General features: G+C 44.1%; 3 protein-coding genes and 1 long non-coding RNA gene across 5 annotated transcripts in view; 1 reads left to right on the forward strand and 3 right to left on the reverse strand.

Moving 5' to 3' along the window:
- The window catches only part of FAM219B (family with sequence similarity 219 member B), a 21,924-nt gene extending 18,668 nt beyond the window's left edge, over positions 1-3,256 (reverse strand). Inside the window, exon 1 of one of the 2 annotated variants that reach the window (XM_056572692.1) lies at positions 2,788-3,256. In XM_056572692.1, coding sequence (XP_056428667.1) covers positions 2,788-2,847 — 60 coding nt within the window. In that variant the 5' untranslated portion in view covers positions 2,848-3,256. The remainder of the gene's footprint in view (positions 1-2,787) is intronic. The other variant, XM_056572691.1, reaches the window with a different exon arrangement.
- A 24,122-nt stretch (positions 3,257-27,378) lies between these two features.
- LOC130368680 (cytochrome c oxidase subunit 5A, mitochondrial) lies at positions 27,379-43,324 on the reverse strand. Its single transcript, XM_056572698.1, has 5 exons — positions 43,103-43,324; positions 33,830-33,946; positions 31,563-31,684; positions 27,907-28,024; positions 27,379-27,550 (listed from the first exon to the last, which is right to left on the reverse strand). The coding sequence occupies exons 1-4, from the start codon at positions 43,191-43,193 to the stop codon at positions 27,911-27,913; spliced, it is 444 nt and encodes a 147-aa protein (XP_056428673.1). The 5' UTR covers positions 43,194-43,324; the 3' UTR covers positions 27,379-27,550; positions 27,907-27,910.
- A 110-nt stretch (positions 43,325-43,434) lies between these two features.
- Positions 43,435-58,851, forward strand: LOC130368682 (uncharacterized). The gene is made up of 3 exons (XR_008892534.1): positions 43,435-43,533; positions 55,643-55,735; positions 58,260-58,851. It is a non-coding gene; the product is annotated as an uncharacterized LOC130368682 (long non-coding RNA).
- A 7,464-nt stretch (positions 58,852-66,315) lies between these two features.
- On the reverse strand, positions 66,316-69,564 carry RPP25 (ribonuclease P and MRP subunit p25). The gene is made up of 2 exons (XM_056572697.1): positions 69,185-69,564; positions 66,316-68,437 (listed from the first exon to the last, which is right to left on the reverse strand). Exon 2 carries the CDS (start codon positions 68,434-68,436, stop codon positions 67,912-67,914), a length of 525 nt encoding a protein of 174 aa, XP_056428672.1. The 5' UTR covers position 68,437; positions 69,185-69,564; the 3' UTR covers positions 66,316-67,911.
- Between the last annotated feature and the right edge of the window lie 2,525 nt (positions 69,565-72,089).

Genomic DNA, 72,089 nt, shown 5'->3' on the forward strand with positions numbered 1-72,089 from the left:
CTGCTTTTATAAGAGCCGAATGGAATCTGATCGCAACGGAAGACAATGTCAATGTGAACCTAGCCTATGAAAAATAAATTCTAATCCATGAATGATCTGATATTCTGGTCAACAGGTGTTGCATCGACTCCTTGGCACCCCCTCACCAGATCTGCCACCACCACCCCCAGATCAGACCTGCCGCCACCACCGGCACCCCCACATCAGACCTGCCCCCACCACCGGCATCCCCACATCAGACCTGCCCCCACCACCACCCCCACATCAGATCTGCCACCACCACCCCCACATCAGATCTGGCGCCACCACCACCACCCCCACATCAGATCTGCCGCGACCACCACCACCGGCACCCCCACATCAGATCTGCCGCCACCACCACCACCGGCACCCCCACATCAGATCTGCCGCGACCACCACCACCGGCACCCCCACATCAGATCTGCCGCCACCACCACCACCGGCACCCCCACATCAGATCTGCCGCCACCACCACCACCGGCACCCCCACATCAGATCTGCCGCCACCACCACCACCGGCACCCCCACATCAGATCTGCCGCCACCACCACCACTGGCACCCCCACATCAGATCTGCCACCACCACCGGCACCCCCACATCAGATCTGCCACCACCACCGGCACCCCCACATCAGATCTGCCGCCACCACCACCCCCACATCAGATCTGCCCCCACCACCACCCCCACATCAGATCTGCCCCCACCACCACCGGTACCCCCACATCAGATCTGCTACCACCACCACCGGCACCCCCACATCAGATCTGCCAGATTTTGTATTCAGTCAGTCTAGGACCCCTGCAGGCTCCCTGAATAGTCCTTTGTCAGGGAATCTGATATGCAACAGGTAAATACATCTCTGCGATAACCAAGTCTCCCCTCGTAGATAAAGATTTCACCACGATCAAAAGAATCCCTTACATAAAAAAACATTTACCCATGAATTACAAGGGCTTCTAATTGTATACCTGCTTTTATAAGAGCCGAATGGAATCTGATCGCAACGGAAGACAATGTCAATGTGAACCTAGCCTATGAAAAATAAATTCTAATCCATGAATGATCTGATATTCTGGTCAACAGGTGTTGCATCGACTCCTTGGCACCCCCTCACCAGATCTGCCACCACCACCCCCAGCGGCACCCCCACATCAGACCTGCCGCCACCACCGGCACCACCACATCAGACCTGCCCCCACCACCGGCATCCCCACATCAGACCTGCCCCCACCACCACCCCCACATCAGATCTGCCACCACCACCCCCACATCAGATCTGGCGCCACCACCACCACCCCCACATCAGATCTGCCGCGACCACCACCACCGGCACCCCCACATCAGATCTGCCGCCACCACCACCACCGGCACCCCCACATCAGATCTGCCGCCACCACCACCACCGGCACCCCCACATCAGATCTGCCGCCACCACCACCACTGGCACCCCCACATCAGATCTGCCACCACCACCGGCACCCCCACATCAGATCTGCCACCACCACCCCCACCGGCACCCCCACATCAGATCTGCCGCCACCACCACCCCCACATCAGATCTGCCGCCACCACCACCACTGGCACCCCCACATCAGATTTGCCACCACCCCCACATCAGATCTGCCGCCACCACCACCACTGGCACCCCCACATCAGATCTGCCGCCGCCACCACCACCGGCACCCCCACATCAGATCTGCCGCCGCCACCACCACCGGCACCCCCACATCAGATCTGCCGCCGCCACCACCACCGGCACCCCCACATCAGATCTGCCACCTCCACCACCACCCCCACATCAGATCTGCCACCGCCACCCCCACATCAGATCTGCCACCCCCACATCAGATCTGCCACCCCCACATCAGATCTGCCACCGGCACCCCCCACATCAGATCTGCCACCGGCACCCCCCACATCAGATCTGCCAGCGCCACATCAGATCTTCCACCGCCACATCAGATCTGCCACCCCCACATCAGATCTGCCACCGCCACCACCCCCACATCAGATCTGCCACCGCCACCACCGGCACTCCCACATCAGATCTGCCACCGCCACCCCCCCCACATCAGATCTGCCACCACCACCACCGGCACCCCCACATCAGATCTGTCACCGGCACCCCCACATCAGATCTGCCACCACCACCACCACCCCCACATCAGATCTGTCACCACAGTTTATTTCCTAGTCCTTTTTGTTAACATTAAAAACAAACCTGTCCTTACACTGTCTTATCCCCCACCAAAGGCAAGAAGCACATCAAAACTCCTACACTCAGCTTCCCTATAGAGGTCTGCTGAGTTATCTAACAATACACAGCTAAACTTAGTTTTCAGAAGTCTGGGAAAGCTGGGTGACAGTCCATGTAAGTACTGGGGTCAATAAGAAAATGTTATGCGAGTAGTATGGTTACTTGATGAATACTGACCCTTCACTACATCCGTGTTCTATATTATCCGATGGGAGATCAGGAAGAGGAACACGGAGCAGATGTCACCTGCAGTCAGCGCTCATCTAATACCCAGGAAGAGGGGACCGGAGTCTGCCGTACGGCACCGGAGTCTGCCGTACGGGACCGGAGCCTGCCGGGCAGCGATCCCTTCGGAGAGCACATACATCCCGGCAGCCGGTGCTCACCTCCGTGCACGCACAGTACACCTGCGGCTCCAGCAGTTCCTATTCACACCCAGAGCCCAGCACAGCCGCCATACTCCTCCTCTACACAACCCCGGCCATAGCAGCCATCATCCCGGTGTTACCTGCGATCCGTCCCCAGCAGCGGAGCGGTGTCCGGTATCACTCCGACTACCAGGCTCCATTCGGCTGTCTCAGGCCGGTCGGCCGCCTCCACCACCCATGTAAAAGAATCAACAGGCTTCCACCAACCGCAGCTTGCCATCCTGACCACATGACTTGTAGTCACGCCCTTTAGAGTGGCTCGTAGAGGACGTTTTGGAGAGTCACGTGACGTCAGGCTCCTGTCCCCAATGACACGGGTGGATTGTGTGTTAGATCCATGGATTTCCCGGGGTTATATCCTCCAGGCAGTTCACACCGCACATAATCGGGAAGGATTTCTCCCAATTCACTGATAAATACAACTATCACCTCATCACAAATGAGAAATCTGCTTGTCTGAAACTCATTTAGTCACTGTAGTGAATTCCTGGGAACGGTTTTCGATCTTGCAAATTTTGGCGCTCCATGTGAAAAAGCGGTGTATCTGTTCCCCCATTTTAAAACGTATATCCCATAGAATAGATCTGTGTTTTAAAAAGTGGCGCAGGTGAATCACGACTGTGTGCGCCAAAAAGACTGAGAACTGTGTGACAGAAAATGTAAGAAGTCTCTGAGAGCAGCCGCCATTAACAGAAGCCGGGCTTAAAGGGGTACTCTATTGGTGAAAAACTCTAAGGTGAAAAACTATTTTATTTTTATTTTTTGCCATAGACTTCAATGTTAAAAATAATGGCCGTTAATTTACCCGTTTCTTGTGACAGCTTCTGAAGTTTTCTGTCTAACTGCTCAATGATGATGTCACGTCCCGGGAGCTGTGCATGATGGGAAAATATCCCCATAGGAACTGCACAGCTCCCGGGACGTGAGTCATCAGAGAGTACTTAGACAGGAAACAGCAACTCAACTTCAGAAGCTAATAACTATTGGAAGAATTAAGATTTTTTAATAGAAGTAATTTACAAATCTGTTTAACTTTCCGGAGCCAGTTGATATATAAAAAAAGTTTTGGCCTGGAATACCCCTTTAAGGCTTTTCTAACAGATGTTTATAACGGATCTTTTAACAGATTAATTTAATAGTGTGAATGCAGCCTTAATATAGGTTGTAAAGAACTGAAAATTGTCATTTGTTGTGTTTGCAGCATATTTACTGAAATCAAAAGCTATTTCAATCAAACTTTTAGCAACATTTTTTAAAAACATTTTAACAGGTCATGTTACATTTTAACATAAGACCGCTTATTTTTGATAGCAGCTTCTTAAGTCTTGCATCCATTGATCTTGGGAGTTTTTGGAAAGTTTCTGCTTGAAAAAAGAAAAAAAATGCTTTACAGCAATTAGGGCCTTTTTTGTGGTGTTTTTGGTTGTTCTCATTTTCTGTTCAACTATTTAATGTATGCATTGTATGAAATGTCAGTGCAGAATGCACTGTCTATGGATGACTTCCATTTTATACTGGATGTTTATAGTTGGGCTCAATTTAGCCCTGACTTATCCTATTACTCTTTTGAAATATATTGTGCCCACATGCACTTACATTTAGTCACCAACATCCTTTTACATATTGAACTCATAATTCCCCTTAAATAATTTCCCTTATTATGAGGCTGTCTGACTTTCCTGGTAATGCTATGCATTAAATGTCGCTATGATCCATAATTTCCTTGTTGTCCTATGGTGGCACACAATGGGTTAAATGATTCTCCTGACCCGGAAATAGAAGAACATATACTGCAGTACAACACATGCAGAATGCAAGTTCATTCACTAATCAATGAATTCAATAGTCCCCAGCTGCCCTCTAGTGTATAAAGACCCCCAGGAACCCAGGAATAGACCACACATATTTATTTTCTTCTAGGATGGAAGAACATCGCAGATGCAAGGGCCCCAAACCTCAGGCTTCTGGGGTCCTTGGGGCGATCCTGGTCCCTCAGTTTCCCCCTTGTTAAGGCTATACTTGGGGCTTCCCCAGTTAAGGCCACCTTACCTACATTGCCTAGGTTCCTTGTGTGGAGGAGGATACGGGCGGACACACGCTGCGGTGTCAATGGCGGGAGTTGTTCCGGGGCAATCGGGCCACATGGTAAGTTTTTTCATCTTGTTGCAAACCAGATGCTTTTGAAGCTATTGTTAACGTTGGGACCAGCCTGCCGGAACTCGCAGGGTGTAGCAAGATGGCGCAGGGTTTTATTTCACAGTGCGCAGCCGCACGTGAGGCGGCAGCGCACAGAGCATGCGCAGAATCCTCGCAACTCCTAAGAACCCTGCGCTGCCACTGAGAGCCTAAGCTTAGCCTAGGCAGCAGGTTTCTCAGTTGGCAGAGGTAAGAAATCATAATTCCAGAATAAAAAAACCCTTCCCTAAAGTGCCTATGCTTTTTACCTGTTCTGAATCTATGATATTAATCTTCCTCCTCAGATGTCCTGTCCTGGAGGTAAAAAGTTTAGAAAATCTAGACATCGTGCCTACATTAAATGTCACCAATTGATATCAGATGACTGGAAGGAAGATATCTGCAGTTTGTGTACTGCACCAACTCATTCATTTACTTCTATGGAGCCGTCGGCCTTCCTAGGCTGGTTAAAGGAAAACTGTCAGATATTTTCTCCCGCACTATCCACAGGTACTGGTGGATAGTGCGGTAGACGCTGATTAAAACGAGCCCTACCTTGGTCTGATCCGCGCCGCCGTTCGCCCGCAATTGTAGCTTTAATCTCTGTGTATATCCTGCTGTAACTGGTGGGGCTTCTGCGGGCTAACTGGCACCAGCGCCGCTCATGAATATTCATCCCTCCTGTTCTCCCTCTCTTTGCCGCTCCTAACCAGAGGGAGGGGGGTGAATATTCATGAGCGGCGCTAACGTCAGTGCCAGTTAGCTGCAGAAGCCCCGCCAGTTACAGCAGGATATACACAGAGATTAAAACTACAATTGCAGGCGAACGGCGGCGTGGAACAGACCAAGGTATTGCTCGTTTTAATTAGCGTCTCCTGCACTATCCACCAGTACCTGTGGATAGTGCGAGAGAAAATATTTGACAGTTTTCCTTTAAAGACTGAGTTGAGCTCCACCTTCCCAGAAATGAAGTCTGCCTTTAAGAGTGATGGCAAAAACCTTAAAATATCACATAAAGAAGCATCTCCAGCCTCATCTACATCATCCAGCTCCCTGGATGAATCAGGCAGCTCCAATTTTGTGCAGATTGAGGAAAATGATATATCTGAAGACCTATATCTTCTGAATAAAGATAAACTACAGAATCTTTTGCTGGCAGTTAAAGGGGTAATTCGGTGCTTAAACATCTTATCCCCTATCCAAAGGATAGGGGATAAGATGCCTGATCGCAGGAGTCCCACTGCTGGGGACCCCCGTAATCATGCACGCGGCACCCCGATTGTAATCAGTCCCCGCAGCGTGTTCGCTCCGGGTCTGATTACTGTCGATCACGGGGTCGGCGGCGTGTGACGTCACGCCTCCGCCCCCGTGTGACCTCACGCTTCGCTCCTCAATGCAAGTCTATGTGACAGCGAACACGCTCCGGGGACTAATTACAAACGGGGTGCCGCGTGCAAGATCACGGGGGTCCCCAGCGGCGGGACTCCTGCGATCAGGCATCTTATCCCCTATCCTTTGGATAGGGGATAAGATGTTTAAGCACCGGAGTACCCCTTTAAAGAGGTCCTAGAATGTGACGATGATGTGTCCTTAAAATTGCAGGAGGATCAGGAGCGTGGCTTAGAGGTTGAGATGAGCGGTCGCACGCTGTAAGCGCTCCCGCTCAGAACCTGCTTTTTACTTATCCTGAGCCGAATCCTGGAGTCCCTGATGCTGGTAACTCGTTCTTGGTTCCGAAATATGGCCCCTAAAACTGATCCCACCAAAGGGAAGGACTGTACAGCGGTCGACAAGCTGCAAGATTATGTCCGCTCAGACAAAAAAGATGGCGCTGGGCAGGCCTCGGCGCATTCCTCTACCTCATCTGGAAGGATTCCTTGCTGTAAGAACTGCAGGACTCACCCAACACGACCCTGAAAGAGGTGAGCGATACCCTGCTTCAGGCTATCCATGCCTGCAAAACCTCCTTGGCTGGGAAGATGGAGGAAGTAAAGATAGATGTGGGTCTATTGAGACAAGATCTCCAGAACCTTCGAGATCGGGTCACTGAAACAGAGACGCGGATCTAACTGGAGAAAATAAGCTGGCACTGTCGTCTTGTAGGGGGGGGGGGGTGTGGAATGCTCCTTAATACTCCTCTCAGTCTGATGTACACAGGGTGCAGTCACTAACTGCGGCTCACTGACTGGTGGTGCAACGCTCCCAAGAGACAAAGAAATTGTAGAAAATATCCAAGAGACAGGAAGGAAAGCGGCAACTCACCAAAATTGCAAAGCAAGCTTCTTTATTCCGCAGCTCAGTGGATTACAAACAGAGTGATGCAGGTGCTCTAAACTAACACCGCACGAACAACGTCCGTTTCGCACGTAAAGTGCTTCTTCCGGTTCGTTGTTGTACTATCCCCGCCTCCCTTAAATACCTCTTCCCTAATTAGACAACAATGAAACAAGAAACGTCATAAAGTCGGGACTATCTTTCCCATGTTGTTTTCACACTGACATAATCTATGTGCGTGGTCGGATGCTTTTGTTGCTGCGGATACCCACAGGACGCTCCGTTGTAGCCGGAAGTGACGATGGTAAACACTCCAGCAGCTGATCCACCGAAGCTTCCTCTGTATCCACAGCAGCCCGGCATCATGTGACCCTCTTTGCACTACGGGAGAGGATACAAACAAGGAGGGTAAGTACAACAAAGTGAAATTGTGATTAAAACAATGTACATAAACAAAGATTAAAAACAATAAGGATTACTTTATAGGAATATACTCATGTTTTTTTTTTCATTAAGACCGCTTGCTCCCATGGCCCCTGTTCGCAGGATCCACCTGCTTTCACGCTGTAACAGAATTTTATTTCTGTCGCCACCGTTTCTGCCATTCTCCACTACTTCCAACCCAGCAAATTTTAAAACTAATGTATCACCTCCGTGTATATCTTTTACATGCTGGATTAGTCTAGGGCAGCCAACCCCTGTGGCGACAGATTTCACATGTTCTTTAAAGTGGATTTTTAAGTTCCGGATAGTCATCCCGATGTAAAACAACCCACACTCACATAGGATGACATACACGACATACCTAGATTTACAGGTAATGAAGTCACATACATAACCCCAAATCCTGCAGCTGCTTGTCTATCGAAATTTCCATCATCACTATTCAGTCTCCTCAGCCAGAGGAATTGACTGAATGGAATGGACTTCTTGACGTGAGGGGGGTGGTGACTCTCGTAATGTAAGAGGGCATTCACTGCTGTGGGTTTGCGGAAGCCACTAGTGATAAATCCATCTTCAGCAATTTCCACCCTCACGTCAAGAAAATCCAACATATTACCTCCGAACACATGGGTGAACTTCATGTTGAAGTCACCGTTCTCATTCAGATATTTCAGAAAATGACCAAATTGTTCTTCTTCCCCCGTCCAAACTATAAATATGTCGTCAATATATCTCAAAATGGACGAGATATATCGAGTGAAGGGATTCTTTTCAGTAAAGATAAAAAGTTTTTCAAAGATAGCAAGGTACAGGTTGGCTAGGGAACATGCGACGGGCGTACCCATCGCTGTCCCGCTAACCTGCCTGTACCACTGCTCTCCGAATTTAAAAGCATTATGGGTCAACACGAAAGTTAGCGATTCACAAATGAAGTTCTCCAAGTCTGCCTCTATCTGGATCTCGGTCAAGAAGTCTCTAATTACCCGGACCCCCCATATCCTGGGGGATCCGGGTATAGAGGCTCTCGACATCCACCGAGGCCAGTTTTGACCCTGGTAGACAATGCACATTGTCCAAGGCTGCCAAGAATTCCCCAGTGTCACCCAGGTATGTAGGTATGTCTGAAAGGAGAGGGCGCAACAACCAGTCCAGGTACTTACTGAGACCCTCTGTCACCAAGCCGATCCCCAAGACGATGGGACGTCCCGGGGGTCGGCTCAGTGACTTATGTACCTTGGGGAGATAGTACCAGTAGGGTTTCCTGGGGAATCTTGGCGTTTTTTCTGAAATCACTTTCTTCTCCACATAACGCCTCAGTAGTGACTGCAGTCTTGAAAGTTACCCACTAGTAGGATCGCTTGGCAGTTTAACATAAGTGGAAACATCGCCGAGCTGCCTCAGGGCTTCTTCTTTAGATTGTTCTCTCGAAAGCACGACGATGTTTCCACCCTTGTCTGCCCTACAGAAACTGAGATCTTTTTGATCCCTAAGCCATTTCACCGCCTTCTGATCCTTTTTAGCCAAATTCTCTACCCTAGGATATAACAGCATCTTAACATCCTCTGTAACTAGTGAGCTAAACAGGTCTAGGGTACCTCCGGGCTGCAGGGGTGGACAGAAAGTGGAACTATTCCCCCCAGTAAACCTTCTAAATTCGGGTACTTTTCCATAAACTGGGGTTTCATCGTCCACTAACATTTGGGCCCCCCTAAGTATGTCTTCACTCATTTCTGTCATGGCACTAAACCCCAAGGGGCAAATACAAACAGATTTCTCTCCACTGAGAGGATTAGGGGTAGGTACAATGTTCCTTGCAAAATGCTTCTTCAATCCCATCTTTCTTACCACTTTAAATAAGTCTATATGGAACTCAACTTCATCAAAGGGTTCCACAATACTAAAGTTCAATCCCTTCGATAACAGCTTGGCACAGTCCTCTGGGATAATCACATCAGTCAAATTAATGATGGAAATAAGATCTGTCTTACCCATGTCTCCTATCTCCACGAGACCTGCTTCCTTTTCTGGCTCTTTTGCCGCTGGTTTAGGACCCTTGCCCCGCCCCCGCCTTGTCCTCCTTCGGTTGGCTCCCCGTTTTTTGAGGCTCCTGCGGGGCGAGTATATTTCCACCAGTGGGGTCATCTGAGCGGCTGGAATCTGAATCGGTAGTCCATTGATCGTTGTTCTTACTCTTTGAGCGATTCCTTCTCCTCAATGGTTGTTTGCGATTTCCCCACTCATGGATACCACCGTTTGTCCCTTAGGAATTTATCTCTTTTACGGTCTTTAGTTTCGGCTTGGGTGGTCAGAAGTTTCTTCTCTAGTTTCTTCATAAATGAAGTGAATTGTTCATCCGAGTGTCGGGACCTGAGTTCCAACCTTGCTCTGCATAATTCCTGAGTGATGTTTTGGTATTCTATTTCGTTTCTCCTGAGGACAATCCTCATCAATCGGAGAGAATTCTCTAGGTGTGCTTGCTTCCATTCCTTTAGGAAGTTGTCGTCATCCAGGAATTGCGAGGGTTCCTTATACATCCGTAAACCTCTCGGTGCTCTGTTACATAGGAGCGTAGTGAGTTTACAGTCCAAAAAAGACGTACCTCCTTTTCAGAGAGTGACATGAATTTTTGCTCCAAAGCCCTCAGGCTGAGCATTTGTAAAGTGTCCTTAGCTTCACATGCGGTGAAGTAGGCCCCTGCATCAGTTCTTCCCGACGCGGATCTCCAACATCGAGGACACTATTGCCCCCCTGCCTGCCTCCCTCACCACCATGCAAGAACAGCTTGAACTGGACAGACAAAAGAATGATGATTTGGAGAATAGACTGCGCCGGAATAACATTAGGGTGATTGGTTTACCCGAGAGTGCAGAGGGCCAGAGCCTGGGGGCTTTCGTGGAGTGGTGAATTAAGGACTTGTTCCCTGAGGTATCCTTCTCCTCTGTGTTCGCGGTCGAACGTGCACATTGTGTACCCTCCAGACCACCCACACCAGGGGCACTGCCGCTTCTAGACAGGCTCCTGAACTGCAACAACCGCGACATGATACTCCGCTTTGCGCAGAGATTGCCAGAGATTACCTTCAATGCTTGCAGGGTCTCCATATTCCCGGACTTCTCCTCTGACTTGCAACACGGCAGAGCTACTTTCACATCTATCAAAGCCCGGCTGAGAGAGAAGGGGGTCCTTTAGTCCATGGCATACACCGCCCGCTTGCGGGTGGTAGACGGAGACAGAGCTGTTTTCTTTACTACTGCTCAAGAGGCAGATGACTGGCTGAATAGAAGACTGAGAGCCCAGTGATGTGCCTGCTACACTCTGCTACAGAACCATGAAGCCTACACTGCGTGACCCTCCATGGAAGCCTCACCGTGCATGCCCTTGTTTGGATGTGCTCCTGCGTGATTCCTTTGCTGATCCGGTTCACAGCCGTCAGACACAGTTGAGACTCTGTTGCCTCTTCGGAATGTTTGACCTTGAACTGGTCAGGTATCGAGTTCGCCTCCCTGGCTGCCCATCGCCTATCCTTTGGCCCACTTCACTTTACATCTGGACCCTCTCCCCTTCCTGGTTGGGCTCACCTTACCCCCCTGACCTCCTGTGGACCTCGGATGGGCTGTACAGCATGTCCAGTTTTTCCCCCTCCCCCCTTCCTTATACCCCAGGATTTCCCTCCCTTCATGCCCCCCCCCATTGCCCCCCTCTAAACTGACAGTCCCCTGTTCCCTATCCCCTAAACTGCTCTTAGTACCCACCTCCCTGAGATGGAGTACTCATCTGGACGCTAAGCAGGATTTGGGTGCACTTGGACTTATGGACTGGGGTATCCTACTATATGTGCCTTATTGCTATGTGGGGTGGAGGGACTACTACCATAACAATTGCACATGGGTACTGCCCCTTTGGTAATATACTCCCTGAGCTGGGGGTACTTAGATTGCTATGATTCCCTTTTTGTCCCTCAATCAATCCCTCCCCCCTACACCTTCTTGTTCCTTTTCTACTCTCTCCCCTCCTGTGTCTCCTTTACTTTTCTCTTACCTTTCTTTCCTCTGTATGGTTCCTCCTGCTCCTATGTGTACTTTATGTGGGGCTTCTCAGGGACTTCTCAATATCTATGTACCAGCAGGTTCTCCCCACTAGATGGAGCTGTTGCTCTACTGATGCTTCCTTTGCATTACTACTTTTCATTTGTCCCACATATAGGTGGGTGTACTGTTTTATGCTTTGTGGTCTCCAGGGTCCCTCCACCTCTAATTTATCATACTCATGGTTCTATGCACCTTTATATTTGCTATTTTTATTATTTTTTGGAAAGGCACTGACGTTTTTCCTTACTTTTAGTTTTGTACCATGGCAGATCTCAGACTGATATCCTGGAATATTCAAGATGCTTGCACCCCACAGAAAAGGACTTTGATTTTCGCTCACATTAGAAGGTACCGCCCACATATTGTCACCCTACAGGAAACACATCTCCCTCCGGATAGGGCCAATCACCTATCTCGGCCCTGGTCAGTGGTCCCTACATTCTTACCATACCTCTTATTCTAGGGGTGTTATGGTCCTTGTTAGTCGTATAGTGAGGCGGGAACCGGTTACTGTCCGCAAGGATCCCTTAGACCGTTATATATTCATACATGCCTTCTTGAACAACGTACAGTTTGTGTTTTTTATTTATTTATAACCCCCCCCTCTGGCCTCTATGGAAATATTGCATCTTGCTGTTACATTTGCAGTAGGATACCAGTCAGCCCGAATGCTCTGTATGGGAGATTTTAACCTGGTCCCAGACCGTCTAATGGACAGACACAGCCCCAGGGGAATACCTCTCCACTCACCTTCTGATGCTAGAACTTCTCCCCTTATGCAGTTTTTTCTGGAGGTGGGGTGGATAGATGTTTTTGGACAACGTTACCGTCTGACCAAACAATATTTGTGTCATACATTGGGTAGGAACGAATTGACCTTGCTCAAACATCTCTTGATATATCCTTGGCCAATTCCGGTACTCCGCATAATTGGAAGATTCACCCCTTTTGGTTAGATCTAATTGGGCCTAATGACCGGATCCCTGATCAGCTGCCGGTCTTTCTTCAGGCTAATTTACCAGGAGGGTCGCCTATGTTGATTTGGGAGACGCTAAAGGCGTATCTCGGGGTGTCTCAGGTCGACTGTCTCCTCTATTAAAAAGTCTTCCTCTAGGTGTGAGGAGGAGCTCGCTACAAGTTGCTCGGACTTGGAGACCCGTTATGTTGCACACCTGTCTGAGGCTAACAAAATTGCCTGGCTCTCTGAGGGCCGCCAGTATATATTGCACCTTCATGTAGAAGTGAATAGAAAGTTATTATTCACTAAACTATTTTACTTTGAGCATCGGAACCAGTCCAGCAAATTACTGGCCCACATTGTACGACAGAATTCCTCTAATTCTCCAATTCTTAAACTTAGAGCCTCAGACGGATCTCTTCTACTGGGTAACAAGGAACTGGCCCTCCGTCTTTCCTCTTTTTATGCTAACCTTTATTCTTCTCAGGTCTGCTATGACACAGATCAGCTCCACTCTCTTCAGTACTGTATGATTCGTCTTGCCATGAAGATTCTGGGCCTATTAACCTCAACTATGGATGCAGTCCCATGGGCAAAGGCACATATCTGGATGCTCCAAGCTTTCATCCTTTCACTTTGGAACAAATCACAGGAAGATCTAGAGTCATCCATTCCAATTCCAGTAAAAGTAATGAGGGATCTAAAGTGGTGGTTGGAACCAGACAGATTTCAGCAAGGCAAGTCTCTCCTTTTTCATGAAGGGGATTTGTGGGTTCAGAGGTCTTGGCCCAGGGAAATGACGAAGATGTCCTCCAACTTCAGAGAACTGAAAGCTATCAGTCTAGCGTTGATACATTTCAGGAGTTTGCTCCACAACCAACACGTACAGATCCTCTCGGACAATCTACCAGCAGGGGGGAATGAGGAGCAAGTCTCTCCAGAAGTTGTGCGCCAGCATGGTGAAGTGGGCAGCGAAGAATCTTCTTTCCATTTCAGCAACCCACATCAAAGGCTCTCTGAATATTACTGCAGACTGGCTCAGCAGGAGGAAGATCTTACCAGGAGAATGGGAGCTCAACCCAAGAGTCTTCAAGATGATCACATACAAGTGGGGACTTCCTCTCCTGGATGTGTTAGTGACCAAGGAAAACAAGAAGCTTTCTCTATTTTGCTCTCTCTCCCGTGCAGGTCATCCCCTGGCGATACATGGGCTGTCAATGTCATGGAGGAAGTTCATCTATGTTTTTCCTCCTCTTCCACTGGTTCCGAGATTACTCAGGAAGATCGTGGACAAGCAAGTCCGGGTTCAAGCAGGCCTATTTCATCCGGATCCGGGCAGCCTGAGTCTAACAGCTTGGAACTTGAACGCCAAAACTTGCATAACCAGGGTTTCTCAAAAGAAGTGATTAATACTCTCTTAGCCTCTAGAAAACTGTCAACAATGAAGATTTATGCTAGGGTTTGGCACCTTTACTCTGGCTGGTGTTTCAGAAAGAACAAGGATCCATCGGACACACCAACGTTATTACTCTTTTTGCAGGAGGAATAAAATAAAGGTCTCAAACCCAACACCCTAAAAGTCCAGGTTACAGCCATCAATGCTCACTTGAATGGTCTATTTGCAAGATCTGCTATTGTATCATGGTTCTTCAGAGCATAAAAAAAGACTCCGTCCTCCTTATTCTCATCCATTACCTTCATGGGACCTCCCATTAGTATTGAAGAAGCTGTGTGGAGAACCATTTATGCCTCTAAAATCGGCATCCTTGAAATGGCTTTCTTTAAAAACTCTTTTTTTTGGTGGCTATTACGTCAGCTAGGCTTATTAGTGAATAGCAAGCCTTATCCTGCAGAGAACCTTACCTCAGGTTATTGCCTAATGTTGTCATCATTAGAACCATGCCAGGTTTCCTGCCAAAGGTGCCTTCCGTGCAGAATTTAAACCAAGAGCCGGTGTTACCCATACTCACAGATAAACAGGGAGATGGCCTTAATCTTCTAGAAGTCAGAAGAGCAGTCCTTACTTATTTGGAGAGAACAGCCACCTTCAGGATTTCTGAAGCTTTCTTTATTCTGTTCCAGGGTGTAAGGAAAGGAAGAAAAGCAAGTAAAGCTTCCCCAGCGAGATGGATCAGGGATACCATCAGGCACTGTTATGAGTAGAGATGAGCGAAGTTACAGTGATTCGATTCATCACGAACTTCTCGGCTCTGCAGTTGCTGACTTTAGCCTGCATAAATTAGTTCACCTTTCAGGTGCTCCAGTGGGCTGGAAAAGGTGGATCCAGTCCTAGGAGAGAGGTTCCTGACGATTCAAATTGCTGTAACTTCACTCATCTCTAGTTATGAGCTAGAAGAATCTATCTCTCCCCTGTCTCTCAGAGCTCACTCTACACGCTCAATAGCGGCCTTCTGGGCAGAAAACTATCACGTGCCGATGGACCAGATATGCCGAGCAGCAACCTGGGCCTCTCCAACTACCTTCATTAGGCACTACTGTTTGTATATCTCTGCCTCTGAGGGATCAGCCTTTGGCGTGAGCGTAATTCAAGGATCTGGTAGCCAGTAATCCCATCCCTTTTTTTCTATATTTCTTTGCACTGCTTTGCAAATCCCATTGTGTACCGCCATAGGATGAACAGGAAGTGGGAAATTTGTTCTTTGTTCTTACCTGAAATTTCCATTTCTTGGAGCACGTAGGCGGCGCAACTTTACCCTCCCAAATAGATCGCACTGCTGCATACTATACTTGTGGTCGGTTCCTCGGGGTCTTTATACACTACGGGGCAGCTGGGGACTATTGAATGAATTGATTAGTGAATGAACTTGTATTCTTCATGTGAGGTACTGCTGTATATGTTCTTCTATTTCCGGGTCAGGAGAATCCTTTAACCCAGTGTTTCCCAACCCAGTCCTCAAGGCACACCAACAGTCCAGGATTTAAATTTTCCCCTGTTCTATTCCAATGGAGTAACTGAAAAAAAACGGAATGTTGGTGTGCCTTGAAGACTGGGTTGGGAAACACTGCTTTAACCCATTGTGTGCCACCTATGGGAACTAGGAAATGGAAATTTCAGGTAAGAACAAATTTCCACATTTCTACTTGAGCATAAGACTGTAATATGACATTACACCAGTAGGGGTCAGAGTTCAGGATCTATGCAGCTGCTTAGTATTGGTCGTGAACAATTTATTATTTTTTTTCCAAAATACTTAAGGCCATAGGTTTTGACATAGGAACATTGGGGGAGATGTATCATATCCTGTGCAGAGGAAAAGTTGACCAGCTGCCCTTAGCAATCAGATGGCTTCTTTTAGTTTTCAGAGGTCTGTTAAAAAAAAAAAATTAAAGAAGCAATCTGGTTGTTATGGGCATTTGTTAAATTTTTCATTTGCACAAGTTTTGATAAATTTTCCTCACTGTTCCAAGATAAATATGTTCCAGCTGTCACATGGAATCTTCCACTCATTGGCAACATCAGGTTTATTACAGGAAAGGGTTTCCTTTTCTTAAGGCTATGTAGTGCTAACGCAGAGTATTTCACGCTGCGCATCGGGAAATACGCTGCGTATTCTGCACAGAGCATACAAAAAAGGCTAGCCGGCGGCAGCCCTGTGTGTTCAGTGAGGTTTGGGGACAGGGATGGCAGCAAGCCTGACGCGCATCCCCATCCCCCAAACTCACTGAACACACAGGGCTGCCGCCAGCTAGCCTTGTGTGTATGCTCAGTGCAGAATATGCTACATATTTCCTTTTGCGCAGCATGACATACGCTGCATTAGCGCTTTGTGGGACCGTAGCCTTACCCAGAATTGGCCCAGGTTAACTATAACTGTCTCATTCTTAGACAATTTTTATATGCACCAGATTTATCAAGGGCAGATGATTATAAATGTGGTATATCTGAAGACTCTGTACTCTTCATTTAGACCAAGTATGGGATGAATTACTTCACACCAGAAGTGTGTGTCAATTTTGGCACATTTACGCTGTACTCCTTTTACAAAGGGCACATCCTTTTTTATCGCCCAGTGGAAAAGGGTCTAAAACTTCTGTTTGTGGCACAAATCATGCAAGTTCATTTTTTGCACATTAATTTCAACAGAAAATCTGGGCCATTAGGTTTCATACGGTTGTGACAGACATCATGAGGGCAAGTCAAATCATAGCACCCAGTGTATGTGTGTGTGTGTATATATATATATATACATATATTTTTTTTTTTTTTAAACTGGACTCAGATGTGTGTGTACATAGTCTACTAGTTATACATTGTTGCTATAGGAGACCTATGGCTGACTTTTGATTAATGGAACCCTATAAACATGCTTCGCAGATACATTGGGAACATTTCATAGGGCACACACAAACTGTTCTAGCATTTGCACAAGGAGTGCACTACATTAGGCTAAGCTTGTATAGCACTTGAACTTGCATGGTTGTGTATGCAGTTTTAGTATTTATTTGCAACCTCCAATATGAATATTTACCCCCTTAAAGGACACATTTCTTATTTTGCTTTTCCTTCCTCTCCTAAAAATCATAACTGTCAATTTCCCTCCTACAGTCCCATATGAGGGCTTGTTTTTTGCATCACCAATTGTACTTTGTAATGACATCAATCATCTTATCACAAACATTTTTGCAACTTTTTGGGGCTTTTGTTTCTACGCAGAGCACAGGTAATAACATTATCCTTATTCTGGAGGTCCATACATTTACAATAACTAAATTATATAGGTTTTATTTTATTTGAAAGAAAAAAATAATATTTTTTTTGTAAGAAAATGAGTATGCTTAAAATTGTTCATCTTTTATTTGGAATATAAAAAATAAAAAAAGGGAGATATTTCAACTTTTATTAGAGAAATGGCTTTCAGTCCTCATAGGGAACTATTTCCTGACATTTTCAGCACTGCATACACTGAACAATTCTGTGCCATAGCAAAACAAGACCGAATCAGTGTTATCGGCACTCATTAGTACAGGCTGCCTGCACTTAGAGATGAGCGAACTTCCAGTAATTTGATTCGTCACGAATTTCTCAGCTCGGCCGTTGCTGACTTTAGGCTGCATAAATTAGTTCAGCTTTCAGGTGCTCCGGTGGGCTGGAAAAGGTGGATACAGTCCTAAAAGACTCTCTCCTAGGACTGTATCCACCTTTTCCAGCCCACCGGAGCACCTGAAAGCTGAACTAATTTATGCATCGAATTACTGGAAGTTCGTTCATCTCTACCTGCACTGTTGGAGCACTGATCAGATGGACTGTAGACTGTTTAGTGACCTCGGTCTGTCCTCAGCGGATCAAGATGCTGCAATTCCCTAAGCCAACCAGCATTGTTTTGTACTGCATTAAGATGCCACAACCAATTCTCAGTGTGGCATCTAATGAGTAAATGCCAGACATTGGCCCAATCAGCAGCTGTAGGACCCAGTGGAAGCCGACAATGGACTTAATGTATGTTTATTGTTAAGGGTTAAAAGTATATTAAAAGGGGAACTCCGGTGGAATTTTTTTTGACAAATCAACTGGTGCCAGAAAGTTAAACAGATTTGTAAATTACTTCTATTGAAAAATCTTAACCCTTCTAGTACTTATCAGCTGCTGTATACTACAGATATACTACAGAGAAATTTGTGAATTTCTTTTCTGCCTGACAACAGTGCTCTCTGCTGACACCTCTGTCCGTGTCAGGAACTGTCAGGTTAGAAGCAAATCCCCATAGAAAACCTCCTGTTCTGGACAGTCCTGACATAGAGTTCCCCTTTAAGTGTTTTCTGAATAAAACCCGAATTGCTTTTAAAGGGATACTCCGGCACAAAACATCTTATCTCCTATCAAAAGGATAGGGCACAAGACGTTAGATCACGGGGACCCCCGCGATCGCCGACATGGCACCCCGGTCATTTGTGCACGGAGTGAAATCTGCTCCGTGCCGGATGACTGGCGACTACAGCCAGAATGAATGGAGGAGGCATGGTGTGACATCACGAACAAGGGAGCTCCACGCTCCGTGCCGGATGACTGGCGACTACAGCCAGAATGAATGGAGGAGGCATGGTGTGACATCACGAACAAGGGAGCTCCACGCTCCCGTGTTCCAGCAGCGGGACCCCCGCAATCTAACATCTTATTCCCTATCCTTTTCATAGGGGATAATACGTTTTACACCGGAATACCCCTTTAACTAAAAAGCTTGGACAAGTTGTCATGCAACAGGTACAGCCATCCTCATACCAATGTGTATGTATGTGTGCAGCTTAGGAACTTGATCAGTATACAACTTAAAAGAATTATTCTAGTGTTTTGCTAAAATCCATATCCCGCTAGGGTGGGAGAAAACAAACAAGAACAAAACATCCAAAAGCCTATACTGATCTAGCACCAGTCCTATGATAATCTGCCTTCTTCCAATATGAGCGCTCAGTGCAGGACCTGAAGACTCAGCAATTACAGGCCAAGTGCTTGTCTCGGAAGCAGAAAGACTACATAACATTTGTGGACCGCACTCATTGTAAATTCCTATCACGCTGTGACAATATGGAGTGCAATACATATGGATGACAATTTTTCCCAGACTTTCCTGTTAATAAATTTGCTGAGAAATTTTGGTCTCCATTCAGTGAGGCAAAAAAAAAGTATTTAGTCAGCCACCAATTAATTGTGCAAGTTCTCCCACTTAAAGATGAGAGGCCTGTAATTTTCATTATAATATATATATATATATATATATATATATATATATATACACATACATACATACACACACACTTCAACTAAGAGACAGAATGAGAAAAAAAATCCATAAAATCACATTATTTGCAAGTTATGGTGGAAAATAAGTATTTGGTCAATAACAAAAGTTCATCTCATTACTTTGTTATATACCCTTTGTTGGCAATGACAGAGGTCAAATGTTTTCTGTAAGTCTTCACAAGGTTTTCACACACACACACACACACACACACACACACACTGTTGCTGGTATTTTGGCCCATTCCTCCATGCAGATCTCTACAGCAGTGATGTTTTGGGGCTGTCGCTGGGCAACACGGACTTTCAACTCCCTCCAAAGGTTTTCTATAGGGTTGAGATCTGGAGACTGGCTAGGCCACTCCAGGACCTTGAAATGCTTCTTATGAAGCCACTCCATTGCCTGGGTGGTGTGTTTGGGATCATTGTCATGCTAAAAGATCCAGCCAGGTTTCATCTTCAATGCCCTTGCTGAAGGAAGATGGTTTTTACACAATATCTCACGATACATGGCCCCATTCATTCTTTCCTTTACACAGATCAGTTGTCCTGGTCCCTTTGCAGAAAAAAAACAGCCCCCAAAGCATGTTTCCACCCCATGCTTCACAGTAGGTATGGTGTTCTTTGGATGCAACTCCCCATTCTTTTTCCTCCAAACACGACAAGTTGAATTACCAAAAAATTCGAGTTTGGTTTCATCTGACACTGCATGATTTGAGTCCCTGGCGGCGTAGTGTGCTACTGATGGAATTTGTTACTTTAGTCCCAGCTCTCTGCAGGTCATTCACTAGGTCCCCCATATGGTTCTAGGATTTTTGCTCACCATTCTTGTGATCATTTTGACACCACGGGGTAAGATCTTGCGTAGAGCCTCAGATCGAGGGAGATCAGAGGTCTTGTATGTCTTCCATTTTCTAATTATTGCTCCCACAGTTTATTTCTTCACACCAAGTTGCTTGCCTATTGCAGATTCAGTCTTCCCAGCCTGGTGCAGGTCTACAATTCTGTTTCTGGTGTCCTTCGACAGCTCTTTGGTCTTGGCCATAGTTGAGTTTGGAGTGTGACTGTTTGAGGTTGTGGACAGGTGTCTTTTATACTGATAAGTTCAAAACAGGTGCCAATAATACAGGTAACGAGTTTAGGACAGAGGAGACTCAAAGAAAAAACATAGAATGTGTCGGCAGATAAGAACCATTTGGCCCATCTAGTCTGCCCAATAATCTGAATCTTATATGAAGGATAGCCTTATGCTTATCCCATGCCATGCATGTTTAACCCCTTAAGGACAATGGACGTACTCCTACGCCCCCATTTCCGAGTCCTTAAGGACCGAGGACGTAGGAGTACGTCCTGTCCTTTCCCGGCCCCCTGCCGCTAGCCGGAGGGGAGCCGGTGCCCGATGCCTGCATCGCGGCATATCGCCCAGGGGGGTCATTATGCCCCCCCCCATGTCGGCGATGGCCGCAGATCGCTGGACAATTCAGTCCAGCGATCTGCGGCGATTCCGGGTCAATCGGGTCTCCAGTGACCCGGTGACCCGGAATTACTGGCTGATCGGTGCCGTCAGAGACGGCCCCGAACAGCCAGAGCCTGCAGGGGTGAGGTGGCACTGGTGCCACCTCACGATCGCCCTGATTACCGGCCGACGAATCAGGGCGCCTGCTGCGGGTGTCACTCCCGCACCCGCTCCGCCCCTCTTCCGGAGGACGTGAGCGGGTGCGGGAAGACGACCCCCGGTGCTGGGGACCCCGATCCCCGGCGTTAATGTTGGGATCGGGGCCCCAGGAGCGGCGGCGGCGGCGGGACTGACCTGTGCGGCGATCAAGCAGCAGCAGGAGGTGAGTGACAGCCTCCTGCTGTTGCTTAGCAACAGCTCCCAGCATGCAAAAAGGGCATGCTGGGAGCTGTAGTTATGCAACAGGAGGAGGCAGACCACCACAACTCCCAGCATGCACTTATGGGCATGCTGGGACTTATGGTTTTGCAACAGCTGGAGGCACATTCTTTCTATGGAAAAGTGTACCTTCAGCTGTTGTGTAACTACAACTCCCAGCTTGCACAAACAGCTTAAGGGCATGCTGGGAGTTGTAGTGGTGCATCTGCTGGTTGCATAACTACAACTCCCAGCATGCCCATTGGCTGTCGGTGACTGCTGAGAGTTGTAGTTTTGCAACAGCTGAAGGCACACTGAGTTAAGTAGCAAACCAGTGTGTCTACAGCTGTTGCATAACTACAATCCCCAGCATCCCCAGCCAAAGTAGTATGCCTCCGGCTGTTGCATAACTACAACACCCAGCATGCCCTTCCGCTGTCCGTACATGCTGGGGGTTGTAGCTTTTGCAACAGCTGAAGGCACACTGGTTGCAAAACACTGAGTTTGTTGTCAAACTCGGTGTTTCACAACCTGTGTGTCTCCAGCTGTTGCAAAACTACAACTCCCAGCATGCACTGATAGACCGTACATGCTGGGAGTTGTAGTTTTGCAACAGCTGGATGTCCCTCCCCCCCCAATGTGATGTACAGGGTACACTCACATGGGCGGAGGATTACAGTAAGTATCCGGCTGCAAGTTTGAGCTGAGGCAAATTTTCTGCCGCTGCTCAAACTGCCAGCGAGAAACTACTGTGAACCCCCCGCCTGTGCGACTGTACCCTAAAAACACTACACTACACTAACACAAAATAAAATAAAAAGTAAAAAACACTACATATACACATACCCCTACACAGCCCCCCTCCCCTCCCCAATAAAAATGAAAAACGTCTGGTACGCCACTGTTTCCAAAACGGAGCCTCCAGCTGTTGCAAAACAACTACTCCCAGTATTACCAGATAGCCACTGACTGTCCAGGCATGCTGGGACTTTTACAACAGCTGGAGGCACCCTATTTGGGAATCACTAGCGTAGAATACCCCTATGTCCACCCCTATGCAATCCCTAATTTAGGCCTCAAATGCGCTTGGCGCTCTCACTTTGGAGCCCTGTCGTATTTCAAGGCAACAGTTTAGGGTCACATATGGGGTATCGCCGTACTCGGGAGAAATTGTGTTACAAATTATGGGGGGTATTTTCAGCTATTACCCTTTTTAAAAATCAAAAATTTTTGGGAAACCAACATTTTAGGGAAATTTTTTTTTATTTTTTTTACATATGCAAAAGTTGTGAATCACCTGTGGGGTATTAAGGTTCACATTACCCCTTGTTACGTTCCCCGAGGGGTCTAGTTTCCAAAATGGTATGCCATGTGTTTTTTTTTTGCTGTCCTGGCACCATAGGGGCTTCCTAAATGCGGCATGCCCCCAGAGCAAAATTTGCTTTCAAAAAGCCAAATGTGACTCCTTCTCTTGAGACCTGTAGTGCGCCAGCAGAGCACTTCTCACCCCCATATGGGGTGTTTTCTGAATCGGGAGAAATTGGGCTTCAAATTTTGGGGGGTATTTTCTGCTATTATCCTTTTTAAAAATGTAAAATTTTTGGGAAACCAAGCATTTTAGGTAAAACATTTTTTTTTTTTTTTTTTTACATATGCAAAAGTCGTGAATCACCTGTGGGGTATTAAGGTTCACTTTACCCCTTGTTACGTTCCCTGAGGGGTCTAGTTTCCAAAATGGTATGCCATGTGTGTTTTTTTGCTGTCCTGGCACCATAGGGGCTTCCTAAATGCGGCATGCCCCCCAAAAACCATTTGACGCTCCTTCCCTTCTGAGCCCTCTACTGCGCCCGCCGAACAATTAACATAGACATATGAGGTATGTGCTTACTCAAGAGAAATTGGGTTTCAAATACAAGTAAAAATTTTCTCCTTTTTACCCCTTGCAAAAATTCAAAAATTGGGTCTACAAGAACATGCGAGTGTAAAAAATGAAGATTGTGAATTTTCTCCTTCACTTTTCTGCTATTCTTGTGAAACACCTAAAGGGTTAATACACTTATTGAATGTCATTTTGAATACTTTGGGGGGTGTAGTTTTTATAATGGGGTCATTTATGGGGTATTTATAATATGAAGACCCTTCAAATCCACTTCAAACCTGAACTGGTCCATGAAAAATAGAGAGTTTGAAAATTTTGTGAAAAATTTCCAAATTGCTGCTGAACTTTGAAGCCCTCTGGTGTCTTCCAAAAGTAAAAACTCATAAATTTTATGATGCAAACATTAAGTAGACATATTGTATATGTGAACCCAAAAATGTTTTATTTTGAATATCCATTTTCCTTACAAGCAGAGAGCTTCAAAGTTAGAAAAATTCAAAATTTTCATTTTTTTCATCAAATTTTGGGATTTTTCACCAAGAAAGGATGCAAGTTACCATAAAATTTTACCACTAAGTTAAAGTAGAATATGTCACGAAAAAACAATCTCGGAATCAGAATGATAACTAAAAGCATTCCAGAGTTATTAATGTTTAAAGTGACAGTGGTCAGAATTGCAAAAAACACTCCGGTCCTTAAGGTATAAAATGGCCTGGTCCTTAACCCCTTAACGACGCAGGACGTATATTTACGTCCTGCGCCGGCTCCCGCGATATGAAGCGGGATCGCGCCGCGATCCCGCATCATATCGCGTGGGTCCCGGCGCTAATCAACGGCCGGGACCCGCGGCTAATACCACACATCGCCGATCGCGGCGATGTGCGGTATTAACCCTTTAGAAGCGGCGGTCAAAGCTGACCGCCGCTTCTAAAGTGAAACTGAAAGTATCCCGGCTGCTCAGTCGGGCTGTTCGGGACCGCCGCGGTGAAATCGCGGCGTCCCGAACAGCTGATCGGACACCGGGAGGGCCCTTACCTGCCTCCTCAGTGTCCGATCGACGAATGACTGCTCCGTGCCTGAGATCCAGGCAGGAGCAGTCAAGCGTCGATAATGCTGATCACAGGCGTGTTAATACACGCCTGTGATCAGGATGAAAGATCAGTGTGTGCAGTGTTATAGGTCCCTATGGGACCTATAACACTGCAAAAAAAAAGTAAAAAAAAAGTGTTAATAAAGGTCATTTAACCCCTTCCCTAATAAAAGTTTGAATCACCCCCCTTTTCCCATAAGAAAAATAAAACAGTGTAAAAAAAATAAAAATAAACATATGTGGTATCGCCGCGTGCGTAAATGTCCGAACTATAAAAATATATCATTAATTAAGCCGTACGGTCAATGGCGTACGCGCAAAAAAATTCCAAAGTCCAAAAAAGCGTATTTTGGTAACTTTTTATAACATTAAAAAATGAATAAAAAGTGATCAAAAAGTCAGATCAAAACAAAAATCATACCAATAAAAACTTCAGATCACGGTGCAAAAAATGAGTCCTCATACCGCCCTGTACGTGGAAAAACAAAAAAGTTATAGGGGTCAGAAGATGACATTTTTAAACGTTTAAATTTTCCTGCATGTAGTTATGATTTTTTCCAGAAGTGCGACAAAATCAAACCTATATAAGTAGGGTATCATTTTAACCGTATGGACCTACAGAATAATGATAAGGTGTAATTTTTACCGAAATATGCACTGCGTAGAAACGGAAGCCCCCAAAAGTTACAAAATGGCGTTTTTTTTTCGATTTTGTCGCACAATGATTTTTTTTTCCGTTTCGCCGTGCATTTTTGGGTAAAATGACTAATGTCACTGCAAAGTAGAATTGGCGACGCAAAAAATAAGCCATAATATGGATTTTTAGGTGGAAAATTGAAAGGGTTATGATTTTTTAAAGGTAAGGAGGAAAAAACGAAAGTGCAAAAACGGAAAAACCCTGAGTCCTTAAGAGGTTAAGTTAAGGGGTTAAACTCCTTCACTGTTACAGGTCTGCGAGAGCCAGAAATCTTGCTTGTTTGCAGGTGACCAAATACTTGTTTTCTACCATAATTAGCAAATTCTTAAACTCCTTAAAGGGGTACTCCGCCCCTAGACATCTTATCCCCTATCCAAAGGATAGGGGATAAGATGTCAGATCGCCGCGGTCCCACTGCTGGGGAGCCCTGGGATCCCTGCTGCGGCACCCCGCTAACATTACAGCAGAGAGCGAGTTCGCTCTGCACGTAATGACGGGCAGTACAGGGGCCGGAGCATCGCTACATCACAGCCCTCCCCTTTCAATACAAGTCTATGGGAGGGGGCGTGGCGGTCGTCACGAGGGGCAGAGCCATGACGTCACGCTGCTCCGTCTCCCGTATCGCCAGTCATTACGCACAGAGCGAACTTGCTCTATGCTGTAATGAGAGCGGGGTGCCGCAGCGGGGATCCCAGGGCTCCCAGCAGCGGGACCGTGGCGATCTGACATCTTATCCCCTATCCTTTGGATAGGGGACAATATGTCTAGGGGCGGAGTACCCCTTTAAGGACCAGGTGTTTTTCCACTATAATTTTTTCCTCCTTACCTTTAAAAAAAATCATAACTCAATTTTGCACCTAAAAATCCATGTGGCTTATATTTTGAAAAAAAATACCATTTTGGGGTCTTCTGTTTCTATGCAGTAAATTTTTCGGTAAACATGACACCTATTCTGTAGGTCTATACGATTAAAATAATACCCTACTTCTACAGGTTTGATTTTGTCGTATTTCTGGAAAAAAAAAATCATAAACTACATGCAGGAAAATTTATATTTAATTTAAAATTGCCATCTGCTGAACTTATTTTTCCGCGTATGAGGGCTCATTTTTAGTACTGTGATCTGAAGTTTTTAGCGGTACCATTTTTGTATTGAACTTTGAGCGCTTTTTATTAATTTTTTCATGATATGGAATTTGGAATGATTGATATATTTAACAATATATTTTTATAATTCAGACATTTCCACAAGTGGCGATACAACATGTTTATTTTTATTCACACTTTTTAAATGGGAAAGGGGGGTGGGTGATTCAAACTTTTATTAGGGAAGGGGTTAAATGATCTTAATCTTTTTTCCCACTTTTTTTGCAATGTTATAGCCCCCTGTGGGATAACAATGATCTTTTACATTGATCATTGTTATCCCATTGGATAACATTGACCAATGATTCTGACGCGTGACTGCTAATGCCTAGATCTCAGGCATTGAGCAGTCATTCGGCGATCGGACACACAGGAGGTAGATTCCCTTGTGTCCTCCAGCTGTTCGGGATGCCGCAATTTCGCTGCAGAAGTCTGGAACAGCTCACTGATCTAGCCGGGGGTAGTTTACTTTTGACGCGGCGATCAACTTTGAACGCCGCGTCTAAAGAGTTAATAGTGTGCAGCACAGTGATCAGTGCCGCGCGCTATTAGCCATGGGTCCCGGCCAGGCCCGACCCGCATTCTAGGAAGGGAGCAGACTCCGGGCATACAGGTACGCCCTGTGTCCTTAACAGGTTAAAAATCAGCCAATTTGATTTTATGGATTTTTTTCTGATTATGTCTCATAGTTGAGATACACCTATGATGAAACTTTACAGGCCTCATCTTTTTAAGTGGGAGAACTTGCACAATTGGTGGCTGACAACACTTTTGCCTCACTGTACATTGGGTTTGTATGAATTCACATATGGTGTAAATTTACACTACAGACAAACATGTGCCCTACATGCAGATTTTGAAAGATTTGAATATATATATATATTTTTTTACACATTCCCTCAAATTCACAAAATAAAAAAAATTACTAAGAAAGAAAATGACAAGGCCAAAAATGCAAAAGTTATATGAACACCCAAATAAGATGCTTCATAGTTTTCAAATCAGCATGTACAAAAAAAAAAAAAAAAAAGAAAAAATATATAATAAAAATAATAATAATAATAATTAAAATCCGGGGAAATGTGTGTCAGAATGGGAAGCAATATTGTGCCATTTGGCACTCGGGATTCTGCAGCAGAGTGTCCAGTGTGGACAAGGCCTTATCCTCTTTTCCTTCCGGTGCTAGACATGCATCCCCGGCAGATTCAGGCATGTATGAAGTTGTAATATATTGGTAAAGCAGGTCTAAACAGTTAATGCAAATCCTATATAAAAAAGGCAGCAATTCAACAATGAGATCAAACAACATCCCTTTATTAGGTCCAATATAATATTACACAGAATGGGACTCAATAAAAGAACAGTGCTGTATTTTCCCCAAATAAAGGTAATATGTTAACATCTTTGTATTTCTGGATGGCTGTGTACAATCAAGTAGAATGGATAAAACATTTGGATGGATAATCTGTAGAGGGGAAAAAAAAAAAAAAGTTTATACTTTTTTTTTATTTATTTTTATATAAAACAGATCAAACACAACCACTTAAGCAACAAAGGGGGGGGGGGGGGGGTAGATTAATTACACAATTTTTTTTTAAAGAAATGTTGTTTCTTCAACTGAATTCAATGGGAAAATATTAGCATGTTCTATAGCCCAAATGCCCCCTGCTTTTCATATATAATGCCTTGTCAGAGTCTGTTCAGCATAGTCAGATTCCCAGATCAATTCTCAAATAAAAAATTGAACACATTTTTGCTATAGGGAAATAAGGCCGCTTCTTTAATAATTTTAATATAAAGGCTGAATGTGATACAACTTGCCTTTTCATGCTTTATCCAAGCCGAGCTCTTCTGGGGTAGAAATACCAAGCTCCTCTAAAGTCGGTCTAAGTTCCTGAAGGACATAGGGATAGATTTCCTTATGAGGTCCGGCTTTATCCTAGGGAAAAAAACACAAGCAAGTCATATAACCATGTATAAAGCAATGATATGGTAAAGTGTGCACTGTGTGTATACATTTGTATGTTAAACCCCTATACAGCTGTTAAACATATGTTCAAAAGGGCCCCCTGGTATTTACACTGATTCATTTAAAGAGGTACTCTGGTGGAAAACTTTTTTTTATTCAACTGGTGCCAAAAAGTCACAGATTTGTAAATTACTTCTATATAAAAATCTTAATCCTTCCAGTACTTAACTGCTGTATGCTCCACAAGAAGTGCTCTATTTTTTTTTCCTGTCTGATCACCGTGCTCTCTGCTGACACCTCTGTCCATGTCAGGAACTGTGCAGAGCAGGAACAAACCCCTACAGCAAATCGCTCTGACACCTCTGTCCAGTTGCTGACATGGACAGAGGTGTCAGTAGAGAGCACTGTGGTCAGACTGGAACGAACGATGCAACTTCCTCTGTAGTTTACAGCAGCTGATAAGTACTGGAGGGATTAAGAATTATTAATTATAGAAATAATTAACAAGTCTGTTTAAAAGGGGTACTCCACTGGAAAACACTTTTAAATCAACTGGTACCAGAAAGTTAAACAGATTTGTAAATGACTTCTATCAAAAAATCCCAATCCTTCTAGTACTTATCAGCTGCTCTAGAATGCATAGGAAGTTCTTTTCTTTTTGAATTTCCTATTTGCCTGACCACATTGTTCTCTGCTGACATCTCTGTCCATGCCAGGAACTGTCCAGAGCAGGATAGGTTTGCTATGGGGATTTGCTCCTACTCTGGATAGTTCCTGACATGGACAGAGGTGTCAGCAGAGAGCACTGTGCTCAGGCAAAAAGGAAATTCAAAAAGAAAAGAACTTCCAGGGTATTATACAGCAGCTGATAAGTACTAGAAGGATCGGGATTTTTTAATAGAAGTAATTTACAAATCTGTTTAACTTTCTGGCACCAGATGAAGTAAATTATTTTTCACTGGTGTACCCCTTTAATGTGAACTAAACAGTTTGCAAAGTTTAAAATGGTCAGTGTTTTCATATTTTTGTGGTTTGTGGCAGGGGTCACATTGGGATTTCTTGACAAATACCTCTGCCATATATGACAGATCTAGTTTTTTGTAATTGACTCAGCTCTATTTAAGAGAGGTTCACGTTATTCAATTAAAGGGAATATGCAGAACCAACAACTTATCACCTATCTGCATAAGTGTCTGATCGTGTGTGTGTGTGTGTGTCTGATCGTGTGTGTGTGTGTGTGTGTGTGTGTGTGTGTGTGTGTGTGTGTGTGTGTGTGTGTGTGTGTGTACTGCATGGGGCCTCAGCTCTGCCACAGCTCTCTTGTGGAAGAGGCATCCCTGCCTCTCCCATAGAGCTGTATGGGGAAGGGGCGTACTGTCGACCTCAGTGACACTACGCGCATTAGCCGCTTGCACAGAGCGGCAATGCCAGGGCCCGTTTAAGGGATGACGGGGGGGTCCCAGCGGTCGGATCCCCCGGAATCAAAAACTTATATCCCTGTGGATAGGGGATAAGTTGTTATAGCTCCAGTTGTCCTTTAAAAAGGAAAAAAATAAAGTAAAAAAGTTACACTGTAAAAGGGGTCCTCCGCCCCTAGACATCTTATCCCCTATCCAAAAGGATAGGTGATAAGATGTCTGATCGCGTGGGTCCCGCTGCTGGGGACCCCTGCGATCTCTGCTGCGGCACCCCAGACACCCGGTGCACAGAGCGAACTTTGCTCCGTGCCGGATGACTGGCGATGCGGAGGCTCATCGCGTCACTGCCACACCATCTCAATGCAAGTTGCACGTGACCGTAATGTCACGAGCGGACGTGGCTGTGACGTCATGAGCCTCTGGCACTGCACACTATCCTCTAAACGAACACCGGGTGCAGCAGGATGATCGCAGGGGTCCTCAGTGGCAGGAACTCCCTAGATCAGACATTTTATCCCCTATCCTTTGGATAGGGGATAAGATGTCTAGGGGCGGAGCACCCCTTTATGGCCTCCGCTGACTGGTGTTGGGAGATTTCCTGATTGGTAACATCAGGAAATCGCACACAAATATTATGCAACACATGCTTGACTTTTTACAACTAGTTCTCTTCTCCTCTGGCAGAATACACGCAGCTTTAGGGCATGTCTGTGCGGAATTCAGGAATATTTTGCATGGATGTTTAGCTGCAGCAGAGTTACATTGATTTCAATAAGAATCTGCTGCACTGTTTACATGATTGAATTTGCGCGGTAGAGGTTTCTCCCGCAGAAATCCCAGTTCCGGCATCGGAAAAAAAAAACAAAAAAAACTTTTTTTTTTCCGGATTCAGCTCTGAAATGCATTCACATTTCTGAGCGGTCCTAGTGCTAGCCGGATTATTCAAATGTGCACATATTTTACTCCATGTGACCATTGCCTTACTCTTCTGGCAGATTTGAAAGCAGCTGCGTCCATCCTTACTATCTGGGGTGCACAATACACAGGGAAATAGTATAACACGACTGATAAACCATGAAGGTGAATCTAATTTATATTCCACTTATTGAACGTATCAGCAAATTTAACAGGTTTGTCATTGGCTTTGGGTTCATTTTAGAAAATAGGTGAACTTATCCACTAAGCAGGCAATCCTGTTCACACCTAATCCTGCCCAGAATTGAGTACAATTCTCTATTTACTGTTTATATGCCTACATAAATCAGTTTTTTACTCTTCACAGATGGTACACGCCGCTTGATTGATGGGCCGCGTCATCACTCTGCTCCGTCTGTTCAGTGAGCGGAACAATGACGCGGCCCATCAATCAAGCGGAGGGGGCGTCGCTGCCGGCCGAAGAACGGGAGTAGGGGGGGGGGGGGGGGGGAAGAGCTCCCCGCCCAGGTGACTAGTTTATAACTTCATATCTTCACCATCCCTGGAGGCAGGAGCATCCCCCGGGAATGGTGAAAATAAAGATTTTACCCTATATAACGCTTTGCCAAGCGTTATATAGGGTAAAATCTGATGATTGGTTCCCTTTAAGGATCTATATTTGAAATACATTTTCTTATTTATCTGACAGTTTTTGGGTATTACTAAAAATTCATAAATCTTTTTAAAAAAAACAACCAACAGCCTTTATACACTTATGCCCATAGGTGGTCAGTGCAAGGCACAGGGACTTTAAAAACGCTAAATGCCTCTTATGCCAAGTATTTTGGTCACCATTTGTAGCCAAACCCAGGAATGAAAGACACTTTGAACCTTTTTTTGTTATTTGGATCCATTTCTGGTTTTGACTAATGGACTTAAATAGGTGTGAAACAGGCTGAAGAGTCACACACTCATCTCAAGTCCATCACTAGGAAAAGCTGTGTAGAAGTTTAACCTGGAGTTATTTCTATAACTACCAAGAAGGTGCAAAGATAAAATAAAAACGTTCAATAAGAAAACGTCAAAAATGCAATAAATTCCGCCCCAAAAGGAAAATATAAAAATTAAAAAAAAAGTAGCTCAGAAACCATATAACACTGAGATAGTCCACTCACCTTCACTGCTTCCAAAATACGGACAGTACTTGCAAAGTCATTTAACCGTCTGCAAGCACGCAAGGCAGCATCAAGGATTTTTGGTTCTGGAACTAAATCATAACCAATGAGCGTGTTCACACCTGGTTGAAAAGGAGAAAGAGTTATGACTACTAAGTGAGCAATATTTGTTGACATTGCTTGTCTCCATAATATAAAGACTTCTCTATGGACTTGATACACAAGATAAGTAGATTTATCCTAAACGCCTACTTAGTTAGCCTTTCTGTGCTGAGTGGGAATTTCCTGTCTACCAGCACATCAGCGGAAGTTGTGAAGAGGAGGGTATAGGGAGAGATCTATCAATGAATTCTGGAGCAGGTAGACGCCATCATGGGCCACCCGTTATAGGAGGCATCGCCATGAGACCAGGTGATTGGTTTTGCTTTGTTTTGTTGAGGGAGCGGAGGCTGGTAAAATGAAAACCCCAGCTTTAACCAGATGTGATGGAACCTGCAACAGTAACTCCTAGTGGAGCCTCCAAAGTACAGCCTAGCAGAGCTATCTAACCTCAATGACAATTTACATTCCTTCAAAAAATATTCGTACAGGGCCAATTTTACAACGGTCTGAAGGTACAAGGCAGCCAGCAGACTGTAGGTGAATGCTTACAGGACTAGCAGTTTCATTATTGCAATTCGGAGACATTTCAGTATCAGACAACTGCTGATACTAGTTATAGGGAAACTGTTGAATCCTTAGTGCCCCACACACTGCCCTCAGAACCTTAAAGCGTACCCATCAGATATATTAACAAAAATTATTATTTTTATCACTCAGTACCTAATCCTGACCATGTACGTTTAATTTTTATGTGTCCAGCACCTTTATTTTTTTATTACACTTTTAATTTAGCTCACTAGTCTGAATTCCTCTCAAAGGGAAGGGGTGTGGCCTCACTATGCAGGTCTCCGCCCTCTCCCTCAGTATGCTGTCTGCTCACATCTCCCCTAGTATTAGCAAAACTACAACTCCCAGCTTGTCCTCACTGACAGTAGCGGGACACAAGCTGACAGTGGGAGGAGGGGACAGCTGTCAAAGTAGTGTGTCCATGACATAGGTGATGATGCATGGACACATCAGGACTAGTATGTGTCCCAGCAGGCGGGGGGGGGGGGCAGTTGTTAGAAAGTTTTCAGTATTTCATACTGAAAAAGTCAAATGAAAGCAATTGCATAACCTATTGGTTTTGCATGCTTTACAACATATCAAAAGTTTTTGTATCTGACAGTGCCCATTTAGAGGTGTAAATTGTTCTGAAATTTTTCATATATAGCTATAAAGGTAGTTTGTCGGGCACTTTGGAGCCAACAGGTTAATTTTCAGAATTCTAGAAATCACCTGATCTAGTAAGTACTTGTATTCTCAACAAAACTCTGGTACTCTTTTTCTTACAAAGCTTCCCTGTTTTCCTCTGTTATTCTTCCTGAAATAAATTAATTTACAACTGGGCTTTACATTCTTGTCCACTGCTTAAACATACTGTAAAAGCCATACACTATCAACAAGGACAATGGTAACACCAAGTTGATAATTCAGTAATACATTTTGGAAAGGAACAACAGAATGCACAATGAAAGTTCTAAGAAAAGATGCTCAACAGGGTCATTCCACAGCAAAACAAGTGCTTACTAACACAAGAGAATAGGCTAGTCCTCTTTAAAAGGACACTGCCAACGGAAATTTACATAACATGTATATTTGTAATATACATTGGTTTAAAAAAAAAAAAAAAAAAAAAAAGAAAGTGTAAACTTTTGGGTGGAAAAAAAAATGGTTTTGTCTTGTCCCTGCAGCTGTGTGTAGAAACTAAATAGAGGGAGTGTGGGTGGACAAGCAGGGCTCTGCGCACCGAGGACAAGCAGGGCTCTGCGCACCGAGGACAAGCAATGCTCTGTACAGTGAGGCTCTATGACACGCTCCTGATTCACACAGCAGGATTATTGATAAGCCTGGAGCCAGCACGGAGCCCTGCTTGTCCTGTCCACACATGTATTTTGTCCTAACAGAGAGACAAAGCAAGAGCTTTGGAATAAGATATAAAAAATAAAATAAAAAAAAAGTTAAAATAAAATATATGACATACATGTTATCTACATTATAAAAAAAAGTTTCTGCAAATGAGTGCCCATTTAAATGCAACAAATCAAGAAAAGCCATGATCATTAGAATTTCACCGGACAGTCCTCGATTACATAATCAGATGGAATACCCCTTTGACCAGTTACCTTTTCGCAGCTCCCAGGCATCAATATCTGGCTTGTTGAAATAAGTCACCCAACGGGCATCAAACTCTTCATCTGACTCATGTTTGGCATGAGAATAGCAGCGAGCAGCAACTGCAGCTATAAGGGTGAAACAAAATACATATGTCAAAAACAAAAAGACAAACAAGAGCTCTGTATGTGGCAGAAGATCTCTAACTAGACTGCTTAAAAAAAATAAAGGGAACACTTAACCCCTTAAGGACCGGGGTTCTTTCTGTTTTAGCATTTTCGTTTTTTGCTCCTTGCCTTTAAAAATTCATAACTCTTTCAATTTTGCACCTAAAAATCCATATTATGGCTTATTTTTTGCGCCACCAATTCTACTTTGTAATGACGTCAGTCATTGTGCCCAAAAATCTACGGTGAAACGGAAAAAAAAAATTGTGTGACAAAATTGAAAAAAAAAACCGCCGTTTTGTAACTTTTGGGGGCTTCCGTTTCTACTTAGTACATTTTTCGGTAAAAATGACACCTTATTATTCTCTAGGTCCATACGGTTAAAATGATACCCTACTTATATAGGTTTCATTTTGTCGTACTTCTGGAAAAAATCATAACTTCATGCAGGAAAATTAATACGTTTAAAATTGTCATTTCTGACCCCTATAACTTTTTTATTTTTCCGTGTATGGGGCAGTATGAGGGCTAATTTTTTTGCGCCGTGATCTGAAGTTTTTAACTACACCATTTTTGCATTGATCGGACTTTTTGATACGTTATTTTAGACTTTGGAATTTTTTTTGCGTGTACGCCATTGACCGTGCGGTTTAATTAATGATATATTTTTGTAGTTTGGACATTTACGCACGCGGCGATGCCACATGTTTATATTTTTATTTACATGGTGTTTTTTTTTATGGGAAAATGGGGGTGATTTGAACTTTTATTAAGGAAAGGGGTAAATCACATTTATTCCCTTTTTTACACTTTTTTTTTTTTTTGCAGTGTTATAGCTCCCATAGGGACTTATAACACTGCACACACTGATTGCCAGCACTGTTCAACGTATAAATTTCCGTGCATGTAGTTATGATTTTACGACAAAATCAAACCTATATAAGTAGGGTATCATTTTAATCGTATGGACCTACAGAATAAAGATCAGGTGTCACTTTTACTGAAAAATGTACTGCGTAGAAACGGAAGCCCCCAAAAGTTACAAAATGGCGTTTTATCTTCAATTTTTGGGTAAAATGACTAATGTCACTGCAAAGTAGAATTGGTGGCGCAAAAAATAAGCCATCATTTGGATTTTTTTGGTGCAAAATTGAAAGGGTTATGATTTTTAAAAGGTGGAGGAAAAAAAGTGCAAAAACCGAAAAACCCTCAGTCCTTAAGGGGTTAAACAGATACAAACCTGACAGATCCCAGTAGCCAGCAAGTCTAGAAACATGCAGTGTTCCCTGGTGCACTTCTCTTCCTTGTTACCTGTGGTTAATACATCCCCACTGTGGCTCTGCAAATTGCTGGCTGCAGCAATGTCCTGCCATGGCCAGTGATTGGCTAAAGTCTGCATAATGTACTGAGCCCCGGCACCAGGGAGAGGAGCATACCAGGAACCGCAAAAGTCAGAGGCACCAAAGTAGATGTTTATTTGGGTAGGTAGACTATTTTCTATAATGGGAAAGTTACATGCACCCCCCCCCTCAATCCCAGAGTACTTTAACTACACTACTGATGTCTACAGGAGTTCTTACTACAACTGAAATCAATCAAGTGATAGAATCAGCCACCCTAAATATCACAATTGTTGGACATGACTACTGCAAATCTGTGACAATTCTGCCACATTTGGACATAAAATAGTCTTACAGAAAACTTTCCAGCAGAACTTCTGAATTAGGCTAGGTTCAGACTACGTTTTGTACTCACGGTTCCCGTATACGGCTGGGAGCACTGTGGACAAAGGCAAATCTAGATCTCTGGAGATGGACTTGTAACCTTGAGATTGTTGATGTTTTTCCACAATTTTGGTTCTCAAGTCCTCAGACAGTTCTCTTCTCCTCTTTCTGTTGTCCATGCTTAGTGTGGCACACACAGACACACAATGCAATTACTAAGTGAACTTCTCTCCTTTTTATCTGCTTTCAGATAAACTACTACTGGGAGGAGGGGGGCCGAAAAAGCAGCCGACTACGGCTGGGAGGAGGGGGCCGAAAAAGCAGCCGACTACGGCTGGGAGGAGGGGGCCGAAAAAGCAGCCGACTGGCGGCTGCGGTTCACTCCGGTCGGCTCATAGACCTGCATTAAATACGGTTCCCGTACACGGCTGAGTGCGGGTGCCGCGATTAAGCCCCACCCCCTCCTCCCAGCCGTATACGGGAACCGTAAGTACAAAACGTAGTGTGAACCTAGCCTTAGAGGGGTAACCCGGCACTAAACTTCTTATCCCCTATTGAATTGTGGTACCTTTGCAATGCCACGACAAACAGTTCCAAGTCGGAACAAACTCGCAATAGAATTGAACACTGAAGATGATGCAACATTTGCATGAATGCCATGGTCAGCAGGGGGTGCAGCTATCACTTCCTGTAGAAGTGGTAGCTGCAAATAGAGTGAAGGAGTTTAAAGAGTACCTGTCACCAAATAAAACTTAATCTAGTATTCCTTGTGTAACAGCAGACACTTTCCCTTTCACTTGCTTTTAAAATTATCAGCATAAATAGGTTTAAAATGTAATGGAAAAAACGGCCACAGGTGGCTCTGTTCTGCTGCCTGCCACAATAAATACATTGAGTTTGGTCTCCTCCTGGCCTGGCAGGAGTCCAAACTCAGGAAGTGTTTCTCTGCACTGAGCTTGATTGACAGCAGCACAGAAAGTGAAAGCTCCACAGATTCACACAGAAAGCTGCAGGAGAGAATCACTGAAATCTGCACAGACTAAAACATGCAGAGGTCTTCTATTCATCACAATGCTGCAAAGATGTGAGGGGGGGATGTGGTACCCCAGAAGGCTTCAGTGATGTCATGCCTGCTGGGAAACGCCCACTTTTTCCTGCTGGGAGATTGCACTGTGTGAGCAAGAAGAAAGGAATGATACACAGCTTTGGAAGGGTGGGAGGAGTGTTAAGGAACATAGCCTTACAGAGGTGTGGAAATTAAAAAAAAAACTACTTGTCCAAGGGACTAAAGCAGAACACAATCTACTTGTCCCTCAAGAAAATCTACTTGTCCTGGTTGATGAAATAATTTCAACCAAAATAGTCTGATCCCCCCCACTAGACCACCAGGGATGGATATAAGATCCTTTAGACACTGCTGACAGCGGTGATCTAATGGTTAATAGGTGATCGCAGTATGCCAGGATATTAGTGGCCGGAGAGCTGTAGCTCCTTTTACGCCCGAGGGAAGCCCAGAAAAGTCTAGATATAACTTTTTGATCACCTTATAAAAAATTTCTCATATGAAGTGACCAAAAATGAGCAATTCTGGACTATTTTTTACATTTCCACCGTTCGGTTTAATTAACATTATATTTTAATAGTCTGGACATTTCCACATGTAGCGATACCACTTATGTTTATTTTTGTACATTATTTTTATTTAAAGAAAATAGGAAACTTTTATTAGGAAAGGGGCTTATTCACATATATACGCACTTTTTAAAATATTTTAATCACTATTTTTCAGTCTCAATAGGGACTTATGTGTTACTGGGGGGGGGGGGGGGTTCTGCTTCTCCAGTTTATGTGCTGCATTTTGTGTCAGAAAATGCTGGAAGTTGCATTTAGTTACTAGATAACTACAACACCCAGCATGCCCTGATACAGCCTATGGTTCTGTGGGTGTTGTAGCATGTTGCACTGTATAGTACAGTTAGGGTTATTGTGTAACATGCTGGGAGTTGTAGTTTTGTTCCGTGTCAGCTGCAGAGCCATAGGCTGTGTCAAGGAATACTGGGAATTGCAGTTAGTAACTACAACACCCAGCATGCCCTGATGTAGCCTATAGCTCTGCAGCTGACCCGAACCAAAACTACAACTCCCAGCATGTTGCACTTTATAGTTCTACAGTTTAGGTTATGGTCCAACATGCTGAAAGTTGTAGTTTTGGTTTGGGCGTGTTTGTGTGCATCCGTGGGGCTCTTGGTTGGCGGGTGAGTATGAAGGGGGGGATTCTGGGGGTGCAATTTAGTGCGGGTGCAACTAAAAATAAATAAAATTAGATGGCACAACTGCCCTAATGCCCGACGTGACAGTCCGCTCCTATACAAAACATTCATGCATACACATATCATACATGCACCAGCCACTGCCCCATATCATACATACACACCCCCCCCGCCACTGCCCCCCCACATCATACATTACATATACACATACACTCACACCATACATATACACCATACATATGCACACATCATACATACACCTGCCACTGCCCCCCCCCCACATCATACATCACATACACACATCACACTTAGACATTATACACACATCATACATCACATACATACACACACACATAGACATCATACACACATTATACATTACATACACATCACACATAGACATCATATACTCACACCATACATATCCACCAGTGTTTCCCAACCAGGGTGCCTCCAGCTGTTGCAAAACTACAACTCCCAGCATGCCCAGGGCATGCTGGGAGTTGTAGTTTTGCAACAGCTGGAGGCACCCTGGTTGGGAAACACTGATATACACCATACATATGCACACATCATACATACACCTGCCGCTGCCCCCCCATCATACATTACATACACACATCACACATCACACATACACTCACACCATACATATACAACCACCCTGCATTGCATTCTTGGTCTCCTCACCTGAGCCGCCATGAGTGGACATCAGAGCTGTAGTCCCCGCCGGTGTGAGGTGAGATTTCCGTCCTCCCCCTCACCCCTCCCCCCTGCTCTGTGTTTTCCTCGTGCAAACTAGCAACCTCCCCGTGGTGGATTAGGTCCTGTCTAGACAGAGCAGGGGGAGGGGTAGAGCTGTGTGTGGGGGATGGAGCAGGGGGAGGGGGATAGAGCTGTGTGCGGGGGATGGAGCTGTGCACGGAGCTGTCAACATCCTCTCTCTCACCCTGCTGTGTCTTCTGAGCTGCGTCCTCCATCCTCCGGGAGGAGAGATAAGGGGGCTCTGCAGTCAGCTGGGGGCCGCTGCCCCCTCCATATACTCTGAGCACTGGTGTGAGGTGGAGACTTCCATCGGCTCCTGCGCCTCACACCGACAGTAAAGAAAAATAAGGGGGAAGTCTGTCTGTCCCTGCTTGCCCGATACAGGGCTAATTCTATAAACAATTCACCTGCCCGGCACCCAAAACTACTTGTCCCGGGCGTCGGGCTATAGGATTTCCACATCCCTGCCTTAGTTTAGAACAGTTTATTTGGTAAAGCTATGTTCCCTAAAACTCCTCCCACCCTTCCAAAGCTGTGTATCATGCCATGTGTATCATACCAAAGCTGTGTATCATACTTTTTAAGCATGTATGGGATTGGCATAAGGTCATCCTTCATATAACAGGGATATGCATTAGGGATCGACCGATATCGTTTTTTTTAGGGCCGATACCGATAATCGGTGGAGGTTAGGTCGATATTCCGGTATAAGTTATCGGCTATTTATCCCCCCGCGACACCGCTGCAGATCGTTGATTTAAAGCGGGCGCTTTAAATCAATGCACTGCAGTGGCTTTTGCGGTGCCATAGGCCGCCGCCACCCGCTTCTCTCCCCCTGCCTTTCCGGGGGTCCTGAGACCCATCACCGCCGCCGCACCGCGACCGCACCCGCAACCACCCCCCCCAGACCCGCCGCACCGCGACCGACCCCCCGCACCGGCCCCATTACCTTCCCCATCCCCGGTTTTATAATTACCTGTTCCCGGGGTCCACTCCACATCTGGCTCCGGTTTGCGTCCTCCTGAACTGTCACTGTGCGCACTGACGGTGATGTCACGTTGCGCACGTCCCTCGTCATTGCGCACAGCGTAATGCAGGACGCAGCAGGAGCAAGAAGTAGCGTGGGCTCCGGGAACAGGTAATTATAAAACCGGGGGTGGGGGAGGCAATGGGGGCGGTGCGGTGTGCGGTGGGTCGGTCGCGGTGGGGGCGGGGCATTATCGGCAAGGTAATTGCCGATACCGATAATGCCCAAAATCGTGATTATCGGCCTATAATATCGGCCATACCGATAATCGGTCGATCCCTAATATGCATAAGGCTATCCTACATATAAGATAAGGCCGAGGACTATTCAGAATATTGGGCAGACTAGATGGGCCAAATGGTTCTTATCTGCCAACACATTCTATGTGCTGAATGCCTGGTGACTGCTGTGGGTCTGTCGAACTCTTCTCTGCAGACGTAAAGATTTAGCTCAAGGTAAGGTGGCTATAAAGTTTTAAAGCCACTATAGTGCATAGAAGTACTCCTAGCAAACAAGTGCAGAACTGGGGAGGAAGAATTTTCCTGCGCACAGGACTTCCTGTCCAGAAGACTCACTGAAGGACACAGCAGTCAGCTGACAATGTCAATGGCTTAGTATGGGAAATAAATTATACAGCCTGATACGTGGGAGAGGATGAGATAGAACAGTGGTTCTCAACCTTTTTTTTGCCTGAACACCTGAGTACTCCCTGACAGCCCATTCCCCAAAAAATTACCCCCATTTTAGAGACATTTTGTAATGATTATAGTATAATTCATATGCTTTGCTTTCCTCTATAACAGGCCCCTTGTTCTTCTCCCTGTCTCCCAAGTCCCCCGGTTTACAGGTGACGTCTTCTCTAACCGGAGTTGTTTTCTTCACTATCTGGCCTAGACCGCCATTAAGATTTCTTCCATTAAGATTTCTCCACAGAACCAGCCAAACATTTTATGCTCCTTTCTGCAGTACAGTACCCACCTATTTACAAACACCCCATGTTTATTGTCACACAGTAATAGTACCCGCTTTGCCTCCCCATGAAGTTGTTAGGCCCCCTCTGTTCCCCCAAATATAGCTGTAGGCCCCCAAACTGCCCCCATATATAGTTGTAGGCCACGATATTGTCTCGCTTTGGTGCTCTACTGCTCCTGTGGTCTGGGGACCTATTGCTGTGGCTCATAGCAGTAGGCCCCCGGTCTGAAGGGCAGTGGAGCAACAAAGTGTTCCAGACCAGTATCCAATGGCTGCGGCTGTCATTACTGATTTTTTTCAAGTACCCCCTGGAGAACTGCTAAGTACCCCGGGGGTACCTGTACCCCAGGTTGAGAACCATAGAGATAGAAGCTAGATGCTGCCATAGGATTCACTGTCTGCAGACTTATACACAGGATCAGGGTTATATATATATAACATCTAGAAGGAAACCAAGAGGCCTTGGCACCCGGTAGAGATCAGATGCTGCAGTGTTTAAGGCCGTATTCCCGGTGAGACTCCAGCTGTTAAAGGGGTACTCTGGTGCTTATACATCTTATCCCCTATCCAAAAGGTTAAGATGCCTGATCGCGGGAGTCCCGCAGCTGGGGATGCCCGTGATCATGCACGCTGCCCCCCGTTTGTAATCAGCCCCCGGAACGCTCCGGGTCTGATTACGATCGACCGCAGGGTCGGCGGCGTGTGACGTCCCGCCCCCGTGTGATGTCACGCTCCGCCCCTCAATGCAAGCCTACGGGAAGGGGCGTGAGCCATAACTCCCGTAGGCTTGCATTGAGGGGCAGAGCGTGACATCACACGGGGGCAGGACGTCACACGCCACCGACCCTGCGGTCGATCGTAATCAGACCCGGAGCGAACACGCTCCGGGAACTGATTACTAACGGGGTGCAGCGTGTATGATCACGGGCGTCCCCAGCTGCGGGACTCCCACGCTCAGGCATCTTATCCCCTATCCTTCGGATAGGAGATAAGATGTGTAAGCACCGGAGTACCCTTTTAAACTTCCACTCCCAGCCTGTCTGGATATCCAAAAGGTATCTGGGCATGCTGGGAGTTGTAGTTTTCAACCGATGGAGGCACACTAGTTGGAAACCACTGGTACAAGAAGTGACAGGGAGGTTGATCAGGCTTTGTGCACACCACAGAAAGTAATAGAAAGGTAAGATGACTGAATCTACAGGACACTGGACATGCACAATGCTTCCCTGTAGGGGAGGAGATAAGTGTCTCCTTCCCACTACACAGCAGTCAATGTGACCTTGCTTCCGGGTGTACAGCTCCATCAGCTGCTCTCCTCATATCACGTCCCACAGTGTATACAGAATACACGCATACCCTAATCTATACATCCTACAATATATAAACACACGTCTAGCAAACATACACCAATATATACATACATCCTACAATATATCACACACACGTCTAGCAAACACACCAATATATACATACATCCTACTATAATATATATATACATACACACACACACGTCTAGCAAACACACCAATATATACATACATCCTACTATAATATATATATATATATACACATACACACACACACACACACACCACAAACCGTTACATAAAGATTCCCAGTCTATACACACATGGTAGTGAGGATGCCCATAGATATATGTATAACATTGTTACTGTAAGGCAGTGTTTCCCAACCAGGGTGCCTCCAGCTGTTGCAAAACTACAACTCCCAGCATGCCCGGACAGCCGTTGGCTGTCCAGGCATGCTGGGAGCTGTAGTTTTGCAACAGCTGGAGGCACCCTGGTTGGGAAACACTGCTGTAAGGCAATAATCCTAAACACTGGTCATCGAACTATTGCAAGGCTACAACCCTCAGCATGCACAGACCGCTGGAGGCACACTGGTTGGAGACAGTTCACATGTAGCAGATACACTGCAGATTGACTTCTCTATTCAAGTTAATTGAAAAAACCTGCAGCAGATCTGCCACATGTGACTATATCCATCCCTAGTGTTCTGTCATTTATGGAGACCAGCGCCAGGACAGGACGGGGTCACCCCCGCACCGCTCACGCCTCTGCGCCAATGCGGTAGGACACGCCAGATGCGGTTGTCCACAGTGCACACAGTGCGGTTCCCTCCGCGCACAGAGCAGGCCGCTCATGGAGCCTATGCCGGGTCATCACAAGGACACAGCCGGGGCTCCAGGGCCGAGACCAGCGGACTGCAGAGGAGGGTCACCGGGAAAATGACCTCGTTTCGTCCCCTACACTGAGCAGCCGGCTGTAGGATAAGAGCCCCCGGTGCGCGCGCTCTCACACACGTCAAGGACACAACGGCGAAGCGCTCGGCAGCTCACCTAGGGGGAAGGCAGGCTGAGAATGCGGGCGGCAGCGGGGAAGGCTGCGGAGTCCGGAGGACAAGCAGCGCCGGAGAACAGGTCCCAACATGGTGACAGCCGAGCGGTGTGTGAAGAGACGGGATAGCTGGCGGCGGGTCCGGGCCGGAAGAACGAGGCACGCGCACACTACACGCTCACGCTGTCAGGGGCCGGCATAGGACGTACGGACACACAAGGGTAAAAGGGGGCGTGTCCGGTTACGTCAGCACACCATAGAGAGCGAGGTTACGGGTGGGAAAGTACGAGCGCCACCTGCTGGTCAGCCTCCTGCGTGTACGTTGTAGGTCTCTGCCCTTATGCAGACAACAGGGGAGAACGGGTGATGTATGTGCGGGCAAGAGGCGTGGACTGTGCAGCACAATGTGAACATGACCCTGAATACTTCACAGGTGTTTGAGTTGACCTTCCGGGGGCGCTGTATCCTAGCTGTTTGTTAAATGTTGAAAAGACTCTGACCAGGAGTAAACACAAATATGCAAATGTTTTCATTGATTTCCCATTCTTAGGTATCAGACTGAGCGTGCTCTAGATATTATCTATTACTTGCATCGAATTTACTCACAAGCCTGCGATTCTGTATAGATGCTCCCTAGTGCCACCTGGAGGTAATTGCAGTGTATAGGCAAGGGCTCATCCAGCATTTCATAACTGATGACCTATCCTTAAAGGGGTTTTCCACCATAAGGTGAATTTAGTACGTACCTGGCAGACAGTAATGGACATTCTTAGGAAGGATCTGCGCTTGTCTTGGGGCTAAATGGCTATGTTGTGAGATTACCATAACACTGGGGCTAGCTTTTTGTGAACTTGTATTTCCTGTTTGACTTTTTTTTTTTTTTTTTTTTTACTAAAAATCCCACAATTCCATTTTCCTCCCTCCCACACATCAGCCACCCCACCCATTGAAACATAAATGAGCTGCATCCATTCAAAAAACCTGTGGTTTCAATCAGGGTGCCTACAGCTGCTGCATTAGTTGCAGATTGATCTCACTCCCACCAAGTGATCGCTCCACCCATTGAAGCAGACAGGCTCCCTGTCATCAGCTGACCAGTGAGTCAGGTCTCGGCCGCATTGCAAGCTGGGAAAAATAAATATTGGGGTGAAAATCACATAAGAATTGTGAGGAATCCGTCACACACAGTAACAGACACTACAGTGGGGATCAAAAGTTTGGGCACCCCTGGTAAAAATGTGTATTAATGTGCATAAAGAAGCCAAGGAAAGATGGAAAAATCTCCAAAAGGCATCAAATTACAGATTAGACATTCTTATAATATGTCAACAAAAGTTAGATTTTATTTCCATCATTTACAATTTCAAAATAACAGAAAACAAAAAAATGGCGTCTGCAAAAGTTTGGGCACCCTGCAGAGTTAATATCTTGTACTGCCCCCTTTGGAAAGTATCACAGCTTGTAAACGCTTTTTGTAGCCTGCCAAGAGTCTTTCAATTCTTGTTTTAGGTATTTTGCCCATTCTTCCTTACAAAAGTCTTCCAGCTCTTTGAGATTTCTGGACTGTCTGTCATGCACTGCTCTTTTAAGGTCTATCCATAGATTTTCAATTATGTTGAGGTCAGGAGATTGTGAAGGCTATGGCAAAACCTTCAGTTTACGCCTCTTTATGTAATCCCCCGTGGATTTCGAGGTGTGTTTAGTATCATTATCCATTTGTAAAAGCCATTCTCTCTTTAACTTCAGCTTTTTCACAGATGGCATCAAGTTAGCATCCAAAATTTGCTGAAATTTTATTGAATCAATTTTTCCTTCTACTCGTGAGATGTTGCCTGTGCCACTGGCTGCAATACAACCCCAAAGCATGATTGATCCACCCCCATGCTTAACAGTTGGACAGAGGTTCTTTTCATTAAATTCTGTTCCCCTTCTTCTCCAAATGTACCTTTGCTCATTCTGGCCAAAAAGTTCAATTTTAACCTCATCGGTCTACAGAACTTGTTTGCAAAATGCATCAGGCTTGTCTATATGTTAATTTGCAAAGTTCAAACACTGATTTTTGTGGTGAGGACGTAGAAGAGGTTTTCTTCTGATGACTCTTCCATGAAGACCATATTTGTACAAGTATCTCTTTATAGTGAAATAGTGTACCACAACTCCAGTGTCTGCCAGATCTTTCTGGAGGGATTGTGCAGTCAAACGTGGGTTTTAAAAAGTTTTTCCCACAATCCTGCGAGCTGTTCTGTCTGATATTTTTCTTGGTCCTCCTGATCTTGCTTTAACTTCCACTGTTCCTGATGACTGCCATTTCTTAATTACATTCCGAACAGAGGATATTGACATCGGAAAATGTTTTGCTATCTTCTTATAGCCTTCTCCAGCTTTGTGAGCGTCAACTATTTTCAGTTTCAGATTTCTAGACAACTGCTTAGAAGAACCCATGGTGCTGATTGTTGGGGCAAGGTCAGATGAGTCTGGGCATTTAAAACCTTTGAGATTGACATCACCTGGTCTTTCCAGATAATGATTGAGAACAATCCATGACACTGGCAGGTCTCAGCTTTGCAAAGGGGGCAGTGCATGCTATAAATTCTGCAGGGTGCCCAAACTTTTGCAGACGCCATTTTTTTGTTTTCTGTTATTTTGAAAGTGTAAATGATGGAAATAAAATCTAACTTTTGTTGACATATTATAAGAATGTCTAATCTGTAATTTGATGCCTTTTGGAGATTTTTCCATCTTTCCTTGGCTTCTTTATGCACATTAATACAAATTTTTACCTTGGATGCCCACATTTTTGATCCCCACTGTATATTATGAACTACACTAACTTTACAGCCCCTGTAGAATAGTCAAATAAAAAAAAAATTCCTGGAATACCACTTTAAAGGGGTACTCCAGTGGAAAACTATTTTTTTTTTTTATCAACTGGTGCCAGAAAGTTAAATAGATTTGTAAATTACTTCTATTTAACCCCTTAAGGACGCAGGGTTTTTCCGTTTTTGCATTTTCATTTTTTCCTCATCACCTTCTAAAAATCGTAACGCTTTCAATTTTGCACCTAAAATTCCCTATTATGGCTTATTTTTTGGACCACCAATTCTACTTTGCAGTGACATTAGTAATTTTACCAAAATATCCACGGCGAAGCGGGAAAAAAAATCATTGTGTGACAAAATTGAAGAAAAAATGCCATTTTGTAACTTTTGGCGATTTCCATTTCTACACAGTGCATTTTTCGGTAAAAATGACACCTTATCTTTATTCTGTAGGTCCGTACAATTAAAATGGTACCCTACTTATATAGGAAATCATAACTACATGCAGGAAAATGTATACATTTAAAATTGTCATCTTCTGACCCCTATAACTTTTTTATTTTTCCACATACGGGCCGCTATGAGGGCTCATTTTTTTGCGCTGTGATCTGTTGTTTTTATCGGTATGATTTTTATATTGATCAGACTTTTTGAACACAGTAACCTCGATATATATATAGTTATATATATAGTGTGAGCCCCCCAAATCTTATATTTCTTTATACTTGTAACAGACTTTAGATAATTGACTTAAGGCTTGACTAGACTGTAGATAGTGACAGCAGACATAGACTTGACTTACTGGAATGACTGTAGATTTGAGGCCTTCTAGGTGCTGGACACTAACACTGAGATCTCTGGTGTTTGCTGGTCTCAGTAAAGTGATGGAAGAGAAAAGGGGCAAAAGAGAGAATTGCAATGGCTGCCCCCTTATATAAAGGGGGGCTGAGCCAAAGCCCATTGGTCAAGCTGCGAGTCATGTGTTAAGCTGGTGCCCTCTGAGTAACATGTGATAACATAAACATATCATGTGACATCTCACAGGTCCTTTAGACTAGAGTCCTCCAAAGGTCCTTTATGCTGACTATACATTGACATACTGACATTAAATAACACTATAATAACAGCAGGGGAGACACTGCGGGAGAGCCCCAGGTCACTGAGGGACTCAACTTGACAGGGCCTAAGTGTAGTGCAGGACCATGTCCTGTACTGGGACATCACAAACCCCCTTCTTAATACAAGTTGCCCTCGACGCAGGTTCTGTTAGAGTTGAGGGTCGAGGTGACCCTGGGGCCGGATGTAGTCCTGAGGCATTTTTTGCAAACAAACGTCCATTCCAGGCTTGCAAATTTCCTCTGGTAAAAACTGATAACATAAAAGTCTATGTAATATTGTCCATACATGCTCTGATTTTTGGTGTTCAACCGAGAACAGGATTAATAATAACTAGGACCAATACATATAACTTTACTTTAAGGACCTTCTTTGACTGTGCATTTGATGACTTGACTATGCAAAACAGTAGATTAAACACAACATGACATTTTGACTATGCATGTAACATTATACTCATGACTAGGCTTAATACTTTATACTAGACATTTGCGGATTGGGTTGCCTGCGGCTTTCTGCCCAGAGCCTTGGCTACTGGGGTCCCTTGGCATTTAAAACACTTCTCCCCAGAACACTATATTAAGTTTATTCTAGACATTTCTATGCTAGACATTTCATGTTGATAACATTTGACATTTCTGTTACCTTAGAATTAATTACTTAGTATCAGGAATACCTTCTGGCCAGGAAAGTATCCTGTGCACGAACACAAGAACATATGACATTAGACATTTGACATATGACATTAAAGTAGACTGTATAATTTTGAGTGCTACAGTACTACTGTATGTGACTTAAGGTGTGCATCACTTATACGTGTACATTGTGTGTACATGACTATATGTACTTTTAGGTGTACATTTTGTGTAATACACTACTGTTTATGATATATGATGCTGGTGGTGGGGTGGCGGGTTGCTTTTCTTGAGTGGCTCAGGACAAACTCCTGTAGAGATACAACCAGTCATCAGAAAAGACTGTACACAGTGACATGGTGTACAATAACTTATTTACATTTTATTAGACCTTAGCAAACATAATACAGGACCATAACATTTTAGTGCACCTCCGTAACCATTTTTATAGAACCGAATATATTACTTTAGGTATTTACATAACAGTTCATGTACTGCTCAGTAGTCTACATTAAAGAGTTTGTGGACGTGGCTCAAGTCAGGGTCCCCTACTGACTTGTTTGTGCCTATGTAAAGCAAATAGTGAATTTCCTCTACCAAGGAGTCTCTAAGCTAAAGCCTGGCACAATACTTACTAATCAAGCACAATGCTTGAAGTTGCTGTAACAACAAAAGTGTGCTACTGCACGACAGTCAGTTAGTCTGGCGATCGAGTCTGGTTAATTCACTGTACACAAATCACTTAGATAGCTTGCTCTCACTGGGCCCCTTGCATGGGGTCAACGTGGGTGTTCCATGAGACATGGGACAAACAGGAATTAGTAATTATTGGACTGACTGTAACCACTACTTGTACTGCAGCAGCTTGTGCCACTGAGGGGTTACTCATTGGTGCCTGCTGATCCAGCCAAACCTCCGCCACTGCAGGAGTAGGCCGAGGCACTTGAGTTGGTACCCGTGGGTTAGGCCACACCTCCTTGACAGCCGGAGTAGGCCTTGGTACTTTTGTTGGTGACCGCTGGTTAGGCCAAACCTCCTCGCTCATAGGAGTAGGCCTGGGCACATCTGTAAAGAAACCTTGATGTAGAAACTTTGGATCCATCACAGGTGGATCTGGATACTCCTCTTGGATGACTGCTCCCTTGACACTGGGAGGTAGAAAACCAAATGGATCTACGTCCCAATCTTCAGAAGGAAAATAAGAAAATGGAATCTGGGTAGGATTCCTGGGCCTGGCTACAGTGGCTGCCAATTCCCCTCGAAGACTCTGCACCGGTGTGTATTCCACAATTTCCCCGCTCTTTAGAGAATGCTTTTCAGGGGGGAGATAGTCCCTCTTTACAGCCCTCCTGTTTACTAGGTGGATACCCCCGTGGTCACAGTCCATGAGGGTATCAAATCCCCGTACTCGGTCAAACTTCACTACGGTGGCGCATCTGCACTCCAGGGGTGGCTCACCCTGTCGGGGTTGCTCTAGTATGCGGATTTACAAGGCCGCTAGTTGTTTAGTGTCCTTTTGTTGCTGCTGCCTCACTTCAAAGGGAAACTGCTTAGGCCCATTTCTTTGTAGCCTTTGGGCCCTCAGTTCCTCCACGATGGTGGCCACCTCTGCATCCCTTTTCCCGGGCAAGGGAAGTAGGTGCTCCCGCATGTATTGAATCAACTCCGGCTTGTCGACGAACAGCCCCTTAGGGAGCGGTGGTGACCGGGGACATGCTGGGGGTTGTTGGGCCTTAGCCACTGGTTCAGGGCTGGAAAGGGAGGAAGGAGTAGAGAAAGTGGCCTCAGCCGGAGTACTCACATCGGACTCCTCTGTCGGGATCTCAGCCTAGGAACCCCAGCTGCGATGGTGAGGAGACAGCCTCACGGGCGACGACCCTCTTGATGCTTCCGGTGCACCCTATGTTGATCCTCCGGCTCAATCTTGGGACTCTTAGTTCATGTGGATCGCTGTGACGCCATTTTACTGCTCTCTGCCAGAACTTTCTGTAGACTGAAGAGGTCGGGCTCCGCATGGCCTTTTATATCGGTCTCCAACAAGATGGCCACCGGCCGGAAGGACGTCATCAGTGAGGCCTGGGACCGGAAGCGAATCAGCAGTGCATTCTCTTCATCCACCCCCCTGGCAACAAAGGGCAGACCTTTCAAGTTCCACTTCGGACTGGACACTACGACATGATCTCGATCTCCACACCCAGGGCCGGACGCTGGCTCTGGCGGGACTCCTTTGCGCGCTTCTCGACCATTGGATTAACCCTTGCAGGTACGACAGACATTTTGGCGCGCAACTTGGCCTCCATCCTAACATTGCACATAGTTGGTTTAACTCTTGCAGACTTTTTCACGTTTTCTTCACCTCCCCCCCCCCTACTTTTTCAGCGCCACAGTAAAGACACATTTCATTAACACAGTCCTGTACACTTTTGTGGCGCACACTTTTTTGCAACTGCATGTGATTTTTCACTTGGACACAGTTCAGACTGTGGGGAAGGACTGGTGGCATATTGCATATGGCACACAACTGTATCTTGATAACGGTGACTTGACTTGGTGGTTAAGTGGTTAAGGCACACACCTGTATCCTGTTTGTCATGCCAAGATTGTGGTGACCCACGGTGATGTTGGGACCACGGGGTGTAGCGGTGTAGGTGGTTGGGGCAGGATAGTATTAACCCCAGGGGCAAGGTGTTGTTAATTGCTAATGCTCGTGATGCCAGAGTGGTTTTTGGGTATCGGAACCACACGAACGGTATCTCCGCTATTCCAATTGAAAGAAGAGTCCACAACCAAGTTACGGTTTAACGGAGGCTTTACTGAGTTAAGACATGTGTTATTATCTTCACAGCTAGGCCAGAATCCCAGAGAGGTGGCCAGAAACACAGAAGGACCTTGCAGCATGCTGGAACCAATTATGCTTGTAATAGACTTTAGATAATTGACTTGAGGCTTGACTAGACTGTAGATGTGACTTGAGGCTTGACTTGACTGTAGATAGTGACAGCAGACATAGACTTACTGGAATGACTGTAGATTTTAGGCCTTCCAGGTACTGGACACTAGCACTGAGATATCTGGTGTTTGCTGGTCTCAGTAAAGTGATTGAAGAGCAAAAGGGAAAAAGAGAGATAATTGTAATGGCTGCTCCCTTATATAGAGGGGGGCTAAGCCAAAGCCCATTGGTCAAGCTGCGGGTTATGTGTAAAGCTGGTGCCCTCTGGGTAACATGTGATAACATAAACATAACATGTGACATTTCACAGGTCCTTTAGACATTCACTGGAGTCCTCCAAACATCCTTTGTACTGACTATACAGTGGGGATCAAAAGTTTGGGCACCTCAGGTAAAAATTTGTATTAATGTGCATAAAGAAGCCAAGGAAAGATGGAAAAATCTCCAAAAGGCATCACATTACAGATTAGACATTCTTATAATATGTCAACAAAAGTTAGATTTTATTTCCATCATTTACACTTTCAAAATAACAGAAAACCAAAAAATGGCATCTGCAAAAGTTTGGGTACCCTGCAGAGTTAATATCTTGTACTGCCCCCTTTGGCAAGTATTACAGCTTGTAAACGCTTTTTGTAGCCAGCCAAGAGTCTTTCAATTCTTGTTTGAGGTATCTTTGCCCATTCTTCCTTACAAAAGTCTTCCAGTTCTTTGAGATTTCTGGGCTGTCTGTCACACACTGCTCTTTTAAAGTCTATCCATAGATTTTCAATTATGTTGAGGTCAGGAGATTGTGAAGGCCGTGGTAAAACCTTCAGTTTATGCCTCTTGATGTAATCCCCCATGGATTTCGAGGTGTGTTTAGGATCATTATCCATTTGTAGAAGCCATCCTCTCTTAAACTTCAGCTTTTTCACAGATGGCATAAAGTTAGCATCCAAAATGTGCTGAAATTTTATTGAATCCATTATTCTTTCTACTTGTGAGATGTTCCCTGTGCCACTGGCTGCAATACAACCCAAAAGCATGATTGATCCACCCACATGCTTAACAGTTGGACAGAGGTTCTTTTCATTAAATTCTGTTCCCCTTCTGCTCCAAACGTACCTTTGCTCAATCCGGCCAAAAAGTTCAATTTGAACCTCATCGGTCCACAGAACTTGTTACCAAAATGCATCAGGCTTGTCTATATGTTCATTTTGCAAAGTTCAAATGCTGATTTTTGTGGTGAGGACGTAGAAGAGGTTTTCTTCTGATGACTCTTCCATGAAGACCATATTTGTACAAGTATCTCTTTATAGTGAAATAGTGTACCACAACTCCAGTGTCTGCCAGATCTTTCTGGAGGGTTTGTGCAGTCAAACGTGGGTTTTGAATAGTTTTTCTCACAATCCTGCGAGCTGTTCTGTCTGATATTTTTCTTGGTCTTCCAGATCTTGCTTTAACTTCCACTGTTCCTGATGACTGCCATTTCTTAATTACATTCCCAACAGAGAATATTGACATCTGAAAACGTTTTGCTATCTTTTTATAGCCTTTTCCAGCTTTGTGAGCGTCAACTATTTTCAGTTTCAGATTTCTAGACAATTGCTTAGAAGAACCTATGTTGCTGATTGTTGGGGCAAGGTCAGATGAGTCTGGGCATTTAAAACCTTTGAGATTGACATCACCTGGTCTTCCCAGAAGATGATTGAGAACAATCTATGACACTGGCAGGTCTCAGCTTTGCAAAGGGGGCAGTGCATGCTATAAATTCTGCAGGGTGCCAAACTTTTGCAGTTGCCATTTTTTTGTTTTCTGTTATTTAGAAAGTGTAAATGATGGAAATAAAATCTAACTTTTCTTGACATATTATAAGAATGTCTAATCTGTAATTTGATGCCTTTTGGAGATTTTTCCATCTTTCCTTGGCTTCTTTATGCACATTAATACAAATTTTTACCTGGGATGCCCAAACTTTTGATCCCCACTGTATATTGACATACTGACTATAATCCTATTACATTAAATAACACTATAATAACAGCAGGGGAGACACTGCAGGAGAGCCCCAGGTCACTGAGGGACTCAACCTGACAGGGCCTAAGTGTAGTGCAGGACCATGTCCTGTACTGGGACATCACACATGTCTGGCCATTGACAATAATGAAGAGACGTAAACATGTCACATAAAAGAATCCGTGTCACAGGGGTATTTTGGTATTTCATATGTTATGAAACCTTTTACTTATTCAAAATATCAAAAAAAAAAACTATGTACAATGCATAGTTCAATATATGTTATATAGTACATATCTCTATACTCCAACCCGAACGTCCCTTCTGTACATTATATACAGTGAGGTTGTGCATGAACACTTTTTACATGGTCGTTGGGGCTCGGCATTTCATTTTGTTCTTGTTCCTGGTAATAAATGGAACATTAAGCACGTGTTCCCTCAGTCTCAGTGGTGCATTAAGCGTCTGGTACCTAGTGGTCAGTGGGACATTCAGCAAACCATAGCATTGCTAATAGCTGCATTATATACTGTAAGCTCACTGTGTTTATATACAATAGAATTCGTTTTTAATCTCTTCAATAAACAATCCGAGCATTACTAAAGACAGGATTATTAAAAAATAAAGAGGTACATACCTTCCTTCGCTCCCCCAGTGCCTCCGGTAACCGGCTCCGGTCTCCGCCGCTATCCTCTTCCTGGTTGCCAGTGGTCGGCGAGTCATACTGCACTCAGCCAATCAAGGGCCGGTTATCGGAGGCACTGAGGGAGCGACGGAAGGTATGTACCTCTTTATTTTTTTACTGCTGGCAGTATGACGGGCAATTTTCCTATCCCGGAGTACTCCTTTAAAGAGCAAGGATGCTACTTTTATTATGTTAACAAATTATAACATTAGCCCATGTTATGAAATATCCCCTATTTCCCAAATGTCTCAGATACATATAAGTAGTGCTTCTATTGTACTGCCTCTTCCATTATGCCCTAACAGGTCCTTCTAGTTCATCTTGAAGGTGGCCTGCGATTCAGCCTACAACAGAGGTGTGTAATGAAGTATATGGATGACAGACAACAAAACTGTGGGAGCAACTTGTGCGTGTTGGCATATAAACCAATCCTCTCTACTGGTGATCTGTCTGGAGCCTGCTTGCAGTGTGTGTGCCCTCACATAACTACTGCTCCCAACTTGATGAACATATGTCATTCATCAACCATACTAGCTATATAACACATCTTAAGTCAGAAAGGCCTAGATGGTGGGCAATTTGTTGAAGCAACCATCCCACTTCTCTCAGTTCAATGGTGCCTCTCAGAGTCTGTTAATTTGGCAAAATATCATTGGGTATGTCGAGCAGTTAGAAATCTTTCACCAAGAGGTAAACTTCTATAAAAGTAGCCTCTGAAAGCCTTTTGATAGGATAGCAGGGGAAAAACTTTTATGCATTTTTCGTATCAGGAACTGTCCAGAGCAGGAGAAAATCCCCATAGCAAACCTAGGCTGCTTTGGACAGTTCCTGACACGGACAGAGGTGTCAGTGGAGAGCACTGTGGACAACACAAAAAATAAATTAAAAAAGAAAAGAATTTCCTCTGTAGCATACAGCTGCTAAAAAGTACCAAAAATATTACGATTTTTTAATAGAAGTAATTTACAAATCTGTTTAACTTTCTGGCACCAGTTCATTTAAAAAAAAGTTTTTCACCGGAGTACCCCTTTAACTGTCCCACAAGTGGATGAAGACCTCAGGCTTTCAAACTGTTTCAGTTCCCTCATGCACTGAGACACACTGTGGAAAACCTTTTGTAAGCCCAGTAATGAGCCTAGCCTCCAAAACCTGGGTTGCCTTGAGCCATTCTGAGAACAAGGACTGGCCATGAATGGAATGACAAACCCCACTACCAACCTGCTTGTCACTCCATAAAAATCCAGGCCCGTAAACAGATTTTACCAAAGTACAACTATCTCTGGATTTCTCATATCTCATCCAAATATATATATAATTAGCTTACACCTGAACATCTGGCTGCATGCAGTTGTTACTTTACTCCCTCTACCATCTCTTCTTGGTAACATACAGACAGTAAATGCAGGGAAGATGCAAAGTAGAAACATACAGCCTGAAAAGGGTTTTAAGAAAAAGGTCTTAAAAAAAATTTAAATAAAAAGAACAAAAACATGCCCAGGTTGCCAAAATAACCCCTGTACTTACTGTGGTATGGCGGCAGGGTGTGTGGTGCAGGGCAGATGTTGTTACCATAGGGGCAGATGGTATTAACCCCTTGTGTTCATGACGCCAGGGCGTGGTTTAGCCTTAACCACCCGAAGGTATACCGCTGGATCCTGGGCTAGGCATGGGGGCAATGAAGACACCGACGCCAGTTTACAGACAACGGTAGCTTTACTGAGGGTAGACAGTTGTTACAGTCTATGCAGTACAGCCAGGGTCCAAGGAGGTGACCAGTGACACAGAGACCTCGCAGCTTTGCTGGGACTTGTAGTAGACAAGAGAATTTAGCCAAGCCATGCTGAGTAGACAGAAGACTTTACTTGACTGACAGGGCAGTGACTTCAGCTTATTTGCACTTGACTTGAGGCTGCAGGACTTGACTTGTGGCTGCAGAACTTGACTTGAGGCTGCAGGACTTGTGGCTGCAGAACTTGACTTGAGGCCACCTCTGCTCTGGACACACTATAGGCACGACTTGACTGGACATGACCTCAGCATCAGTGGCGGATCCAGGGGAGTGGGCAACGGAGCAATTGCCCCCCTCCTCCCCCCCGAGATGGCTGCCCCTCCTGATACTATAGTATTGATGAGCGGGAGCTGTCAGCCCCGGCTCCACTGTCCCCTCACCTGCAGCATTTGCAGCGTGTGAACCGCAGGGACACCATCCTCTGCAGGCTACCTGTCAGTACTGAGGATGCTTCGGTCTCAGCATCATTCAGTCTGCAGCCATTACACTGTGCAGGGGCTGGAAAGAGAGATAAGCTCCTCCCCCTCTCACTCCTCTGTATTTCCTGCAGGCCGGGCTGAGTTTCCTGCACCTCCAACACAGGCCCGGACACCCACCCAATGCCTCCAGACCCCCCCTGCCCACCTTGATGCTGCCCTTCATGGTAAGTAACTTTGGGGTGAGGAGGAGGGGGGGGGGGGGTCAGGAGACAGTGAGAGGTAAAGGGGGACTCTTATCAGTGTTTCCCAGCAGAGGCCTCTAATTGTAGTAAAACTACAAATCCCAGCTTGTATTTGGCTTTGTGGGCATACTGGGAGTTGTAGTTTTACAACAGCTGGAGGCACCCTGGTTGGGGAACACTGATCTATCTGTCTATCTATCTCCTATCTATCTATATCATATCTATCTATCTATCTCATGTCTATCTATCTATATCATATCTATCTATCTCATATCTATCTATCTCTCATATCTATCTATCTATCTATCTCATATCTATCATCTATTTCTCTCATATCTATCTATATATCTATCTCATATCTATCTTTCTATCTATCCCACTACTGCCAACATCTATTTTTCATTTATTTACAGCCTATTTAGACGCCGAGACAGAGGATAAGTTTTAGATTGCGTGGCATCCGAGCGCTAGGACCCCCTACAATCTCCTGAACAGGGCCCTGCAGTCTGCTGTAAGGGGGTGTGCTGAACCCTTCACGGAGTGGCGGACGACATGCCTCCTCCATGTATCCCATGTGTTGGCCGCGGCTTCCTGCGGGGGACATTGGAATGGCCACTTCCGTCAGACTGACAGGGCCCGTTATGTGCCCTTCACTTATAATTCCCCCCTGTCTTGTGCCGCTAACAAATAATGTGCTCTGATTTATAATGCCCCCTTTTATGTGCCCCTTACTTAAAATGCCCCCTGAGGGTGCAGGACAGGGGGCATTATATGTGAGGAGAACATAACGGGGCATTATAAGTCGAAGCACATTATATGTTAGCGGCCCAAGACAGGGGGCTCCTCACGTATAATGCCCCCCTGTCATGTGCCCCTCACATTTAATGCCCCCCTGTCATGTGCCCCTCACATTTAATGCCCCCTGTGATGTGCCCCTCACTTATTCCCCCATGTTATGTGCCCCTTACTTAAAATGCAGGACAGGGGGCATTATCTGTTTTATAAAGCCCCCTTTTATGTGCCCCTTACTTAAAATGCCCCCTGAGGGTGCAGGACAGGGGGCATTATATGTGAGGGGAACATTGCAGGGTCATTAAATGTGAGGGGCACATGACAGGGGGGCATTAAATGTGAGGGGCACATGACAGGGGGGCATTAAATGTGAGGGGCACATGACAGGGGGGCATTACAGGCCCTCACTTATAATGCCCCCCTGTCTTGAGCCGCTAACATATAATGTACTGTACTTTTACTTATAATGCCCTGTTATGTGCCCCTTACTTATAATGCACCCTGTTATGTGCCCCTTACTTAAAATGCCCCCTGAGGGAGCAGGACGGGGGCATTTTATGTGAGGGGAACATTGCAGGGGCATTATAAGTGAGGGGCACAGCACAGGGGGGAATTATATGGTAGGGGCACAGGACAGAGGGCATTATTATTATGAGGGGGAATAGGACAGGTCATAGTTATATGTGCAGGCACAGGATGGGGCATTATTACTATATATGAGGGGCACAGAGTATAAGGAATTTCTAGGGTAGTACGGTTTTCATTAGCCACAATACATCACAGTATTGTATTCAGAGGGATATTTAGAGTGTACAGTGTGTTGTAGTATTATATTCTGAGGTTACAGTGTGTGGCAGTATAATATTCAGGGGTACAGTGTGTGGCAGTATTATTTTCAGAGGTAAAGTGTGTGGTAGTATTATATTCAGGGGTATAGTGTGTGGCAGTATTATATTTAGGGGTACAGTGTGTGGCAGTATTATATTCAGGGGTACAGTGTGTGGCAGTATTATATTCATGGGTACAGTGTGGTAGTATATTGAGAGGGTACAGTGTGTGGCAGTATTATTCAGTGGGTACAATGTGTGGCAGTATTATATTCAGTGGGTACAGTGTGTGGCAGTATTATATTCAGTGGTTACAATGTGTGGCAGTATTATTCAGTGGGTACAATGTGTGGCAGTATTATATTCATTTGGTACAGTGTGTGGGCAGTATTATATTCAGTGGGTACGATGTGTGGCAGTATTATATTCATTGGGTACAGTGTGTGGGCAGTATTATATTCAGTGGGTACAGTGTGTGGCAGTATTATAATCAGTGGGTACAATGTGTGGCAGTATTATATTCATTGGGTACAGTGTGTGGGCAGTATTATATTCAGTGGGTACAGTGTGTGGCAGTATTATATTCAGTGGGTACAATGTGTGGCAGTATTATATTCAGTGGGTACAGTGTGTGGTAGTATTATATTCAGAGGGTACAGTGTGTGCCAGTATTATATTCAGAGGGTACAATGTGTGGCAGTATTATATTCAGTGGGTACAATGTGTGGCAGTATTATTCAGTGGGTACAATGTGTGGCAGTATTTTATTCAAAGGGTAAAGTGATTTACCCTTTTACCCTAGTATATTCGGAGGGTACAGTGTGTCAGAATTATATTCAAAGGATAGGATGTTTGGCAGTTTTATAACAATACTTGTTTTCATATAGAGGTTCAGAATCCGCTGACATAGTGAGGAGCCGTCTGGGCATCAAGTTCTTCAGCAAGAACATTTAGCTGGACCTGGCGGTATGTACCATCTGAATTAGATAAGGAAAGACTATAGAGAAGACGTCACCTATAGTCACTGATATCATTGTGTATTGTCCCATCAGAGCTGTAGTCACTTGTAAGTTTTGCAGTAATGATGGGTGAAACAACAACTCCCAGCATCCCCTCACCACTACTTATGTCATACTGGGAGCTGTAGTTTTAAATTGTAAAAACTTCTTTAGCATTTTCCCATTCTGTGGCAATTGGTGTATTTGATTATTATACTGGATACATTTAATAATATTGTAAGTTCTTTAAGAAACACCTTATTTTCTGTCCAGCAAAACGAAATTCTCTAATAGTGCCCCTCCCGAGACTAGACTCTGGATCCGCCCCTGCTCAGCACACAAAAAGAGCAGAGCTCAAAGAGAGAGCAGAGCTCAAAGAGAGACAGAGCTCAAAGAGAGAGCAGAGCTAAAAGAGAAAGAGGCTAGCTCCACCCAGGGCTTATATGGGGGAGACTAGCAGGGAGCCCATAGGTCACCTTTGTGGTCAGCTGGTCACTAGTACCTCCTGGGTAACAATCACATGGTACATTTATTAAAGGTACAATACACAATTTAATACATAACCTATTTACATGGGGGAACAACTGCAGGGGGGCCTGGGGACACTGAGGGGCACCAGAGCATGGTGGACACCTGCTCTGGTGTCCACCATGTTCTTCTTCCTGGTGTCGGTGCCCAATATGTCAATCACTGGCTGAGGCGGGACACTGCTGTCAATGATTGGCTGAGCGGCAATGTAATGTATTGGACTTTGGGAACACACCGACTCTCAGCCAATCACAGGTCACAGCAGTGTCCCGCCTCCAGTGATTGGCTGAGAGTCAATGTGTCACTGATTTATTGAGCCCCAGCACCAGTAATTGGAACACGGTGGACACCAGAGCAGCGATACCCAAGGCTACGGGGACCGAGTGAGAGGAAAGTATAGTTTTTATTTGGCAGCCCGGCCATGTTTTTTAAAATTTTTTTTTACTAAAATAACCTTTTCTCCGATCAACCCCTTTGAAGTCAGACTATATATCTACTGTTTCCAAGGTTTTTCATTTTTTATTGTCATTGGTGTAATAAGAGATAGTGGTTGATAAAGTGTATATGGGTTTCATAGTTAAACATTCTTCTCTTTTAATACAGATTAGTCGCCTGCTTTGCTAAACAGGAAAAACACAGACAATGCTAATTTTACAGTAATTTTACAGTAATAAATTATTATGCAAAGAACTAATTTTATCCCAGAATTCTGACTCTCAATAGAGGGTTAATTTTATCCTAACTATGATTATTGGAAGTCCTGAAGGAATTCCAATATAATCTGTGTTATGCAGCCCCCTTCTATCGTCATTCTTCTAAGACTTTGAGTTATTGTTTGCCTGCAATGTCCTTCGGGACTTGGCACACAATAAAACACAGGGGCTGATCAGGAATCGGATTAAAATCTCTATCCTCCTATCTCTGTATTGCAGCTATGAACTGGGAAACATTCTCCAATAGGCAATTGTCTTCTGGTGTAATAATCGGACTTGCTGCATCCGGTTCTTGTAATCTCTTATCTTTATTTCCTGAAAAATGCACTTCTTAGTTTTATGGTAAGAGAACAAAAACAGACTGCTTCTGCAGTGAAGCTACCTACAGGTGGTATTTACAGTACATGGTGTATTTAATATAGATGCCTCTTATCATGTATATAATCACAGTGCTTGTCTACATATTCAGACTTTCCATCACCGTAAGCCCGTATTTGAATAATTGCAAAAAGATGGAACTGTGATTGTGTTCTTGTTTTTATATTCATAGGAACAGCTAAAGCCTAAATAACCTTTCAGATGCTAAACACGTTATTGTCATTTTCACTTCCATTACATAAGCAAATATTCATGGTTAAAATATTTAAATGGACTTCTGTCTATAAAAGACGATACAATACCCTTACAGCTTATTATTATTGAAAATAGCACCCCCTAAGGCTGGGATCACAGAGGGGAAAAATCAGCAATGTTTTTTACTTTATTTTTCTAATCCGCATACAAATGGCTGCAAAAAAATAAAAATAAATTGTGGATGAAAATCTGTATGTAAAATAAAATACGCTGACGATTTTTCTGCTGTGTGAATTTGACCTTAGGATGGTTTCATACACATACCTTATTTTTTGAAAAAATGCAATGCACTTGTCCTGGTGTAATATTAGGCTGTTGGTTAAAAAATGGTGCAATGAGATATTAGTAGAAATCAGGAATATCAAACAATGCAGGGTTCTGGCATTTTTCTGTACTTATGATATTTTTGGGTTCATTACGTTGCTCTAGTTCAGCATGCTCCATGTATGTATTTTTTTGTTTTTTTTGCCCCCCCCCCCCCCCCCGCAGGAAGCTTTTGGCATCTTCTTATCCCATGAACTTCAATTGGATTTTTTTTTATCCTGTTTATACAAAGCATTTGTGCATCTTGTGTTGCATTTTTATAGAATTAAAATCATATGGGAATAGTAGTGCACCCTAAAATAATAAAAAAAAATATAACAAATATAACACTAGCGGAATGCAAGGACTTGGTCGCACACAGAGCCAGGGTTCAGGAGTCAAAACAGGTAGTCAGGAATAGCTGAAGTCAAGATAACAGAAGCAGCGCAGTCAGGGTCAGGAACCAGAGTGGATGTCGGCCAGGCCAGGGTCATACACAGAATCACAGTCAGGAACAGCAGAACAACTTTTGGAGATCAGAGACCACAAAAAGCAGGGGCAGTCTGAACTTTTGCAGTTAAATAGTCAGGACCCAGCAGGGAAAAGTTAGCTGATTAGCAGGTAATGAGGAGAATGTAGAGTAGAGGAGGGTTGAGAACTCTGACACATAGTCTTGGACCCTTGCACATCTTGACCTGAGACAAATACTGGTCTAAATTGCCCATACCAACCAATCACTGCTAGGCTTCCATACCTTAAAATTTTTAGTTAAGCTCTCACTTGGTGTCTATGGGAAAATCAGACAGTTTTCATCTCAGACTGATACATTTTGGCCAGTGTGTAGGAAGCTGTACCGCAGCCCACAGAGTCCCTGTGACTGTAGTTTAGAATTGCAAGGGTTTTATTTGCCCACATATGGCACTGTGTGTGTTGGTATACTACAGAGATATTCCTGATGGAGAAAAGATGTGTAATGAAGCATATGATGGAGCATGGCACCATTTTCTTTAGTCTGGAATGAAACAAAAACTCTCTGTATGTCTCTGTGTAATACTGAGCCATATTAAAGAACAGTAGTGCCCTGTGTACATCTAAAGTAGCAGTTTTTCGGCAACACCTGTCTAAGGTGGTATAAAGCCGAACTACATCAACCTGCATGAGATCTACCAAGAGTAAAACCTCTATCTGTGTGCAAGCAAAAACTCTATTTTATTTCCGCTGAACTCCAAATTTGTGTTCCATTGCAGCTTTTCTGAGCCTATTGTAAATGAATCTGCTTAGTTCATCAAAAATGATTTGTGAACCTGTTTACACACAAAGCCCAAGAAGGAGCTTAACTATAAATGTGGTTGGTGGCCAGAGGGCAAGTTTAGCAAGAAAATCTGTGAGACAGAGCCCAAGTGACACCATCATCAATAACACTGACAGAAGCTCTGTCACTGAGCTGGAAGTCACAGCTCCAGTAATAAAGTACTGCGGGCCACAGGCTCTTAGTGAACTCAAGCGTCTAATTCCTTGCACTGTTGTAATGATTGTAGCCTGAAAAGTACTTTTCCACTCTGAAAAAAAAAAACATTTTCGGCAACTGAGAAAGGTCAAGCTCAAATAGGATTCTGACAGTTATAGTATTCTCTCAATTTATTCATCTTCCCAGCCATTCAGTGCTCAGGATTTATTTGATGTTCAGTATTTCACTCAGAAAAAGTCACTTAAAGCATACCTATTGTTACAGAGAAAAAGATCCAAATCGCATTATATGTATGATACAGATGTAATGCAGCAAGAAATGTTGTGTATGGCATGTTTTAGGGCTTTCTTCTGCATATTTTCTCTCTATGACTATGCTGAATTGACAGCTTTTCCTAGTGTAGAGCGGTGCTGTGTGCTCTGACCAATCAGGTCTCTTCCTACAATCAAGTTCAATATAGGTGTTGTGGTTCGTGGCTTTGGGTTAGAATTAGATTTGGCTCAAAAGGTTATACAACCAGTTAAATGCGGTGTACCGATACCGTATTGCATACCGTTTCCGGTGTAGTGGTCCTCAAAGTCAGAGTTACTACGCTCAGGTAGGGTCCCCCAGGTGGGACAGCCCCTAGTCGCCTCCTCTTTCTCTAATGTTATAATGTTTGTGTGTACATATTTAATAATGTATATATTTAACCTAATGCATATAATGTATATTTACCTTGTTAGCGTCGCAGGACCTTCGGTCATGTGACTATGTTAATTCCTCTATGGTATGTTGGACGACCTTTAGAGGTCCTTGGGTCACCTGATTACCCATAACCCTTAGTAAAGATGATTGACAGAAGTACTGGACCAATCAGCTTTAGTCCGGCCCCTGCCCATATAAGGGAGCTGTAGCCAATTATCACTCTCTTGGGTTGCTGCTTTCATGGATGCCGGACTAGCAGGATGGATCTGCGCAACTTTTAAAGACAAGCTAGGCCAGAAACCTGCCGGCTTCAGCCTCAAACTAAACCGTGAGTCCTAAACTAAATTCCCGCTAAAGCTAGCGTGACTGCTGGACCTCAACTAAATCCCCTAAATCCAGCGGAACAGCGCATATCAGTCTACGGATTCTAAAACGCTTAAGGTCCCAACCACTGTCAATTTCTAAGAGACTTTGCTTGTATAGAGACTGTTCCGGTTATGAAGCTTGCATAAAATCTTCAGTAAAAGTTCCTACTGTTTTCAGCAAACTCTGGTTGTGGACATTCAATTCTTCCATACCTCCCTATCACTCTTGGGAAGGGTGGCGGTAGGACAAGCATTGCAGAGGAGCCCTCACCCTGGTGTCACGAATAGAAAGGGTTAATCAGACACCCTTTAATTACCGCACAGCTACACCCCATATACCCTACACCCCAGGCAATCACATAAATATCTTCAAACCATGCATCTGAGGTCATCAATATGACTGAGACACAAGATGGCTGTCACCATGTGGTCTAATGAATACAATATTTATTCATAAAGACCAGGTACATTAGACACTTAAATGGTCACTCTCATTAAAACTGATTTTTGCTATTGCACTCCTTATGGTAAATAAAAAAGATTTCTAATATACTTTGGTTTAAAAAAAAATGAAGTTTTCTATGTATTATTTGTGCTTAAAAAAGCTCAAGAGCTCATTTTCCCCCCATCTCATACACAGACTTTGGACAGAAGCCCAAATACAGGAAGTGCAGCCTGGAGTGCTGAGGGTGTGTGTCCAGCCAACAGCATATGGCAGTTAAGTGTGAGAGGAGCTATGATTGGATGAGGCTGGACTGGACACCCCCCTCAGCACTCCAGGCTGCACTTTCTGTGTTTGGACCTCGGTCCTAAGTCTGTGTTTAAGATGGGGGAAAATGTGCTCTTGAGCTTTTTTACGCACAAATAAAACATAGAAAACTTAATTTTTTTTTTAAACAAAGTATACTAGAAATATTATTTATTTATCATAAGGAGTGCAATAGCATAAATGAATTTTAATGAGAGTTACCCTTTAACTGAGCAGTATTACTGGAGCCCAAATGCATTAATATACACCCCACAGACCAACCTATTTATTAGGAATTTTGGAAGAGTTATATCCTAATATCCAATGCACAAATCAACACTACACACCCAAATACTGGCAGAGATCAAAATGTTTAATAAACAATCAACTAAACACGTTCTAACTAAGAAAAAATGAAACATACAATACTAAGATAGTTAGACCCTTAAAGCTGCAGTGTAAATGAACACATATTCAACAATTATAGTAGAAACACTATCTGTTGTCTATTTGGGTGGATTTTCCATAAAAGGTACTACTATAATATATAAAAACAGACAAAAGAATATAATACTGAAATACTTAGCTTCTGGGGAACCGATACGGCAACTATGAGACTGGAACAAAGGACAAAAACTTCATCCATTTGTTGTAGAATCAGGACCCACCAGGAAGTTGAAAGGGAGTTGGTGTAGTTGTCCAGGGGAAGAAAGAGAGAGCCCTCCATTGTGCTTGCAATGGTTTTTATTGTGTTGTCTCCGCCCCTTTTCCAGTCCACCTGTGGGTTGGCTTTGTTTACAAAAAACACCTTACCATGCAGATATGCCTGGGAGACCCCATTTACCTGTGGGACAGACTCCATTTTGCATTTGTCTAAACAAACTCCATGTGGCTTTCTGGTATAGGAACACTAAAAATAGATATTCCATTACAATAGGGATATTTTGGCACTTCTGTGGAATCTGCAGTGGTGCACAAGGTAGGGTAAAGCCTCAGGTAGAAGAAAGATGATACCCCGCACTCACCAGTAATGCGCAGTGAAGATTTAATATGCCATAGTGTAGTACAAGGACGTGTTTTTGGGTGGGGGCCTTCCTTCCTCAGCTGTCTGCCTAGTACTGCACTATGGCATATTAAATCTTCACTGTGCATTACTGGCGAGTGCTGGGTATCATCTTTTTTCTTCCTACAAGCAGACTGAGGCAGATAGACCGCAGTATCACCTCCTTCCTCCCCCTCTGTGTCTTCATTTACTGATATACCTGTCAATAAGGAGATTTTGACAGTTTACAGGTACTAAGACTTTTTGCAGGTCGCTAGACAACAGAACCAGGATTCCCCTTTAGCATTTACTGTTCCAGGGTGCCAAAAATGGCTCCCAGTATTCAGAAGTTATGTGAAAGATTCATACAAGCTTGTATTATACTGTATATCAGAAGAACAAACAAACAACAACTCTTCATTAGATGTCATTGGCTGATGGGAGCAGTAGTCATGCAGTATGGGTCAGATTAAAGGAAATATCTGCTAACAACAGGATCAGCAAACTCAAAAGGCAGAACCAATACCAAATGCCCCCAAAAGGGTAGGTTCACACTGCATTAGTGCTTCCAACAGACATATATTTACTGTAATGGAGCATAATGGATGCCATTCATTTCAATGGCCCAAACAGAATCAACATTCCAGCCATATGCACTATTTTCAGCAAACTGGATAAGGCAACAGACTGTGCTTTTGAGTCTGCAGAAAATAATTCATATGAGCCGAATTTTTACTCTATTTGGGCCACTGAATTGAACAACATCCTTTGCCCTCTTTTACAGTAAATGTCAACATCCCATTATCTTTGGAATGCCGACAGATACGTCTGATGGAATCACTAATATAGTGTGAACCTAGCCTATGATTCACTAGACAGCAGGAGACAATCACTATCAGTGAATGAAACCAACCCTTAAAACTAGCAAATAGATCCATTATATTAGCTAAAAAATTACACCAAACCAGAAAGAGCAAAAACTCGGCATGGACCCATTACTCCGGCAAAACTAAAACTTTCTGCCATGCATGACAACAGGCAGAAAAAGGGGGCTTAGGCTGGGTTCACACCACGTTTTGTACTTACGGCTGGGGGGAGGGGGGGCGGCGGCAGGGAATCGCAGCGCCCACACTCAGACGTATTCGGGAACCGTATTTAATGCATGTCTATGAGCCGACCGGAGTGAACTGCAGCCTCCGGTCGGCTGTGTTTTCGGCCGTATGCGGTTTCCCGACCGTAGGCAAAAACGCGGTCGACCACATTTTTGCCTGCGGTCGGGAAACCACATACGGCTGAAAACGCAGCCGACCGGAGGCTGCGGTTCACTCCGGTCAGCTCATAGACATGCATTAAATACGGTTTTCGAATACGGCTGAGTGCGGGCGCCGCGATTCCCCGTCCCCCCGCCCCCCTTCCCCCCAGCCGTATACGGAACCGTAAGTACAAAACGTGGTGTGAACCCAGCCTTAGTCTGTTAGAAGAAAAGGCATATGTCATTACCCTAATAAGATGTATTACAAACTTTCATGTATTGCTGAATAATGAGGAATACACTTTATGAATTGTAATAAGAGAGCTATATAGAGTAGAGAATGTACTTTCCAAGTGGATTCTCTAAATTAACCACGTCTCTAAAGCCTAGTAGAATACTACAGCTGATGGATGCAAACAGTCCACTAGACAGCCTTTGTTTGGAGAATGGATGGAGTGGGTTTTGCTGCCCTATAACCAAAGGGACATGCTAAATGGAAAAATAAGCTACGCTCACATTTTGTTGAATGGCCCATTGGCACAGTGCGGGCTACTAATCTGCATCTCTGCCTTCCAGCCAGTGCTTATCTAGGCAGATGGTTGTTTGGTCAATGAAAACCTAGTGTGCAGCATTTAAAAATTTACCTTTTACCCATTGGTATGCATGCGATCTGTAGACATAGTCAAAGTGTTTTATTTAATGTTCTAGCTATTGGCACTGCATAAATGGCACAAGGGATGTCATTGAATGGCATTGGCAAAAATATGAAATGGGTTATCAACTATATAAGGCTGGGTTCACATCACTTTTCCAGCCATATGGTCCACCACCGTTTTAGGTCTGGTGGGAAAACCGCATACGGGGCAAAAATGAGCCGACCGGAGTCAGCGTTTCACTCTGGTCGGCTCATTGAAATGAATTACATACGGGTGGCATATGGCGGGGATATGGGAGCGCCCGGTTTTAGCTCCCCCAGCCGTATGCGGTCCTGTATTGGTAAAAACGGGACATGAACTCAGCCTAACTGAGCAAATCACACCCATTTTTGATCATCACCATCACTTGGCTCCTGTGTAAAACTCATACGGTTGGTACTTGACACTTTCTTCCAGTACAATTCCATTATATTGTCACTTGACATTTTGCAAAAGCAAAAAATCTGGTCTGATGTATACAATATATATTCTCCCTAAAAATATTTTAAAAAAATGATGTAGTGTAGTTGATACAGTCTCCATTGGTAAGGAGTCTGAGTTTATTTTAAGCCTATTTTTGTTTTCATATATTTTGCAGTATTCTGCTTTACATACTAATATATAATACATTTTATATACGTACATAAAATGTGACATACATTAGAATTTACTTTAATATATATACAACATAACATTATTTACTACTACAGTGAAGGAATGCATTTCTGCACCTGCTATCTCCCTATTTCCAAAATTCTTTCGAAATTCTTTTATGAATGGAAAAGATTGATGAAAGCCGAATATTTATAATTGTTCATTATAATCTACAGTCATTTAGGTAGGATTGCTCTCATATGCCAAGCAATCTAGAGTAATATTGTTTTTATGTAAATATGTAAGAGGAAAAGGTGGAATAAACAGAAATGATAAAAAGAACAGTGGATACCAAAGAAATACCCAGATTTATGTGATTTTTTTTTTACAACATATGCGTTGCTTACAAGTCTGTGTTGCCTGTTGTAAATTGTGATAGTCTCCGATGCAGTCCATTAGTTTGCCGTTAAATCTGTATTTATTCATGGAATCTCTTGAAATTTTACTGTTACATCATCCTTCACCTTGAGTGCTCACATCTGTCTTTTTCTTTTTGGAATCTGATGAACCTTGTGATTCAAGTGTTCTCTTTCCAGATTCTCCTATAGGAAGATTCTGCGGAGGTTGGTAACCATCTTCTTGTGGATCCAAGGGATATTTAGACAGTAGTATATAGATGGAAGGGCAATTTTTGTAGACAGTTAAACATGGGCCTGGGTTCTTAATAACTGGCCCCTTCTGCTCCCATACTTCCTGCAAAGTTCTGTACTGTATCTTGGTGATTTGGTGTAGACCACCTACTAGCCTCTTCAGTATTTCTGCACAGGTAATAGCTTTAGTTACAGCCTGACCATACGCTCCAAAGATAATTTGCCCAGTGCCCTCAGACTCCATGTAAGATAATGCATATCCAACTAAATTACGGATTTTACTGCCCTCCTTCACTCTCATCTGTGCCACTTGGGGATGAAGGTCTTTAAATGGTAAAGATTTCCCTTCATCTTCTACAGTAATACGCACCCGACGCAAGTTTTCCATTCTAAACAAGGAGAAAGAATATGGTTTTGTAAGTCCTTTCTGGACACAAAATGAAGTAAACTACAGCAAAAATAATTTATTTTAAAACAAAGAGGTCACCTTTTGACTGACTAGCTACCTCAGCTGGAAGATGAATGGCAGCTGCTAAGAAAGCTCAGAAGGAATATTAAGTCTAGCTTCTAATGACAACACATGAATGCTAACCATTCTAAGCAAATATATGCAGAACATACAAACAGGCAATACAACAAATATCAAGCCAAGCAAAGATGAGAGCAATCACTGCTATTTAACTTTAATATGCCATATTTCTCTGGGGATTGGATGTACAAGTCTATCTACAAAATAAGCGTTTGAAAATGGTAACATTTGGTGTATTTTTATTACCATATTAAATTACTCCAAAACCAATGAAATATAGAAGGTTATCTATGGTAGGTTGTTGGCGGCTCAGTTGGTAGAACCAATATTATGTAGTCTTGCAGTTCTAAGTTTTACTCTAACAAGGATAACAGCTCCATGGAGCCAATATGGTGATCTTGTTTTGTGTGGGTTTCCTCTTGTGTCTTATTACCCTACAAAATATGTTGCATTGGCTTCCTGTGAAATTGGAACAAGTTAGTGATAACTTGGGCTACGGCAATTGGATCACGAGTCCCACTAGGGACATGGGCTGATAAGAGTGCAATCTCTGTACAGCACTGCAGAATATCTACAATGGGTGATAAATAATAAAATAAGTACTTACTGAGTTCTTTCGGCTCCTTATGTTCCTAGAAAAAGATCTCTTAGAATGTATTTTTCCGTGAATTCCAGGCTGCCAGGAGAATGAGGAGGTACGTATGACTTCACAGAAAGTTGCCTGGAGCTGTTCAAGTATTCAGATCATTCCTGCCCTTTAATTTCTTAACTTCTGCATTTCCTTAATGACTTCACCATGCGTCGTCTTCTTACCATTTTCCATTGACTATCCCCTACCGAGCTGAGGGATTTGTGTTTTTTCTGCAATCCTCTAGCATTATCAGCAAATGGGAGGTGTTGTGCTCCTGTCACTTCTCCTTCTGTGCTCTTCACTCTGTGAACCACACTGCTGTGTCTGATGCACTTATTGAGAGACCCTCCTCCCTCTTCTTTCCTATACTGTTCTCTACAATAGTAGCTGCAAGGAAAAGAAGCATCAGGGCTGTTACTTCAATTCAACCACTTTGCTAGGGGAACGGAAGAGCATAGAGATTATTATCTTTAATTATACCCCTAGTATATAGACAGGCTTAGCCGAGCTGTATAATCATCTTGTCTAAGTTGCATTTTCACTCTCTTACCTTCTTTTCAGCGCCAATGTCTGTCTGTTTTATATTCTCCAACCTGCCTGTTCTTAAATCCACTCTTCCATTTCATAGATAACTATGACTCTCCTCTAAAGCTGCCTTCTCCCTTTATACATAGGACTTTTAGTGCTTTCTCTACCATAGCTCCCTCTGCTCTATTCCTTTAGTATAAGCCCCATGTTTCTTATAAAATTTTCAAAATAGAAAACACAAATAAGGACATTTACTAAAGGCTTATCGCCTGTAAACATAGCACAAATGTCCAGTGTAGACTGAGACTCTGCAGCCAGCGCATTTATTATGCGACCTTTGGCCGGTACACATGCCATTTGCACGGACTTTGCCAAATGGTGGGTTTTGCACGGACTTTGCCAAATGGTGCGTTTTGCACGGACTTTGCCAAATGGTGGGTTTGTTAGACAAAGTGGGAATGGTTTGCATCTTTTGGTGGTGCTGGATATATCATCTGCAACTTTAAAAAAGCCATACAAAATGTGCAAATCCCACCATGCCCCAGACCACCAGTACCTAATAGTGCAGTGTTTACTTGAATGTACACAACCCTTTTAACAAAGAGAATCTGTGACTTTTGGTTTAAATTGCGACTTTATTACTGACAAAACCATTTGTCTGCCACTTTGGATTTAATTTGTGACTCTACCATTCATTGAGTGGTCTGTATGTCTGAGACTTATCCACAGGATTAAGTATGTTACTCAGTATCTAATCCTGATCATGTACATATGTGTCTAGCACCTTATATTTCTACCACAAATACTTTATATCTGTTGCTCATTTGGGTTGTCATTTTGTGCTTTGGAGGGGGTGCATCCTCACTCTGTATGACTCCTCTTCCTCCCTGAGTCTGCCGTGCTGTGCTAGGTCTCTTTATCCAATCACTGCAGGCTGCTTTGTAACCCCCTTCTCTCTGTTTTAATGCTGCAGTCTGATAGGACAGGAGTGAGCTCAGAATAGAGCTTGTCCCTCCATCACTTACCGGACTGTGAACATGCCTGTGCTTTAGCTTGGACAAAGATGATGCTGCAGCTGGACAGGATTATGTTCTGGACCCCTGGTGGTGTTTTATATAAGCAATGATTTCTATAAAAAAGAAATAATTTTTTATTAAGTATATTAGAAAGGTTAATCTGACAGTGCCCATTTAACATAATCTCCAGAAAGTGTGGTATCCAGGTGCACAGCTTTATGCACCAACAACAACATAATATCACACTTTACAATTAGCTGGAATTTAATACAATGTCCCTAAAATGTTATTACTGAAGTTTAATTATTCTTTGTTATTATCCTAGTCAAGTTATCCTAGTCATAGTAATATTAGGCAGATATGTGCAGATAGATATATGGGAAATACCGGTATTTTTTTGTGCAGTATAGACTATTGGAGAATAATATAAAGGCTCTTGTGTATGCTGCCTTGGTTTAGCTATTTTAGTTGTGGTGGTATGCATGGGTTGTCAGCTATCTTGATTTATATTTTTCCTTTGATATGGTTTCCTAATGCTGCCTCCTATGCTATTTCCTATGAGGGCTCTGGCTTTGCGCAGACATAGGTGTTGCAGTCTCATTACTGTGCTTGCTTTGCATGTGTACCGGCCAAAGGTTGCATAATAAATGCGCCAACCGCAGAGTCTCAGTGAGTTAGATCAGTGACATATATCTTTTGTCCCCTTACACTATAGAATATTATCAAAAATTTAGCTTTACCCAGTGTCTTTTCTCCATGTTACTGAAGCTCTTATACACAGGAAAGTATTGTCAGACTTCATTACACAGGACACACTAAAGAATCTGCTCCCCGCACATAGCAGATACAGGCAGGAAGTGTTGTAACTCTAGCTAAATAGTATATGAACTCCCCTTTTACTGTATAGCACTGCTCTCCTACTCTCAAAGAGATAGCTGCAGCATTCTGTGAATGGAGGGATATATGGAGCTAGCTGGAGAGGGGTCTGACAATATAATCCTGTAAATGACCTACTGTCAGCAGCACAGGGCTTACTGTCCCCCTGTCTACACATTAGAGCATGCAGTTTTCTGGTGATCTAAATGCTGATCACATCATCCAGCTGCAGTAATGAAACCTATTGATGCAGCTGAGCAGGGATGAAACAGATGTCATAGGAGGAATACTGGTGGTAAATGTGCATTATATGGGCTGGAAAAACTTTAATAATATGGCACTAGTTGTGCTGCATTTATTTTAGCCTTCAGTATAAGCCTCTTACTCAGTTGTCTAACTAATAGTAGCCCTCTTTTACCATATAGTGTGCAACATTAACACTAAGCTTATTTTAAACAATC

This window comes from Hyla sarda, chromosome 4, assembly GCF_029499605.1.
Source record: "Hyla sarda isolate aHylSar1 chromosome 4, aHylSar1.hap1, whole genome shotgun sequence".
In the NCBI taxonomy this organism is placed as follows: domain Eukaryota; kingdom Metazoa; phylum Chordata; class Amphibia; order Anura; family Hylidae; genus Hyla; species Hyla sarda.

What these genes read in the sequence shown, in the direction of transcription:
- RPP25 (XM_056572697.1), bottom strand. Translation starts at nt 68,436, where the DNA reads ATGGAAAACTTGCGTCGGGTGCGTATTACTGTAGAAGATGAAGGGAAA.
- LOC130368680 (XM_056572698.1), bottom strand. Translation starts at nt 43,193, where the DNA reads ATGTTGGGACCTGTTCTCCGGCGCTGCTTGTCCTCCGGACTCCGCAGC. An exon ending in TCAGCCTGCCTTCCCCCTAG is followed by an intron (nt 33,947 to 43,102) that starts GTGAGCTGCCGA and finishes TCACCCTTATAG; the next exon opens with CTGCAGTTGCTGCTCGCTGC. An exon ending in TGCCTGGGAGCTGCGAAAAG is followed by an intron (nt 31,685 to 33,829) that starts GTAACTGGTCAA and finishes CTTTTCAACCAG; the next exon opens with GTGTGAACACGCTCATTGGT.